General features: G+C 42.5%; 3 protein-coding genes and 1 long non-coding RNA gene across 5 annotated transcripts in view; 2 read left to right on the top strand and 2 right to left on the bottom strand.

Moving 5' to 3' along the window:
- The window catches only part of LOC112104940 (retinitis pigmentosa 9 protein), a 9,920-nt gene extending 260 nt beyond the window's left edge, over window positions 1–9,660 (top strand). The window contains exons 1-7 of one of the 2 annotated variants that reach the window (XM_026663564.1): window positions 1–51; window positions 3,751–3,781; window positions 4,368–4,497; window positions 4,803–4,894; window positions 6,947–7,008; window positions 7,363–7,447; window positions 8,317–8,403. The exon at window positions 1–51 is cut by the window's left edge and continues 260 nt beyond it. In XM_026663564.1, the coding sequence (XP_026519349.1) occupies window positions 1–51; window positions 3,751–3,781; window positions 4,368–4,497; window positions 4,803–4,894; window positions 6,947–7,008; window positions 7,363–7,447; window positions 8,317–8,361 (496 nt within the window). In that variant the 3' untranslated portion in view covers window positions 8,362–8,403. Of the gene's footprint in view, window positions 52–3,750; window positions 3,782–4,367; window positions 4,498–4,802; window positions 4,895–6,946; window positions 7,009–7,362; window positions 7,448–8,316 lie in introns of both variants that reach the window. The other variant, XM_026663563.1, reaches the window with a different exon arrangement.
- A 12,110-nt stretch (window positions 9,661–21,770) lies between these two features.
- LOC113409513 lies at window positions 21,771–25,761 on the bottom strand. The gene is made up of 2 exons (XM_029914220.1): window positions 25,609–25,761; window positions 21,771–23,710 (listed from the first exon to the last, which is right to left on the bottom strand). The coding sequence occupies exons 1-2, from the start codon at window positions 25,754–25,756 to the stop codon at window positions 21,771–21,773; spliced, it is 2,088 nt and encodes a 695-aa protein (XP_029770080.1). The 5' UTR covers window positions 25,757–25,761.
- A 674-nt stretch (window positions 25,762–26,435) lies between these two features.
- Window positions 26,436–26,969, bottom strand: LOC115271519. Its single transcript, XR_003899991.1, has 2 exons — window positions 26,743–26,969; window positions 26,436–26,519 (listed from the first exon to the last, which is right to left on the bottom strand). It is a non-coding gene; the product is annotated as an uncharacterized LOC115271519 (long non-coding RNA).
- Window positions 26,970–28,761: 1,792 nt separating this feature from the next.
- Window positions 28,762–48,505, top strand: LOC112104947 (kelch repeat and BTB domain-containing protein 2). Its single transcript, XM_024197553.2, has 4 exons — window positions 28,762–28,935; window positions 39,553–40,082; window positions 45,167–45,332; window positions 45,803–48,505. Exons 2-4 carry the CDS (start codon window positions 39,913–39,915, stop codon window positions 47,336–47,338), a joined length of 1,872 nt encoding a protein of 623 aa, XP_024053321.1. The 5' UTR covers window positions 28,762–28,935; window positions 39,553–39,912; the 3' UTR covers window positions 47,339–48,505.
- Window positions 48,506–71,199: the final 22,694 nt, after the last annotated feature.

The raw sequence follows: 71,199 nt of genomic DNA, 5'->3' as shown, positions 1-71,199 counted from the left end.
GAAGAAGCGGGAGGTGCAGCAGATCCAGCAAATCCAGCACCTGGAGTCCTTGTAAGGGGTTCGGAGGGGGGGGGGAGCAGACGGAGAGTCCCTGGGACAAGCCCCTCTGTGGCTGGGGAGCTGCCCGCCAGTGCCCCCACCCGTTGCTGAGCCGTCATTGCAGAGATGGGCCTGTCCAGCGTGCAGCTCTGTTTTACGGCTAGCCCCTGCTTCTGTGACAGGCTGAACCCAAACCCCGCACTCTCGCTAGCCCACCCCCCTGGTATCTGAGCGCCTCTCCTGTGCGTTTGCAAATAGATCATAACACTCTGCTGAACTGGGTCCCCGGGAGGGCGCTGGAAATCCGGATTAAAATTTAGGGGCGGCATTTGTTGTTAGCTGATGTATTTGGCCTTTATAGATAATTAAAATACACTCATGATTTTATTTTATAAATGAAAATTACAAAGGGGGTGGAAGTGCCAGAGTTATGGGAATGGGATCATTTTATTATGTCACCTGCTACTGGTTCCATTCTAATTCTGGCTAATCATTGCCAATGTGGTGCTTCAAAAGTTTGATCTGGGTTTTCTTTAGAGGCAATGGGCCATGCTCTACTGCTGCATGGAAATAGGGCGTCTAAACATGTGCATGCACATGTTGCAAAAGCAATGTTCATTTTCTCCCAAATCCTGTCTGGAAGTAACCCCATGCGCAGGGGCAGACCCTGTACTGGTTACCTTTGTTCCTGACAGGAATAATCAGTGTATGAAGCCAGAGCAGGAGTTTTATTTACAAAATCCAGTAGGACCTATCCCAGAAAATGCTTCTCATATGTCCCTCTTTTTGAGGAATGTCACTCAGCGTAGTTCCAAAGTTACCTAAGTTCCCCCCAAAATCGGTGTCCCTTCACTTTTATCATTGAAAGTTATACTGTATACATTAGAAATGCAGAATCATTAAACTGATGCTATAGAGATCTCTACACTGAGGAATCAGTCCCATCGCTTTTTAACTTCGCTGCATGAATAATATTTTGATGGCCTCAATTTGGGCCACTGTCACACTTTGTGTCTTACATTTGGGCCTTTGCAGAGTGAGAGGTATACCACTGGCTATTGTTGGCTGTAGTGCAGCCTCTCTGGTCTCTTTAGGGTCAGGGAACTTGAAGCAGAGGGGAAAACATGTAGCTAGTGTTTCACCTGCTGTGCACAAGTCTTCTGGTGGGCACCTGTGTGCAGTGACCTTCCAATGTGGCCCATTTTGCATAGAAATAGGTCCAGGATTTGTTATTGTTGCTATGCCCACCAATTTCTCTGAACATTTACAGAAGGCAGCCAGTCTGTCCATTCTCTATATACCTGTCCAAGTGAAGATAAGTAAAAAAAATTTCTGTCACCCAGTGCCTTTTAACAGGGCCGGCTCCAGGGTTTTGGCCGCCCCAAGCAGCCAAACAAACAAACAAACAAAACTAGCAGGAGTGAGGGACCATCTGCCGAACAGCTGGACGTGCCGCCCCTCTCCGAAGTGGCCGCCCCAAGCAGGGCCGGCTCTGGCTTTTTGGCCGCCCCAAGCAAAAAAAAAAAAACAAAACACCTGCGGCGCGGCCAGAGCCAGGGTGCAGTGGGAGGGAGAGAGAGAAGGGCGGCCAGGGCTTGCTGCCACGCGGCCCCTCCCGCCGCCTGCCGGGAGGGCTCTGCGCCGCTCCGGTCAGCTGGGAGAGAAGGACGCGGGCTGCCCTGCCGGGTTTACTGCAGGGCACTTGTGGCCGGAGCGTAACAACACAAAAAAAAAGAAGAAAAACGTGGCCGTGCCACCCTAGGATTGGGCGGAATGCTGCCTCCTACACAGGGCCGGCTCTACGATTTTTGCCGCTCAAAGCAAAAACAATTTTGGCCGCCCCCGCCCCCCGTTTTTTAATTACTCCACCCCCCGCCCCGCCTCAACTCCTCCCCTTCCCCAAATCCCCAGCCCTGCCTCCTCCCCCCAGGCTCTCAAGCCTAGGAGGGAGGGGGAGAAGCGGTACCCACGCTGCGGCCACTCGGAGTCTCCCCCTCCCTCCCAGGCTCTCAAGCCTGGGAGGGAGGGGGAGCAGCGGCGCGCGAAACACCTGTTTCGCGCCCCGCGGCCGCTCGGGATCTCCCCCTCCCTCCCTCCCAGGTTTGAGAGCCTGGGAGGGAGGGCGAGTAGCGGCGTGCGAGCGGCAGCAGCAGCGGAGGTGAGCTAGGGCGGCCAGGGCACATTTTTAGGGACGGCATTCTGGTGCCGGCCATGCCGCCCCTAAAAATGTGCCGCCCCAAGCACCAGCTTGTTTTGCTGGTGCCTAGAGCTGGCCCTGCTCCTACAAGCTGCCGCCCCAAGCACCAGCTTGCTCAGCTGGTGCCTGGAGCCAGCCCTGGCCCCAAGCACCTGCTTGGTAAGCTGGTGCCTGGAGCCGGCCCTGCCTTTTAAAAAAGTGTCCTTCCCCCAACTCCTTCCCTGATTTTGTATCTGTCCTGTTTGTTTTTTAAGTAACATTTCGAAGAAAGCGTGGGACCTGTAGTTTGGCAGCAAAGCATGATCAGCAGGATCCCTTTGGAGTGAATGAAAAAATGTTCAATGTAAAAGGCTTAAGATGTGCTGAATGATTCCTCTGATGCTGTAAAATATGTGTGTGCCTTAATTTATGAAAAGGGGGTTGAAACGGGTGGAAATACCATGGGCTGCAACCATAATTTAATGTTAATTCCTTCACAGTGGGAGTAGGGATTTCTTGTTGTGAATTACTCCAGACAGTGCTCTAAGTGTTGCTATTGTTAAGAAGATGATCAAATGATACCTTGGCATTGAACACCCGTGTGTACATTGTCTCCATTGGTGTCTTCCAAGTCAGATCTGCCCACTGTATGGACAAAAACAAGTCTCTCTTTCTATTGTCAACGCTGCTGATCCAGCATGGCTGCAGAACAGCCTCCTGAGTCATCAACAAAACTATCATTGATGCTGTCTTCAGATTAGTCATTGGTGATGTTGAATGTACTAGAGAGACAGTTTGATTATCCTGTACTAGGTTGAGCTTGTAGTGCTGGCAGTAAGAAAATTCTTGCTTTGACATTGTCAGTTGAGCATACACCTCTACCCCGATATAACGCGACCCGATATAACACGAATTCAGATATAACGCGGTAAAGCAGCGCTCCGAGGGGGAAGAGGCTGCGCGCTCCAGAGGATCAAAGCAAGTTCAATATAACGCGGTTTCACCTATAACGCGGTAAGATTTTTTGGCTCCCAAGGAGAGTGTTATATCGGGGTAGAGGTGTATTTATGACTCAGTGTTGGAAAAAATAAATATGGAGTAGCAAGATGTCATTTTCCTTACCATAGCTAGACTTTCAAGATGAAAGAGTTGTGAATTTCTGGCAGCTAGGGCTCAATTGGATGCACGAAACATCACTATAAAGCAGCATAATGAAGTTGTCATTTCCAAGCAAACACAAAACCAAAGCATGTTTGCAGATTAGAGTGGATTGTGTTATTTGCAGAAGACTTTTTTTTTGGCTGTTTAGAAACACCACAAGCATCACTTCACTCTGTTTGCATCCGTGTGTTGCACTGTGGTTGCTACACTTCTTAAGGAGTGTAATTAAATAAAGCTTTAGGCTAAGTACGTTCAATGTTATAAAATTAAAAATTTCATATAATTTAAACGGCTTTGTTTTGTCCATGTATATAAGTTTGATGCTACGTTGTAGAAAATAATGTTAATACAACTATATTTTTATTGTTTTCCAGCTATGAGAAACCTCCTCCAGGGCTAATTAAGGTTAGTAAATTGTAATAAATGTTTTGTATTTAAAAGAAACTGTAAACACTGGTTGGAATCCTGGGTTCATTAAAGTCAATAGGAGTTTTTCCATTGGCTTTGGGGGGATCAGATCCACCTTGTATGATTCCCTCTCTCCTTGCCATTAACATCACATTAAATTAGCATGTGATCTTTTGTGAAATTCCTCTTACCAGATTCAAAGAGTCATAATTTAGTGTTTGCAACTTAAACAAAAACTGCCACATATAAAGGCTATTGTAATCACTATATTCAATTACAGAGAAGAGAAAAATCAATAAAAGTTGAAAAGTGTTTAATTCTTTTAATTTAATTAAGTGTTGGACTAAATGGAACAGGAGGGAAGCAATTCAGGCTTGAAGGGAAAAGTTAAGGGTAGCAAAAAAGAAAAATGAGTTAATGCTACTAAAAAAGGGTATAACTTTATGGGTATAAAGGAGGAAAGGAATATCAGGGAGAAAGTAGGTCCATTAGTAAATGATGACATATACTTATACACTTGGGTTATTTGTTTTAAAATAAGCTAGATGAAATAGGGGTTTTGTTTTGCTTACCATTTCTATAGGAAGATGAAACTAAGCCAGAAGACTGCATACCTGATGTACCAGGCAATGAACATGCCCGAGAATTCCTGGCTCATGCCCCAACTAAAGGACTCTGGATGCCATTAGGAAAAGAAGTCAAAGTTATGCAGTGTAAGTGCAAGAACTGTCCAAATTTCACGGGGCTTCTTTTTTTTTCTTTTATAAATCTTTTGACTTTAAACAAAAAAATCTTGGCGATAAGTGACTATGCAGTATAAAAGATGAATTCCAGATATATTGACTTCATATTGATATAATAGCAGCCAGTATCTTGAAGGCTTTTGTAGATTTGCAGACTGAATTTAATGGTTTGTTTCTCTTTACTGTGCTTCAGCTACGTAAAGATGTTTTCCATTAATGTTTTTAATCGGTTGTGAGCTGACTCAAAGATTCAGTTTGCTTCCCTTTTACTAAAGGTTGGAGATGTAAACGTTATGGACACAGAACAGGAGATAAAGAATGCCCATTCTTTATTAAAGGCAATCAGAAATTGGAACAATTCCGAGTAGTAAGTAAAAATATTGTAGTATTGGTTGTATTTTTCATTAATAATGATGATGGCTAATCTTGCAAGTGAAAAGAAGTCTATTAGGTTATGGTCTATAAAGGATTTTCCGCTGTGTCTAGTATCATATTGATGTTGAAACCTGACCATAGTCCTCTTATTAGAGAAAAATGTCTCTCTTCATACAGAGATGTGATTGAATGTATTATTAATTTGCAGAAAACCCACTCTTTAAATGGAAGATAATTTGCATATAAATTATAAATCTTTAATCTTTTCAACATCAGTTATTTATGATTAAATATCAATGTACTAAAAACTCTGTTAACAAATAATCAGTGGTGAGTTGCCCAGATTTGCCATCAAGAGATTTGGATTACCTCGCATCAAATGAGTTTGTAGACCAAGCTATGAGGAGCCACAAGAAAGTTAGGAAGATGTTCAAAGAGTGAATGATGCAGAAATTTTAGAAATACCTTATCTGTAAAACTCCCATGTGATTTGTCTTACATTTCACAGAAAAATTCTATCCTGGGGATGAGATAGCGTATGTAAAATTTCAGGGGGATTGTTTAGGTAGAATTAGTAAGGGGAGGGGTTGGGAATCAAACTTAAAATAGGAAACTAGCTTCTTCCTTAACTATGGACGGACAAAATGCCTTCCATATATGGTATTTGAGTGCTGGTGCTTAGAAGGTATTCTTCTTTATGCTAATGTACAGGTGTCTCTGCAATACAGCTTGACCATAGAAATAGTGGTAGAGAAAAAATTGGAAGATTATTTTTATTACCATAGGGCCTAGGAATCCTATTTATAGACCAGGACTCCATTGTGCTTGGCGCTGTACAAACACCTGCCTCCAGGAGCTTAGCCAAGAGACAGAGGATACAATACTGACAGATGGAGTACGAGGAAACAATGAGACGATATTGTTCAACATGGGAGGCAGTGGTTTAAGCACACCAGTGTACTAACTGTGGTCAGGTTGTCTGAGGCATCACAGAAAAAAAGGGTTTTGAAGGAGGATAATGAGGAAGTTTTGCAGATGTTTACGGGGAGCATCTCATGAGTATGAGAGGCAGCCTAGGAGAAAGGGTAATGGTGTTTGTTTGCAAATTTAACAAGTGGGCAGTGGAGGCTGGCATCGTGGGCTAGTCAGAGACGGGAACTGACATCTCGACAGTGAATGAGAGATGATAGAATTAGGGTGGAAGAGCGTCTTGAAAGGGAAGACAAGCAGCTTATGTTTGAAGCAGTAAAAAAGAAGGAGCCAGTGGAGGGATACAAAGAGGGAGGTGACATGGTCAACGCAATGAGCTAGGAGAATTATCTTTGCAGCAGCATTCTGAATGGATATTAGTGGGGCAAGATTGCCTTTGTCAAGGCCAGAGGAAAGGATGTTGCAGTAATCAAGATGTGAGATTAAAAAAAGCCTGAACAAGAATTATAGCTATGTGGCTGGATCGGAAACGTCATGTTTTAGAGAAAAGAAATCTGCAATATTTAGACATTGCATGGCTATGAGGACCTAGAGAGAGGTCTGAGTAGAGGATGATGCCCAGGTTATGGTTCTGGCTCACAGACAGGATGTCAGTGTTGTCCCCAGTGAGTGAAAAAGGAAGTAATGGAGAGGGAAGGTTCAGATATGTTAGAGGCATATTTAAGATTATTTCAGGACTTCAGCAGCAGTTCTAATTTATTTATAACCAGCTTTATGTCTCATATCACCATAATATTTGAGCACCTATAGGAGATAGTCCCCAGCTATAGGAGGAGATGTGTTGTGGGCAAGGAGAGCTCTATGCAGTCAGCTACATAGTCTTTGGATCAGAGTTGCATAAACCTTTCCTGATGCCAAAAATCAGCCCAAGTTCACCAAAAGGTTTGCAATAATGTCAGTGCATCCTTGTGAATTGAGAGCTTGGGACTCTTCTATTGGAATAAACGTTTATTGTTGGATTGGATATTTTAATGGTAGGAAAGTGTCATAAATATATGCGCCAGTGGTAGTCTCTTTTACTGATACTGGGCTTTCCCTTTCCTCTTTTTCAAAGGCACATGAAGACCCCATGTATGATGTAATAAGGGAAAATAAACGCCATGAAAAGGAAATGAGGTAAGTGTATCTCTGTAGTAAATTAATTTTTTTTTAATGTAAGCCTTTAATTTGTATTATTCTGTGAAAATTAGATATTACGGGCAAAATTTCCTTCACTGTTCAACTCATCACCTCCAAACAAAAGTTAATTTTTAATGGTAATCTTTATATTTTAATAAACAGCTAATGCAGAAGAGGAGGTGTCATTTGTCCCTTCTTAATAAATATTTGCTATTTTACTTGTTGCTCATAAATTGAAGTGATTTATATTTAATGATTCCTAGAACTGCCTGTTCAAAAAGTAGACATGTTCATTTTTGTCAACATTTTCAAACCTGGAAGGCTCCTAAATCTATTTTTTTACGTCTTTAGTAAAAGTGATCTGATTTTCAAAGGTGCTGGGCACTCACAGCTCCAATTGACTTCAGTGAGATTTCTAAGCAGTTCTGAAAACCAGGTTGGTTTTATTTAGATACCTCTGTAAGGATTTAGGAAGCTAGCTTTAGATACCCATGTTTGAAAAATGTGGCCTTTATTCCTATTATTAAATCGTTATTCAGTAAATAGGGCAGAAGTGTTTAATTCTCTTCCTTGTTCCTTGCACTGGGAAGCATCACTGATGAGCAATGTCCAATCAACATTTGAGCTTAAGGGATAGGGTGCAGTGTAGTTGTAGGTGACCAGTTGCATGTGTTTGAAAAAAAATACACACCAAGTTGAAATGGATGCTACCAAATAGAAGTAATCAAGCTAGTAAGGAGACTTTCCTTATCTGTTAAGAATCAATTCTAGCATAGAACTAAACAGGGGGGGACTTTTGCATCAGAAATTACCTGTTTTGCTAAAGGAGAACCTGCTTTTTATGTCAGTGATACCAGTGACTCCCCCCTCTTCATCATTGTAACAAAACCTCAGAATTTATTCATCCCGGATTCACCTGCATGTCAGTTAGTAGTAGTATAAAAATTGGTTTGGGGGCATACTGATGGCTGTTGATTCTGAGTACACTGTATACACATATTAAAATAAAAACATCAAATAACTGCTTTTGCTGGGTAGTAGTAGAGGCCTTCCCCTTATAAATGACCCCACCTACAGGATGGAAAAACACTTGAGTTGGACAAATGCCTGGCTGAAACCAGGAGCACAGAAAGCCATAACTTGGACTCTGACTGGAGTGATTTGCATAGCCAGGGATCCTCCCCAAAGAGAACTCTGGTGACCAGTTCTCACAAGTCTATTACATCATTCACTTTTTTTGGGGTGGGCATACCGCTGCACACATGGAGAAAGGATTCTCATTCATATTAATTTTTGTGTATTTAGGATACAGCAATTGAAGCAACTGCTGGAAGACTCTTCTTCAGATGAAGATGGAAGTAGTGGCAGCTCCAGTTCCTCAGAATGTAAAGAGAAACACAAGAAGAAGAAAAAGAAGGAGAAAAAGAAAAAGGAAAAAAAGAAGAAAAAGAAAAGAAAGCACAAATCTTCTAAATCAAATGAGAGGTCAGAATCTGACTGACAGCAGTCACCTGCTAAGTGCTTCTTGACCCCAGATTGTGAACTGTAAGGAAACATCCAAAGAATGAGAAAGAAACAACCAAAAAGGGCTTTGTAATAGTCTAGGAGAACATACAAACGGGTACGTCTAATGTCCCATTTGTGCCATCCTTTTCTGCCTCTCTGCAGTGGTGCCCCAAGCAAGGGATGAGCTCAATTATGGCTGTTTAACAAGGAATGATTTTACTTGAGCATACCTATGTACTGTGAAACATGGGCTAATGATCATCTAACTCGATGGTTGATAAAACCTCACTGTTATGCTGCCACCTGTTAAAACAGCCACCACCTAAGGGACTGCTTACAGATTTCAGCAGAGTACAGCGGAGCCCTCTAGTGAGGTAATGTTTACCCCATAAACAATTTAATTACACAGAGAGCTTCACTGTAATGGGAATTGCAGTTTGTACTGTGCAAAGCATTGAACCATGTTAGGACTTCCCATTTATAGCAAACAACAGTGAATGTTGCTACGTCCAAGCTAAGTGTAATCAGGCTGTACTGTATCTTCCCTGCATGCTGATGGTCACTCGGATCATCCCACGATTGGCAGCTGGCACCGCTTGAAATGTGTGACATAAGGAAAAACCTATTAATGTTAATGAAGAGGTTTTACTTTAAGGCAAAAATGTATTGTTAGCAGGGTTTATTTTTATTTACTTGAAGAAAAGCTCAGTTCTGAAATTTCAACACTATTTCTGAGCCTCACTCTACAACATTGACCAGCACCTACTCGTTGAAGTAATCCTCTGAACTGCAAAATTGGGCTCCATGTGTGAAAATCTCTTGCTAAATAATAATAAAACTCCCCCACTAATTTTGCTGACAAAAGCTAGCATGTTAGTTGCTTGGAAAAGTGTTTTCTTGTTTGAAATGGAATGGGTAACAATGTTCTTCTGAGCATTGTTTACTATCTATATTGTATTGATACATGTTTGTTTCTAAAAAGGTTTGGGGAAGTAACTTTAAACGTGTTTTAATTTTACATATTTAGTAAAATATTTAATACAGTAATATTTTGTGAATCATTGTGAATATGGAAAATACAAAGAATATTCTTGTAGCAATACACCTCTACCCCGATATAACGCTGTCCTCAGGAGCCAACAAATCTTACCGCGTTATAGGTGAAACCGCGTTATATCGAACTTGCTTTGATCCGCCGGAGTGCGCAGCCCCGCCCCCCCGGAGCACTGTTTTACCGCGTTATATCCAAATTCGTGTTATATCGGGTCGCATTATATTGGGGTAGAAGTGTATATAGAAGGAATCCCAAATGTTTTACAAGTGTATACAGTACACATAGTACTATAGAAATGTAGCAAAGAAAAAGCAGGTTAGAAACAAGGATACTTTGGTCAAGGACATGAGGACAAATGCCTACTTTTACAAAAAGGGTCCATGGGATCTCTAATAATCTCCCAGGGCAGACAGGACTGGAAAGATCTGTACAACAGTAAAATACCAGATATATCTGCCCCTGCAAGATGAATGGCTAAACTGATCTCACTGTGATGTGAACCTACGGTTGCAGGGAGTCTAGGTGTTTAAAAGTAACCTGCAAGGGAAAAAGGGGTTTGTCCTGTGGACTCTTTGAAACTGCTTTATGACAACGAAAGAAGCTCTGAAAATTTTTTTACATTGAAAATATCAGAAATGTCAAAGCTGGTTTTTCTTTGTTTTGTGAGATACCTCAGATATAGAATTGGAGTTTTCCTTCACTGGGAGGAAAAAGGTGTGTTTAAAATCTGAGCTTAAACAAGGCAGTTGTAGCTGGTCGAGGTAAACCCAAACATAGGCTCCCCATTAGGGCTTACACTGAACAGCTATCACAGGGTAAAGCTACAATTGCCTTGTTTGTGGCAAGCGTGAAATCCTGACTGTTGACTTTGGTGATGGTTGGATTTCACCCTAACATTTTAGTACAGGTTAAACGTGCACTACTACTACTTCTTGGCATGAAAGCTTTCTGATCCTATAATGGAAGGGGGGTGGGAATGGTGAACTTTTAATAAAATACCTTTTTTCCCCTGCTGCATAATTTTCAGGTATTGGAGTTAATAGTTTAAACAATCTGAATAAATATTGAGAGGGGAAGTACACTTAGTAGGTGAAGTCTGCATAAACCTGCTATTACCATTCTTCCAGAAAGATACTGTGGATGACTGGAAGTAGGGTCAAAAAGCCCTACTTAGAAGAGGCCTGTTCTTTTTTCCTTGCTAGATTTTTATATCGACAGAAGCAAAGGGAATAAAAAGGGGGACAAATCCATTTCTTCTCCTTTACAAGATATCCTCCAAATCTAAAGCACAGACCATGTAGTCACCGTCATCACAACTGTGCATAATCCTCTATTGAATCACAGCAATGTAACTTTTTAGATGATGTTATCTGTATTCTGTCCTAAGGCCCAAAAGTGAATGTTCCAAAAACAGCTACAGCAGGGGGTTCTCAAACTGGGGGTCGGGACCCCTCAGGGGGTCATGAGGTTATTACATGGGGGGTCATGGGCTGTCACCCTCCACCCCAAACCCCGCTTTGCCTCCAGCATTTATAATGGTGTTAAATATATTAAAAGTGTTTTTAATGAATAAGGGGGGGGGGTTGCACTCCGAGGCTTGCTGTGTGAAAGGGGTCACCAGTACAAAAGATTGAGAACCCCTGAGCTACAGGGTATCTTCTCTTATAGTATTTAGTAAACAAGTTGTTTATATGCAAAATTAACATTACTTATTAGTGACTATCAGAAGTTCAGGAATGCTCAATGGTAGGGTAACTGACAGCTGGCTACAACTGCAGTTTCTTTGGCGGTAGCCTTGGCAGTTGGAACTGCCTGAGATTTGGCTTGATTGATCTCCTTCTTTACAGTGCTGCAGTGGAGATATAAGTATTGTCATCAGAGCATCCGGTTGCTTGCTTGTTTGCAGCATGGTTGAAGGAAGGTGGGTAGGAAATAGGTTCTGAGAGATGTCTTGCAACAACTCCATAACTTCCTACCAGTGGCTACAGCAAAGCCAATCTTTAAAATGTAACAGAGGCTTCATGTGGGTTATTGCATCTTTCCTTACAGTTTTTGCTTGAAAGTCTATCCTGAAATCCATATTAAGGTGTCTATAAAACTTCATCCCATTAATTGTTAATGGCCCCATCCCTTTCTGCTACCTCCTTGGGTGTTTATCTTTCATAGAGCTGATGGTGGTTGCCTTTCTTCTACTATAAGGGTTAAGCTTTGTTAAACTTTTTTTTAATATTTTTTCCTTAAAATACAGTCTTTAGAAAAATTTTAACCTCACTACACTCACTCTTTAAAAAAAAACAAAAACATGGCCATATAAACTCAGCAGAATAATTATTGTTCTGTATGCAAGTGAGAATATTCTCCCTGTACATCGCTGTGGAACACTTACTCGTGATGGAAAAGTGGCAGCTCACTGACCAAACAATTGTTACTAGGAATCAACAGGTGGTAGTTTCTAATGTAATTTTGCCCTATGGATTGGTTATCAACCCACTACTATTTACAGTTTTAATCAGTGACCTTGAATATATCATCACTACTGATAAAAAGTTCATACGATACAGAAGTAAATAATGAGGATGACAAGTCACTGCTACAGAGTGATGTGACTCAGACATGTTTTAATACAGTCAAGAGAAAGAGCTTTACCTAGAGCAGTGGTTCCCAAACTGGGGTTTGTGAATCGTTACAGAGGGTTCTTGGGAAAAAAATTCCCTGATGGCAGACAGACCTGTCCCTAGGGACCCCGGCCAGCAGCCCGTGGACTTCTAAGAGCTAAGCAGATCAAAGCAAGCATATCTATCACCATGAGGCGATTTAAACTTCAAGACTCCTTATAAGAAAGGGAAAGGGAGGTAGATATTTTTTGCTGTTTTTAAAATTAAATAGGCAGCTAGTATTGTTTTTAAAATTATTATGAAGAACAAGTTTAGGCTTTATTGTAACGGGTGTTGTTTGCCTGGACTGCTCAAGACCTGAATGCTTGTGTAGGAGGAACTTGGAGTTGGCTTCTTAAATACCTTCATGCTGTTTCAAATCTGATACACCTTGATGAAACATAGGAGCCTTGTCTTATAAACAGGCTTATTCAGAGTGATACAAGCTATGAAAGTGAGATTGTGGAAGTGGTGCTGTTTTCGTAATGTAATAAAAATACTGCAATAAATGTGTAATAATCATGTCAAAAAATTTATATTTCCAGGATCACTGCTTTTATAATTTATACTCAAAGGAGAAAATCCCTGGCAATATTCGTTTTTAGGAAGGGGTTCACAAGACTTGACATTTTAGTGAAAGGGGTTCACAGGTTGTTAAAGTTTGGGAACCACTGACCTATAGGAATAGAAAAAACAATGAGGAGTCCTTGTGGCACTTTGGAGACTAAAAGAAAATATATTTGGGCATAAGCTTTCATGGGCTATAACTCACTTCATCAGATGCATGGAGTGAAAAATACAGTAGGCAGGTATAAATATACAGCACATGAAAAGATGGGAGTTGCCTTACTAAAGGGGGGGGGGGGGAGAGAAGGTCAGTGCTAACGAGGCAAATTCAATCGGGGTGGATGTGGCCCATTCCCAACAGTTGGTAAGAAAGGGTGAATATTAACAGAGGGAAAATTACTTTTGGTTGTACACCTACAGGATCTCTATCAAGCATTCTTAAAACTACAGTACCCACCTGCTGAAGTGAAGAAACACATTGACAGAGCCAGAAGGGTACCCAGAAGTCACCTACTACAGGACAGGCCTAACAAAGAAAGTAACAGAACGCCACTAGCCATCACCTACATCCCCCCCAACTAAAACCTCTCCAGCGCATCATCAAGGATCTACAACTTATCCTGGATGACAATCTCTCACTCTCACAGACCTTGGGAGATAGCCCCCCCAACCTGAAGCAAATATTCACCAGCAACTACACACCCCACAACAGAAACACTAACCCAGGAACCAATCCTGCAACAAACCTTGTTGCCAACTCTGTCCGCATATCTATTCAAGGAACACCATCATAGGACCTAACCACATCAGCCACACAATCAAGGGCTCGTTCACCTGCACATCTACCACTGTGATATATGCCATCATGTGCCAGCACTGCCCCTCGGCCATGTACATTGGCCAAACTGGACAGTTTCTATGCAAAAGAATAAATGGACACAAATCAGACGTGAAGAATTGTAACATTCAAAAACCAGCAGGAAAGCACTTCAATCTCCCTGGACATTCAGTAACAGACTTAAAAGTGGCCAGACTTAAAAGTTCAACAAAAAAACCCCTTCAAAAACAGACTTCAACAAGAAACTGCAAAACTGGAATTAATTTGCAAAGTTGACACCATCACATTAGGCCTGAATAAAGACTGGGAGTGGCTGGGTCACTACAAAAAGTAACTTTTCCCCTCTGTTGATACTCACACCTTCTTGTCAACTGTTGTGAATGGGCCACATCCACCCTGATTGAATTGGGCTTGTTACCATTGACCCCCGCACTTGGTAAGGCAACTCCCATCTTTTCATGTGCTGTGTATTTATACCTGCCTACTATATGTCACACCATGCATCTGATGAAGTGGGTTATAACCCATGAAAGCTTATGACCAAATAAATGTTAGTCTCCAAGGTGCCACAAGGACTCCTCATTGTTTTTGCTGACACAGACTAACACGGCTACCCCTCTGAAACCTATAGGAAGAGAGAACATAGTATTTACAAGATAGGGAACTGTATTCTCAAAAACAGTGGCTCAGTTAAGGATATAGGAGCCACTGTACATAAACCAAACATGAGCTTCCAGTGTGATACTCTGACAGGGTAAACAGACTGCCGTAGACAACATGACTAATACTACTTTCTGGACTATAGTGTCTGTGCTTCCAAAAATGATGATAATGAGGATAATTTGGAGCAGGCTTAGAAGACTAAATTCTTGTCCAGGAAACACAATGCAAGAGGCTACAGCAGCACAATCAGTTTATTGAATACAAAGTTAAGAGGGAGCTTGAGTGCATTTTTTATGTACCTATACAGGGAGATGTTAGATAGGCCTTTAGCACATGAAATCTAATGGCTGAAAAATTAAGTCATGCAAATTCAAACTGAAAACAGCATAAGTAGGCTATATATATATATATATATATATATATACACACACACACACACACACACAATTATAATTTTATATTATAATTGGCAAGGTATGTGGTAAATTTTAGAGTTTTAAAAATCAAAATGGGATGTCTATTCAATCACAAGTTGGGCAAAAGGCAGGAATTCCTGAATTAAGTGCTATGGTTTGGGATGCAGGTCAGAATAGATAACTAATGGTCCTTTCTAGTCTCAGGAGGAGAAGAAAAGCAAAACACGACACACACCACAATTGAGCTGTTCCATAAAGTGTTAAATTGAGCAATGGGCATCTACCTCTGATTAGCCATTTACTTATTTAAGGCACTTGACATCTTGGTAATTATTTACTTCAGAGACTGAAGCTTTTAACAAGTTTCTTGCCTCCAGTGCATGTAGATTCTGGTTTATCATGTTACTTACGAGTGCTAGAATGATGAAACATTCACATGACTGTACAAATCAAGAGGGGTGTAGCTATAACAAGTCTACCAGCTCATAGAGCTATGAGTTATCCTAGCAAACTTCTTGGGTCTGATTATCTAGTTAAATATTTTTTCCTCCTGAACTGTTGTGGCACTACCAGAGACCTCTAGAGAAGACAAAGGTGTTTGGAGCAGGGAGATCTATGTTCTGTATGCACTGACAAGGTCTGAGCATAACAAGCTACTTAAAATTCAGTGAGAGGTCAGAGATGACTTTGACATTCCAAAGTCATTGATTAATAGCCAACCAGCTACAGGGAATATGTGCTGTGGAAGAAGTTTGTGTCTTGCACTACACCTGTCTTTCCTTAGCAGATCCATAGTTAGCACACACAGAGTATTTTTGTAAGTGGGTCTTACATTCTCTTCATTTAATGGAAACAGCTGTAATTTGATCTTTTCCACCCAGAAGCTAAGAACAAACAATTCTTAAATCAACATTGAAGTGGGAGAAATTATAACACCAAACATACATAGAATTCTGCACTCCGAATGTGAAAATGCAGAATTAAAATTTGACATGCCAAGCCACCATTGGCATAAGATTTGGTGATTATACCCAACCCACCCTCTGACAGAAGAAGATTTAGCTAGCAACACGTCTCTTTTAGAATTTGAGTCAGAGGCAACAAAACTGTCCAACGAAACATCCAGTGTTGGAATCTCAGGGGTCTGTTTGAACCTCCTTTGCCAAAAAAGGGAATTTTTTTCCTTCAGCTGTCCTACATGTGTAGGGTTTCTTGCATAGTCTGTTGAAGTCCCCAAAAATAAAATGCAACAAAGCGATAGTTATAAGCCTGTATCTGAATCACTACTGCCTAAAATGGCAGTATAGAGAAGTCTGTACAAACAGGCTGTTCAACTGATTTTCTGACACTATGGAGTCAACAAGGTGATTTAACTTAGACACGTCAAGCTGGTTAAGTACCTAGCTGAATCAAATACACTTCAGAAAGCTGCAGAGGAAGATCTAGTGTAGGCAGGGTCTATTTCACGCTGACTTGTATTCTGAACCACTGCAATTTTGGCCCATAGCCACACTAGCACAGTTCCGAGCCATTTAAATTGAAATGCCCTCTGCATCTCTCTTCCACGTGTTTCTGCTCAGCTCCCAGAATCTACTGCATCTGAGATGTTTTGAAGTACCCCAGTAATTTGTTCTATTCCCATACACACTGCCACCAAGACAGTTCAGAGAGAGGTATTTTAACTTGGAGTACATGTGTAGTGACATGGCATTTTACAGCCATGCCAGGATTAAGTGGTTTTTAGGATAACAGAAGAGAATTTAACAGTTAAAGTGGTGTTAGGCTCAGGTCAGGTGTACCCAAATTCAGAGTTAAATGTATTGGATGTATGAGACCGGTAGCTGCAGCAGCAGGGACAGCAAGACATCTGCAGAAGTTGTCCCTTAAAACCAGAGAGCTGGGGATCATTTAACTGTTAGAACTATATGTGCTCTCTGGATAGAGCACTACAGTCTCCACATCTGTCAAGCTATCATTACATAAAGCAGCAAGTGGATATTGAGTTATTTTTTACTGTATATTAAATTCTTTGGTTCAGGAACTGGAAAAATCTGAATTCTGAAGAGTTGTTTTGTCATTAGTATTCTCCACTGAGGATTAATCTTTCAACTATCCTAGACCTAGTTTTCCTACAGGAGAGGGGACCTCAGGGAAAGTCATGGCTGGACTCCTGAAAGACACTCCGGACACTCTGACAATCATCCCCACTGTTCTATTCTCTGAAGGTAGAGAAATTTAGTTTCCTGAAGTCTTGACCTCTGAAAAGAAGCATTGAAGTTGGGGTTACAAAAAACAAGCTTTGAAGTTAGCACAGAGTTTAGAACAATATGGTAGGAAGGTAGGAAAGTAAGTCCAGTTGCTTAGGTGTTTACTAGTACAGATAACCCATCCCTACATTAGATTTGTGCTTCAGTACAGTAGTCAGGAAAGAAAACCCACACATCAGTGCAATTCTGTTAACTTTATTGCTTTTAAGCAATAAGTGAGTGTACTTATTTACAATTTAGAGTGCTTTATTTCAAGTGTTCCTTTCATTTAATATTTTATATGGTGTACTCCAACTCTTTACAGTGTTACTTCTTACCCTTTAACTGTGCATAGTAGCTTAGAAAGATTTATACAAAACAAAAAAGTTACTTATGGACTCATTTTAAAGATTAAGAGACATGCAACCTCAGTATGTTTGTGTTCTTCCCCCAGCATTTGTAATCAGATTTTCCCCTTGCATTTGCAATAGTCAGATTATCTTCTTTTGTAGAGAGACCTCTTTGATCCACACCCTAAAAGAAAAGAGAAAAATTGAGAGATTTAGTTTTTAAACATATGCATTTTCCCTTCACTGATGCTTGTTGTAAAGTCTTCCTTTAAAATAGGCAACTAGCAAGTGAGCTATACTATTGCAGGAAGTAAACTAGGAGTTTGAGACATACTGAAGTCCCACCAGCTCTGCAGACCTCGGTTCTGCAGCACAGATTCTGGATTGTATAACACTAGTACAGAAGATTAGAAATCGATTATTTTAAAGATGGTTTGTTGAACCAGTTAGTATAAAATTCCTTGCATTACTGGTTTGATATTAAGTTATCTTATTTCGTTCCTTAATTTTGTTGCAGGACTATCAGGAATACATAAATGCATTGCAGAAACTGAAGGCGGCAGGCTGGAAACATGGGCCATTTTTGGCATTAGCAGGGAAATACAGGAGGCAGTTTGGAATGTACAAGCTGACTGAATACTCCTCCTAAAAAGGATCAGGAGTGAAATGTCATCACTGTGCACATCTTAAGTCATAGTTAGGCTTTGGGACCACAATGATTTTGATTAGTCAGGCACTTGCTCCTCTAAACTACTCTTTCAGACTGCAGACAGTTTCAAACACGCCATTGGTTTATACTGTTCATGTTAGGAGGGTTTATTGTGGAAAACCAGTTTCAGGTGGGAGAGAGTTTTTTCCTTCATGATATTCCCTACACATGAACAGTCTTCTTCCTCCATTTGGTCAAGCAACTATGCTCTCCCTCACCAAATGTCCCATAGGAGAGTCTCACCTCTTTGAGCTAGCTTCTAACAACCATGGATCTCTACTCTTAACTCACAATGCTTTCATAAAGTCACATTAGAACATATTAATTGGTATAAGATTAAAGACCTTGGAATTAAGACATGTGCAAACTTAATTGTTCAATCACTTGAGTTTGTTACATCTCTATTTTGTCTTTAACAATAAAAGACCCTGCTCCAGAGCATACAGTGCATTAAAAAAACAAACTATAGTACCATTAGTGTGATATGAAATGCCAACCATTGTTTTTTAAAATAAAAATTTGGAAGCCTATAGTTTAAGGACGGAAAGATGCTTTGTAGTAGAGAGTGACGGGGTCAAAAAGTTCTTTTATGACCAAGGAGTAAAGGAGTATCTAAAAAGGTACTCATGTTTGGAATGTAGATAATCCAAGAGGGGAAAGAAAAAACAACAAACAAAAAAACACAGCAGTAAACTTACAGTTACTGCTAGAACATATCTAGTGTTCATGGCATATAATAGTATGCTAACCTTTGTGTGCACTGGGTTTAGGCATTTCCCATACTTCAATGTCTTCTGCCTCACATCTTGTGTCTCTACGTTTGTAAGGGGGTTTGCCTATCCTTTTCCTTTTTGGTTTATCCAAAAGCAGATTACCTGAATGACCAAATAAAAGTAGCATTATTACTTTTTCAAGCAATTCAGAATATTTAGCTTTCACTTAAGACAGGCTCTCACTTAAGTTTATAGTATTTAATAACTTTTACTCTCTTTCCTGAAGCAAGGATTCTCTCTCTTCCCCACACACCGTTCTGCCACTCTATACAATTAGTGTGGATCAACAGCTATAACCAACATTTTCTAAAAGCAGTACCTGCATAGGTGCTAACATGAGGTTTAGCTGTAGAATTCACTTGTCAAGAGAGTAATGAACTGCTGCTGAGGGTGCACAGAAGAGTTATGTCCCTAGCTAGGACAGGGTTCAAGTATCTTAACTATGTAGCAATACATCGTCCTAGTAAAGACTGCATTGATACAAGGCATCATTTCTTGCCACATTAAGATATACTGCTGTAGCTTTAAAATAAAAGTTTTGTCCACCACAACCACCCCAACTCTCTCTATATATGCAGACTCCCTCCCCTGCAGAGCAGCCAGATTTATAGATTATCTGAGCCACATCATGGAGTAGCAAGACCACAACCAACATGTATTTCCTTCAAAGCAATAGGTTAAATATCCCACCAAAATGGCAAAGTATTCTGCTGAAAACAGTTTCTTTGAAGATTTAAGGGAAGAGGATCTGAGGTGTGACAAGAAATCAGCTGTACCTTGTTCTTTGCTTTTGGTTGGGGATGATAGGCTACCACATATCAAGCTGGCAAACTTGGGTTTAGCACCACTTCTAATCCAGTACTCATCAGCTGTCAGCCCCATGTTTTCCTTTAGTAACCTTACTAATTAAAACATAGTAAGACATTGGAAGAATATCAATAAGCATCTACTGTAAGCAACATTACCATACTGACTTGTTACAGCTGACCTACAATACAGAGGCAAAACGTGTAGTCCACTGAGGCCAATATTTGAAGATTTTTTTTTTTAAATCTAATATTTATATGGATACCAATCACTGGTAGCTGGGCCCCAGTTCATGGTTTTTTTAAATGTTGTTTATTAGACTCAATATGCATGTTTATCATATTGTACCTTTATGTATTACCAAATTTGATAGATATTGTGAAAAGGCTGCAAAACCTCACATGGAACCAATTACTGCTTGATTATACTAGTATATCATGGCAATTTATGGCAGTGCTTTTGAAGAAAGAGCAGAATTACTGTAATTAATAGACTGATCAGATAACTGAGTTCCTGTGACACTAACTAGCTAGTGTCACAGGAACTCAGTTATCTGAAGTTGACTTTGCTTGTCTTTGTTTCTAACTAAAGGAAATATTCTCTCCCAGGCCAAGAGGAGTTTAGCACAACTTTAAACTAAATTGTGCTAGAACTGTTTAGTTGTCTTCAACAAGTTAGATTAAAAGGAAGCAGTAGTTTATCTGAAGTTTCAATATTTTGGTTCTCCTGCAGAGGTTCCTCTAGTTTTAAGCAAGCTAAGCAACTGCTGAGGGCAGCAGACTTGGCCCAGCCACTCCTCTGTCATAACGGAGGGGGTGGCTGGGCCAAACCTGAGTTGCATTATAAACCCATGTGCCAAGTTACAACACCACTCACTCAAATCTGGCCTGGCCATTCTCCACCCCTCAACTGTAGTCATCACAGAGGAATAGTTGGGCCAAGTTTGAGGGGCAGCACACTGACTTGAGTGGCCTCTACTCCCCTACTATAGATACAGGAAACATGGTTTATATCAGCTAGCGTCATCAGTTTATAAGAAAGTTCCCCCACCGTAGCTGAGCCCATTTTGTAACATGGGGGTATGGTATAGTAGCCAGTGTTTACACAAATTTAAGAGATTATATTGCCAAGATGCCATTTGACAGTGGCAAACAAGAGTGACTTCCAATAAATTTAACTTGTTAAATAAATGAACAAGTGTATTATCCAAGTCAAAAAGATTAAATGAGGATCAATCCACAGTGTAAGTTGTTTAGTAGCCGACATCACTTGAAGCTCAACCTTGGGTAAAAAAAGTTCTACCTTGTCTACTAATATTAAAGACTTCATATTTAGCCTTAGTCAAAAGTTTGCTGGCTATACACAAGGCAAAAATAGAACACAAGAGCGGCCACACTGGGTCAGACCAAAGGTCCATCTAACCCAGTATCCTGTATTCTGACAGTAGCCAATGCCAAGGCCCAGAGGGAACGAACAGAACAGTTAGTCATCAAATGATCCATCCCTTGTCACCCATTCCCACCTTCTGGCAAACAGAGGCTAGGGCAGTGGTGAGCAACCTGTGGCCTGCAGGCTGCACATGGCCCGTCAGGGTAATCCGCTGGCAGGCCACCAGACTGTTTGCTTAAATTTGCATGGCTGCCCACAGCTCCCATTGGCCGGGAATGGCAAACTGTGGCCACTGGGAGCTGCGGGCGGCCGTGAAAATGTAAACAAACTGTCTGGCAGCCCACCAGTGGATTACCCTGATGGGTCGTGTGCAGCCTGCAGGTTGCCCACCACTGGGCTTGGGACACCATCCCTGCCCATCCTGGCGAATACCCATTTATGGGCGTATCCTCCATGAACTTATCTAGTTCTTTTTTGAACCCTGTTATAGTCTTGGCCTTCAGAACAACATCCTCTGGCAAAGAGTTCCACAGACTGACTGTGCGTTGTGTGAAAAAAAAAAAAAAAAAAAAAAAAAGACTTCCTTTTGTTGTAGTAGGTTCACTATAGTTCTTTAACTAAAGACCAGAAGAAGTGCTACAATTCTTTAAGAGTCACTTAGGAAAGCTACTGCATTCTCTCTCTTAGCTTTCGCAGTTTTAGGGAATACAGCTAGCACTTGGAATTAGAGAGTTAACACATGCTGCAAAGTATTCCAAATTATGATCCCACAGCACTTTTATCCCAGTCATATTAACTCACCTCTTGAAGACTGTGAAGTTCTCTTATGGTCAGATCCCTCTTGTTTTGCTATAAGCCTCTTTTTTCCATAGTACCCATAATCACTGTACACAACCTCATCCTGTTCCTTCTCACTTGACTTATAAGCCAGACCAGTGCGTTCACAGAACCCACTCTTTGTTTTTATTTTCTCCCGAGCAGGCCAGCTAATCAAGTGAGCTGGTATGGCATTTTTAGGTGGTTTCCAAAGCACCCTCTGGCCAATCGGTCTGTAGAAACTGCCTTTACCAGAGGTGAAGTGTCCATATGGAGTGGCTTCTTGAAAGAAATATTCAACTTCATCATCTTCATCCTCGTTGTCACCCTCTTCCTCTGCCACAAAGTATTCTTCAGAGTCTTCAGCCTCTGACAGAGACAAACTCTTAGCAGCTTTTTTCTTTAGGGAGTAGATTTTCTTCTGACCAGACGATCTAGGGAGGACCCCAATCTTTCTACCTCTGCTGGCCATCTTTTTAATCTTCACTTTTGAACAGCTTTTGAAGTTCTGGCTATTGACAACATTGGTCTGCTCCCTTCCTACCACTTCATCTTCATTAAGGGAGCCACCACTTCTAATTTTCTCTTTCTCTGAGCCCTCTGTACTTTTTTGGAAAGCGTACATGCTCTTCTGAAGCACATAATCAGGGACAAAATAAGACACTGGTACATCATCAGTCGATGATCCTTCATCTTTAGAAGACATTTCATCAGAAGACAGACTGAGTACACTTTGACGTTTCCTTTGTGGCAAACACATATTATAGTTGTAGTTAGCGTCCATGTCATCCACGCAAGCTAGCCAGCTGTTAGAAGGAACATACTTCTCCAAAGATTCTTCACACCATAAGCTTTTATCCGTTATCTGACTTACGTTGCTTGGACTGTGGCTCTGATTTAGCTTTTTCTGCAGTGGACTTGAGTCATGTGTTATTTCCGTACTGGATGGAAATAATCCTGCTTGCTGATCAAGGTTGGACTCCTCTTCAGAAGTTTTTGAAGCAGCAGATCTTTTCAAACTAGATTTTTTAAACGATGTGTCCTGCCTTGCCACTAGCTGATCATTACGAACAGTTCTGGCTATCTCAGCAATTTGCATTGCCCTGGCTTCACCTAGAGGAGATTTTGCCCTTTGGCTTGCATTTCCCGGCTTTTCTGCATCTAGTTTTACTTCATTATTTTGGACCTCTTTTTCCTGCCCATCTTCACCACTCTGCTTCAAAGAAAGAGCAGTTTTTCGTTCATCTGAATAAGAAGCGCATGACACCAATTCCTCCCCTTCATGAGGGCTATATATTACCCCTTCACAAGAGCTAACAGAAAATAAGTCACGTTGCACGATATTCTCTGGGACTGGTTTACCACTTGCCACATCATACAGAGGAATAGTTTCCTTAAAGGACTTCCATAGCTGAATTGCAGGTGAGCCATTTCCATACTCGATTCGGACCTCTTCTTTCTCAAAAGCATAGCTTCCTGAAGGAATGTTTCTATACTGTGAAGAGCTGGAAGACCCCTTATTTTGAAAGTCTCTTTCTGGCACAAGAGACGATCCAGATGAATCTTGTTTCACTGAAGTACTTTCCGTTTCTGTACCCATACCAGAAGAAACACAGCCTATATTTCCTGCTTCACAGCCTTTAGTTTCTGTACGGAGATCCTGATGCTTTTTTGGTTTGTTTTCAGGCTGTCTAGGATCAGTCTGTGTTTCTTTAGTCACTGTTCTTTTCCCAGGTCCACTATAATGTCTAAACCTTGTTGCATGATAAAACAGAGGAGAGGGTGGGGGAACATTAAAATAAGGTCTTCTGTTAACTCTTGTGTGCATGGGATGTTGTGGAACAAGATATCCAGGGTACTCATGTAGTGCAACAGAATAAAATGGAAAATATGGATTTCCACTTCTGAAACCTAGAGATATTGAAGAGGGAAAGGAGAGAGATATGCATTTGTCTATATAAACAGCACTATCTTCTGAAATAAAAGCTGAAAGTCATCAGAATCCATTAGGTACATAGGAACTTCCATGCTAGCTCACACCAGTGGGCTATCTAGTTAAATATCCCACCTCCAACATTGTCTAGTACCAAATACTTAAGAGGAGAGTGCAAGAACTCCATAGGTTGGCAATTACAGGGTAATATGCCTATAGGTTACATTTCTTCCTAATTCCTGAAGCATGAGATTTAATTTGCCATCCAAACTGCTGGAGCTTTTATCTATTAAGTTATTGTCTATTAGAATGCCTCTTAAAGAACAGCTCTAACTACAGTTAGAAATTCAATTAATATATGCATTGGCAAGCACTTATTGAGCAATAGTATGTACTCTTAAGGTGTGTTATGAGCATTTTAATAAGATCATCTGATGTTCACTAGAAGTTTCTACTTGAAACTATGCAGCCTCATAAAGAGTCCTGTGGCACCTTATAGACTAACAGACGTATTGGAGCATAAGCATAAATATTCACCCACGAAAGCTTATGCTCCAATACGTCTGTTAGTCTATAAGGTGCCACAGGACTCTGTCGCTTTTTACAGATCCAGACTAACACGGCTACCCCTCCGATACTATGCAGTCTCATATTAGCCAAGACTAATCAGAAAGCCATCAATACCAATAAAAAAAGCAATTGAAAGCCTATTATGGAGTCAGATTTATACTTGCTAGAATTTATATTGCTAGAAACAAGATTGAAATAGCTTTACTTGCCTTGTGCATTTAGTTAAGCTTCAGGCATAACGTTCTCAACTCTGCCTTTGCCCTGCTATTACAGTACACGGGCTATTTAAAAAAATGCCACTCAATTTTTAGAAACCTCCATATAGTCCCTCCCCTCCCCACATCGTTCATTGCCTTAAGGCAATGGGAGTTTGGAGGATTTTGCTGTACAATTCAATGAAGCATTTGCAGTTTCTCTTGAACCCGAAGTTGTTCCAGCAGCAACCCCACCACAGTAGTCCCTGCGCCTATTAGGGAGAATGTGCATTATGATGTCATACTTCTGATATGATGTCAAAGCAGTAGTTTAGTTTTTAGCTAAAAATCTTTGTAGCCACTGCCAGACAATGCTCAAGTGACATTTTCCTCCACTTAATATCCCTGACAATGCAGGCTTTGGCATGGAACCTTTTAACAGGCACCACAGTGAGAGAAGTGTCCCAAACATGAAACTGGTTGGAGACTGGAAGTTGACTGATAGTTTCTATTTCAGCTCTGCCACACTGTTCCTGTAGAACCTCGGGCAAGTCAGTCTGTTCATCAATGCCCATTCTCCACAAACTGTAAATATGAACAGGCACTTACCACACAAGGGTACTCATTCCATATCTGTTAAGGTGTCAAAACCAGCACTATCTTACAGTTCAGCACTGAGTTACGTCAAGGTTTCTGCCTTGACTGAAGTTAGCCAAACTGATTTTACTCAACATTCCTCATAGGCAAAGGATATAGTAGTGATCCCCTTTATACATGTGCTTTCCTATTGTTGCCAGTTGCTGAAACTGCCTGCTTCTGTTTCCAAACTCTTCCTAGAAACTTACTCTTCTTGTCCAGTTCAGTTGGTGTTGCCCCACTCATGAAACAGACATCAAACACCAGTTTACAATATAGCTGAACAAATAGACAAGGAGAGCACATTTTAAGAGAGATGCCTTCAGTTTATACACTAATTCTAGGCTTCATGATATTGGGGAAATACAAAAGTTACACAACAGATAAAAGGAGCTTTAATATAAAGTCTGCATTTCCTTCACTCAGGTAGTAATTCAAAAAGCATGTTTTCCTCAGATGGCTGTATTTTGCCTTACCTGGGGCAGGTACACAGTATGGATTATATAGATGACTAAGGTACCATGGATTTGGGAAAGGTTGTTGTGCTGTTGGCTGCGCATAAAAAAAGGGTCTTGTGTGGTTTGTGGAATATGGTCCATTTTCTGAAGCTGGAGCAGTGTTCATTTTTTAAGCTGAAAGACAAAAAGTTATCAGGATTTGCCATTTTAAAACTACCCAGGGAGATGACAGATCACATTTCTAAACAAATCATAGTATTGCAGGGATGAACAGACTAAAAAGCGTCCAAGTTAAAAAAATAAAACATTCTCCCACACCCATGCAACTGACTCCATCTTGAAAATTTTCACTGCCGTTCATTTCTGCCCCCATTAGGAGAGAAGATATGAAGTCCACGGTAATATCTAGAGATAGTAAACCTGATTTTTCTATCAAGCCAAGAAGTTTGACACTCAGCTGTCATTTGTCTCACTAGGCAGCCACATGACAAAAAGCAAGACAGTCTTTATGCACACCACTTATGAGCATATAACAAAAAACCCACCAACTTCATCCATTCTTCTCTAGATTCTGGGGTGTTGTTTTTTTTAAACCAAAACAAAACCACAACAGAATTTTTCTCTTTTCTAGATGAGCAGAGTTAAACTTTTTTTTATAAACTATATACCACCAAGCCCCTCTGAAACAACCTGCACAAGAAGCACCTTACTGTCCACAATTAACTTACAAAGCGGTAAAAGAGGGGTTAGAAAGTAAAACAGTTGGCACTAGCTGGTATGAAGTGAGGCAGACATTTTGATGAGCTAAAGACTTCATAAAAGTAAATGACAAAAGTTGAACCAACAACCTGTTACAGATTGGTACACAGCTCACTCCTCAGAAGAAAGAAAAGCACTCAGGGCACAGTCCTCTTTCCTTCAGATTCCATCTAGAACACAGTTTCAACACAGATTAACTAGCCACCATGAACCTACATGCTCTTCTTACTGCACCCACTCTTCTAGACCAGACACCCAAAAGGCTTGTTTGACCTTTGAAGAAAGCAAGCCCTACAAAGGTAAGCTATTCCTCCCCCATCAAAGTCCTCCCAAAACTAAGGTCCATGCTGCTGCTTGCAGCCCAGCAAGAGACTAGCCACGCCTTCACCTCACCTTGTTTATGGAACAGAACTACCACTTTCCACTCCCTTCTCCACCTGCGGCTCATTTAATAGTGATCCAGGGACCTTTTCCTTCAATCAATGGGAGTGGTAGCCAATGGAGGGAGCAGGAAGAGCGGCAAGTGTTCCAACACCCAGGCAGAAGATTCCAGGAAACGGGTACCCCAATCCTGCAAACACGTCCATGCATTTTATTTTCAATCTGTATAAGAATTGTGACCTAACTCATGTAGATCGCAGGCAAAAACAAAATATGATCAGTCCTGAACTTAAAGTTGCAGTTCAAAACAGAATCTTTTTGTGAAAAAATCCTCAGAAAGCATAAAAAAAGTTTGTCAAATTTTATTTATTGATTTTATTAGTCACTGTTAATACTAACAAAAGTAAGAGACTAATGATTTTATATGTCAACACAGGGAATTAGACAGCTGAAATTCACATCCCACCTGCTTAAGCAAGGAGGTGTGTCTGCTCCAACAAAATATACTCCAACTCTTGAAATGTATGAAAATTAATGATAGAAAAATGATTGGGATCCCAATCCAGCCATGGGTCTTTAAAAAATGTGGGGATTCTAACTGTCACTTCATTGAGACATCTCAATGAATCACAGAGCACCTATCATTCTTTGCAGGGACAGAGAGGAAAAAGAGAAGCATGATGTGAGGATGGAGAGATTAACTCACATGGGAAGAGAGAGAGAGATGTGGATGAATTGGAATCTCTATGGCTATGTCTACACTAAGCACCTTTTGATGACACAGCAGTGCTGCTAAAAGGCACACAGTGTAGGCACTGTTTGTCAGCAGGAGAGAGCTCTCCCGCCAACAAAAAACTTCCACCCCCAAAGAGCGGCAGTAGCTTTGTCGGCAGGAGAGCTCTCCTGCCAACAAAGCACTGTTCACACCAGCCCTTTTCGCCAGCAAAACTTTTGTTGTTCGGGGGGAGGGGGAGTTTCCACACCTCTGAACGACAAAATTGTTCAGGTTCCAGTGTAGACAAAGCCTATATCTAAGTAGGGAACTTTCTCCCTAATTTTTTCACTTGTCTTCTCACGCTATGGTGGTCAGCTGTTTCCCCTATAGAGGCCCCAGTCATGAAATGAGCTCTGTATGGGCAGGAGCTATGATTTCACTCTGCTCACACCTCCCCATTGGATTGCTCTCTCCCTTAGTTGCAGTGTTTCCAGCTGTTTTGACCACAAGTCTCAGGATATTTTTTAAGCCCCAACTCCTGGAGTCGTGTGATCATGCAAGACTCTCAGCTTCCATTTTCTTTTCCAAAGTAAATTAATTGCTGGCTCTCCTCTGGGTAGAAAGGAAAGCTGGAAAATGCGAAACCTGAAGGCTCAAACCCTAGAGGGCAGACACAGAGCACCGAACATTTATTATTTTGAAAAATCGGATGGTTTTAAAGCCCAGCTCATGATCTTTTCATCCTTGGGCCATCACTGTAGGGGACTTTCCTCTTCTCTCCAGGCCACCCCAGTTATCACTCCCCTGCTCCCCCTGCAGGTTCCCGCCTTCCCGCTGCACATCATGTGACCGCGCCAGACCAGCGAGGGGAGGTAGGAGCGGCGCGGAGGCGGCGCAGCCAGAGGCCCAGGCAGGGCTGGAAGACGGGGGGCTCGGAGGCTGGCAGGCGGGAACCTCAGCGTCACGCGCTTGCTACAGGGCTACAGTGAGCGCTGTGTGCCGGCAGGGGGCGCGCTCCGCCCTCCGCTCTCCCCCGCCCGCCGGTTTGATTTGAGCGCAGGCGCACTCGTCCCTTCTCGTGACCTCCCCCGTCCCAGCAACCCCCGCAATGAACTGCCCGTATCTCCCTGCTTCTGCACACTCTCCCAAAGCAGTCGGTTTCCGGAGGTCAACAGCAGCGTCAGTCGCCTGGGTCCCAGCCCGGCGCGCATGAGAAACAGCGCCTGCGCGAAAGGGATGGGAGGAGGGCGTTCTCTCGCGCATGTGCACGAGGAACGGAAGGGCGGGACAGGGGGAGCGCGGCTCGAGTTCCCTGCCGCCCACATCCGAGCGCGCGCATGATGGCGGGGGCGCGCGCCGCCGCCGATCTTAACGGACGTTGAGGGAGGCGGTGAGAACGAACGCGCGCGCGACCGCCTCCGTCCGCAGCCCGGGTTTGTCCGGATCCTTCCCCGCGGGCGCTGAGGCTGAAGAGGAATCGGCAGCCGGAGGTTTGTCCGGGCAAATGGCGGGGAGGGGGACGCGGCGGCGGCTGCGTTTGTCCCTCTCCCCTACCACGGGAGGGAAGGAGAAAGGAGGCTGCAGACCTGCCGCCGCGCAGCACCGAGCCCCCCCCCAGCCCTCGGGCAGCGTCCGCTCCGCCGCGGCCTGTGCAGTGCGAGCGGCTCCTGGGTGCCGGGGAGTAACCCGCGGGCTCTGCCCAGGGCCCTCCCCTCTCCTTCCCCGGGCCCTCTGGCGATGCTCCCCGCGCCGCTGCCGTGTCGGCTCTGTGCGGCCTGTGGCTGGGTGCGGCCCCCGGGAGTCTCGGTGTGTCCCCGCCCGGCGCTGCGGCTGCGAGGGGCACCGGGACAGTCCGGCAGTAACAGCAGCCAGCTCGGGGGAGACAGGGGGCCGCCCCCGCCCGTCCGCCCGGCTCCCAGCGCGGCGGGCCCCGGGGGGCGGAGTGTGTGTCGGGCCTCCGTGTGTCTTCCCCTTCTTCTGCCGCCGCTGCGCCCAGAGACGGCCCCGGCCCCTCGGGGGATCCTTGCCATTAGCGGGTCGGATGTAGGTTCACGACGGATGGGCTCCGCGGTGCCTGCGCAACCCCCCAGCGTCGCACTGGGCCGGGCGCAGCAGGGTGCCCTGCACTTGATGCCCATTGTCCGGAGCGGGTGGGGAGGGTGTGAAACTCTGGTTGTAGAACCTCTTGGATGTAAAGTTGTGATAGGCGCCTTTGAGGCGAAGGGCGCTTGGAGGTAATGGCGCTGCTTTCTTGTCCAAAGGATCCTGGAGTCGGCGTTACATCGAAAGGCATCAATGCACAGCTCTGCTGCTTGCGGTGACTTCTAGCCTCCCTCAGTGCTCAAGTGTAGGATAACTTGAGGGATTACTAGTAGTTTTCAGCTTTAACTGGGCTTCTATTGATTGCTGTTTAATATAACATACTGCTTCCTTTTCTGATGTGGCTACACAGCTTAAACATACAATATGCCTAGTACAAGATGTAGACTAGTTTTGATGTTTTCCATCATGTGCAAATTATTTCCCCATCTTAAGCATTTGGCTTTTGAGTTTTCCCTTTAGCAGACAGAAAATGATTGGACACATGCACTAACTGCTTTTGAAAAAATTGAAACTTGGTTATGATTTATAACTATCTGTTTTTCTAATTCTTATATTTTTATAAAGTGAGCTGCAAAGCCAAAAAAAAGTTGACTTTTTTTTTTTTGCTGCTTTGTGATATAATGAAAGCCCAAAAGATTTATTTTTAAAATTTCCACTGGTCTCTTTACTTCAGAAATGTACTTGGGAAGGCTCGACTGGAGAGCAAGTAGGGTTATTCCTATTCAAACTACATTAAGACTGAGAGGATATGAGGGTAAAGAGCCTTACAAGAATGTTGTAGTTAAGCAGTTAGATCATCATTAAAAAGTCAGGAAATTTATACTGAATGTTAATTATCAAGAAACAAGCATTTGACAATTCCATATTAAGTATTAAAATTACCTTATCTCTGCAAGTCATATAACCTGATCTGGTTATAGAAGGCATGCTTATGGAGACACTTTAGTTCTTGTCTAATCATACTTGGATAATTGTTCGGTTCATGGACTCACAAGGCCCAATTTTGCAAGATGCTGAGTACTACCCTCAGTACCTTACAAGATTGGGCTACTAAACAAATAGCAAACTCCACTCTGCTAAGGTGAGTTTTTTAATTTGGGCTGTATGACCGTGAAGAAGACCTGAGTTGGTGCAGTTGCTGTTAAATTATTTTAGCTCTTACAATCTGAGGTCATTTGTGGGGAGGGTAAGATACAGTTTTCAATCTTCTTACTTTTCCAGGACATCACTGAGGGCAAAGTTTAAGGTAATCTTAATGAATTTCTGTACTCAGATGTTTGGATTTCTTGTCTCACCACCATACTGTTTCAGACAGTTCCGGAAGTTAAGATCTATGATGGAGGTTCTGGAATTGAAAACTTCATCTAGCCAAGAAGAGACTGGCTGTTAATATCCTAGAGCTTGAGGAAAGAGAAATTAATTTTCCCCATTAATGATGGGCTGCCAGATCTGACTAAGGACATCCCTGACTCTGTGGTGTTCAGCAGTCTGTGAAATAAGTCCCTAGGCAGGTTGGATCTAGCCATGGATAAGAATGCTAAGAAGATTCACTTTTGGAGATAGAAAGTCTCCTCTTGATGTAGTCTCTGTGGCCAGTGGCCAAGCTGTCAGTTTTCTCCTGTTTTCATGTTTGTGAAGATATATTTTCTCTAGTAAACCTCCTCCAGGAGGAGAAGAAAAAGACAGCGAAGAAACTGGCAACCACTGTGTAATGTCCAAGTATGTCTTAAGAGCAGTGTGTATAATATTTCAGATATTCTGGCTCTCATGACGTCTCAAAAGTCCAATATTAGGTCTTTGGAACTCCATGTCCTCCTCCTTCAGTATCAGAATCTACCTAGTGTCTTCCGGTTTCAGGACTCAGTTCTACAAGAACTGATGCCATGGCAGCATCAGAACTGGCAGAGGAAAACATCTAAGAAATGGAACTGCTTCATCAATCACCTATTTATTTTTCAGTGGCGAGGCTGCATGTTTGACATGTTGCCCAAGAGTCCAGAGCTAGTTCTAACTTCTGCTTCTCCCTATGTTCCATTTTTTGTCGTGGAGATCCCTTGGGATGGTTGATTAATTTAAATGATTAATTTTAATCTTATTTAGCATTTGCATTTTTCAGGTATTTTCCTTGAGAGGTTCATTCTTATTGGTTGGTATAACTATATTAAAGCATGTTGATTTGCAACTAAATATAGCTTTTATACCAAATTTGGTGGTACTTTGTGTACTAGGGGGATACAGTATCTATACAGGCTTATTTAAGCAGTTATGTAGCTCAACATTCATTCACATAACTCTTAAATTTTGTTAGAAGATGGCAAATGACATACTTATTTACTAGATTTTTTTTGCTTATTTGTGAGCTGCATTTGGATGAAAATTGGAATTCTATTAAAAATGGAAAACTGAAATTTATTTTAATTATTTCATTTGTGCTGGATAATAAGAAAAACTAAGCTGATCAAAACATATTTTGCTTTTAAAACTGATTTATTAAGCAGAAGAGGAGGTATTCATTGTAGTTAGTGAATTGACTGTTCCTGGTCGCCCTGGACCAGATTTTCAAAGGTGTCTAGGTGCCTAAAGATATGAATAAGTGCTTTTGAGAAATCGCCTATGCGGATGTTTAAGGCACCTAGAATACCTTTAAAAATCTGGCTCTCCATGTTTTTCAAGTTATTAGAATTAGTAGATCTCATCCTCTCCCACCTGGTTTTTATTCATATATTAGAAGAGGGAAAACAAGCTTTCCTGCTCTTTCAACTCCCAATCTATTACTCAACTTTAACTGAACTTGTCCAAACAAAGAAAATATTTTCTCTGCATCTGCTACCTAAACTGAAACCAAAAGTAATAAATTCAAATATTTTTCTGTTCAACACAGCACTTGGTCCATTATAAAGATTGAAAATAACAGACACTTACTGCCATCCATAACAGTGTGACGTGTTTATATAACTTGAGTTGATCACCAAAAGTTAACTATCTTCCCCTGGTTCTGGATATAATTAAAAAAGCAGTACCCTTTAACTTATTAAAGTTTGAGAGGTCATTGATGCAACCTGTCTTTAATTTAAATGATTTTAATAAATTAGGTCTTAACATAGGTTGTCATAACTTCAAAGTTACACAGTTTTTAAAAGAAAAGTGTATTAGATTTTTTAAATTAAAAAATCACTTATTTTTAATACATCCTGTCACTTGGTTGGTTTTGTTGCAGCTTGATGTGGTACTGCTGTGGATCAGTGGATAACTGAGAGAATTCTGCTTGAATATGCTATCCAGTCCACTCCAGCCTCTCAACTCTTCCCCACCAGTGCCTCTTTAGGTATTCCTGTCATGAGACCACAGAGACGCAGATCAGAAAAAGACTCCTCATTAAAGGAGTTGGGCCATTCAGGTGTCCCAGTTGGATATAGGGGATAATCTTATTCATTGTCCTTCTACTGAAAAAGATTTTTTGTCCCATTGTCTCTCCAAAATCAGAGCAGCTTTTTCAGAAAGGTCAAGTTCCACATATTGTAATGCTAGCTTCCATCATCCATGCCCATTTCCCGTTCAGACTTAAGATATCTATTTCTATATAGCTATTGGAAAAAATTATGGAAAATACTTTTTTTCCTAGGGAATGTCCACTATCAGTCTTTTTGATCTTAGTTACACCGGCCTATCAGGTGTGGCTGCTTTACCTCTAAAGGCCTTCATGCATAGGGAGGCAGTGTAGCCTAGTGAATAGAGCACTGGACTGGAACTCAGGAGACCTCTGCCACTGGCTTGCTGGATGATCTTGAGCAAGGCGCTGCATCACTCTGTTCCTCAGTTTCCCCATCTGTAAAATAGGGATAATGATACTGTGCCAAATTGAGAGCTACCATATTATTAGATGACTGGCCATGAGATGTTAATCAATAAACATGATGCTCATGCGTGTCCTGACTTATGTAAAGCATCTTCTTTACATATGCTATCCTGGTTTTCCCATGGTCATGGGCACTTTCTTGAAATTCATGGACTCTTAATGAGTTGTCCTCCCGAAGAAGAATTCTAAGCTTGTGTGATCCCACCAGAGGATAGTGGGACTCCTGGCCTCTTCCACAAATATAACATTTTATGCACATCTCAGAGTGAAACTGCCAACATTGGCAGTAAAATTCAGTCCAGATGTGGACAACATGGGAGCTGAGTACTTCAGAGATTCTCATGGCCCTCTGGAAGGAACTCCCACACAGTGTTGAAGGGAGTTAATTTCAGACTGACCATCTGCTCTAAACCGGGGAGCCCAATGTTGATCTGATATTTCATAGGTGGTTCACAGTCTTCAGATACGTTTTCTGCAACTGACCTCTAAAGTATCTTCAGATCATTTCTGACAGTGATCAAGGTTATGTTGTTTAAGTGTTTGATAGTTTTTCTCCCAGGTTCAACTTGTCTTCTCCCAGGTTCACCGGTCTGCCGATGTATCTTCTGCCACTGCATAGGTTTGGCTTTCAATCATCCACCCTCAACTAGACCTTTCAGAAATCTTACTACTTGGCACACAACCAGTTCTTTCATGGAACCTTAACCTAGTGATGTGAAAGTTAACAAAGTTGACTTTTGAGTCCTTAAAAACATGATTTGTTCTGCCTGTTAAAGATATTTTAAATTAAAATATATTAGAATAGTGAGTTGTATTATTTTAATGGCTAGTTGTTTCTTTCACCACCGTCCGTGGGAATGGAAAAAGTTGTCATCTGTTCTCATTCAGACTTATAACAGAGGTGGTACTGGAGTTTCTCACCTGAATCAGACTGTTCCATCTGTCGGTGTTCTCATCAAAACTTTATTTCTTAGCCAGGGTTTTAACTAGGCTCTAGACACTAAATGTCAGTAGGGCTTTGAGTTATTTGGATAGATCGAAGGCCACGTCTACACTACAAAGTTAAGTCGACTTCATGTAAATTAGCATAGAGCCTCTGTCTTGCGTGGCCACACTATGCTTATTTTGTCAGCGGAGTGCATCCTCACTAACAGGACTTGCATCGACGCATGGAGCACTGCACTGTTGGTAGCTATCCTACAGTGCACGTAGCTGAGTGGAATTTTGGATTGGACTTGCAATGGCGCAGGTGGCTATGGGAACATGGCGTTAGCATCCCATAATGTACTTCCTCCCTCCCTCCCTCCCTGAAAGCAATGGCAAACAAACCAAGCCTTTTTCATGCCTTTTTTTCATAAGCGTGGGTTACCTGCTCTGATGCCATAGCACGATAAGCATAGACCTCGATCAGCTGTACACTGTTGTTGTTGTAAGCATTACAAACACCTTGCGCCTCATCCTGCAGTATTTACACAGCTGATACAGGAGGCACTGCACGGAACAATGTAATGCCATGCAAGCAGCCCTGCTTGAGGACATAGAGCGGAGCAGTTCACAGTTGCTGGCAATAGTCGTGCATCACCTTGACATGGTTGAGCGCCATTTCTGGGCCCAGGAAACAAGCACTGACTGGTGAGACCACATCGTTATGCAGCTATGGTATGAGAAGCAGTGGCTGCAGAACTCTCGAATGTGTAAGGCCACTTTCCAGGAACTGTGTGAAGAGCTTTCCCCAGCCCTGAAACGCAGGAAGATTTTTCAAAAGGATTAGGCTGTGCATTAAGACATACTATACATTAGCTACTGGGGTAGAAGTCTCATTAGGTTGATACAGCAGTAGGGTATATTGATTTGGTATAATGTAAGCTGTGACTTGACATGAAACGCCTTTGCTTTTTGACCCAGAACCCTGCTATGCTTTTACATCTGTTGGTGACTTCCACATTTAAGTTCACTAGAAACTTGAAAGTCTGTATCAAGTTAGCAGTTCATGTTAGTGTCTAGGAGCACAGGAAGTAGTTAGTACAGCAGTTCTTCTCTTACCCTTCTCTGTCTCCTGTCTCTCTCCCCACCCCCCTCACCCCAAACAAAAACATCACCACACCTTGCTTTGGTATTTGAGTGACACTTAAACTATAACAGCCTTAGGTACATTCAGAAATGCATGTTAATTCCAACGTTAGTTTCTGTTGATGTGTGTTAATGGTATAATCTAAAGGTATGGCTATGCTGCATGCTGCTTTCAGCAGCGTGTTGTATACGTACCTGTGTAGCTCCCCTCCCCGTCCATCCTCTCCCCAGTATGGTTGTAAATAGCAGTGAAGAGCATAAGACATGATTTAGGTGAGTAAAGACATGCCTGAAGGGTGTGGGTATGTATTTGAGTATGTACCCTGTATGTGTGTCTACTTCTCCAAGTCATATCTCCTCATAATAGCAGTATAGTGTCCTACTGCCAGAGCCTTTCCCCCACCGGATCTGCCAACTCCCTGCTGCTGGAGCCTCTCCCCATAGCAGGGAAGACTCAGGCAGCAAAAAAAGGCCCAACCTTTCCCAGCTCCCTCAAATCCTCCTCCCCCCAGCCTTTCCTGGCAGCAGTGAAAGGCTCCAGCATTGGGGAACTGAGGAAATCTTTCCCTGCTGCCTACCTTTACCAGAGTCTTTCACTGACATGTAACTGCCACCAGTGGTGTATGGTGTAAACATAGCCTCAATGTGTTATTTTTTCCAGTTATGTATCACTCATTATCAAGGTGTTACTTACAAGCAGGTACTTGAATAATTTTTCCAGCACCTAATAGCTCAAAGACTGCGTCTGCTTGCCAGAGTAAAAATCCTATGCCACCATGTCTCCTCTGGTTGTGTATTGTCTGTTGTGTATGAAATTTAAATTGTAACACTTTTTTGACAATCCACTCTTTATGCAAAATAAATTACCGTGCTTTTCTTATACCTCCTTTTCCTTTCTGGCTTCCTTCCACTTCTGTTTTCATATGAAAGTTCATATCAATCCAAGTAAAGATGCACTGTCCATGTTTACTCTTTCCTGTCTCTCCTCTCACCCCTTCTGTCTTTCCTATACTACAGTTTACCGTTTCCTTCTCATTTCTTGCAAAATGTTTGGAAAATGGAAAATTTCCAATATTTTCCCCTAGTTTTTGTTTGAAATACACCTCTACCTCGATATAACGCTGTCCTTGGGAGCCAAAAAATCTTACCGCATTATAGGTGAAACCGCGTTATATCGAACTTGCTTTGATCTGCTGGGGTGCGCAGCCCCATCCCCCCAGAGCACTGCTTTACCGCGTTATATCCGAATTTGTGTTATATCAGGTCGCGTTATATCGGGGTAGAGATGTATTTGTTTGAAGTCTTTGAAACTTTTTGTCTAGCTATATTTTTTACTTTCACTGCTCCCCAAATCTTTGTTTCTTATTTTTGTCTTAACCCATCAACTTCTTGTCTGTACATATGTTTCATTTGATCAACATGGGTAAATTTATTAAATCAGATTTTATATTTACATTGCTAGTTTTTTACTGTCTTTTTATTTTATAGTTTTACAGTGGCTGTCTTATATGGCTGTCTTTAGTTTCCTAATTATAAGTAGACTCTCAAATAACTTTCTAAAATTTCAGGCTTAAATGCTCATCTCTGAGAGAGACAAATCCAGAGCCTCACTAAAATTCTTACCGTGAAAACAATGAAAACACAAAATTGAGGATTAGCAAATAGTTCTATATTTGCAGCCAACACCACCTGTGTGTATATTGAACATCAAAACATCAAGAAAGCTGAAATGCTTCAACCAGGCTATTTTCCATCAGGGTTTGCAGTTTCAAGTCAATGGGACTTGTGCTCCTAAGTTCATTAGATATTTTTGAAACCCCCCCCCCCCCATGCCTAAACATGTACTTGGGGGGCTTAAAATTTGGCTCCTGATTTTGGCGTATGTATATAAAGTTCATGACCTAAGTTACTGAAAATCTAAATTTTTACTCTTAATGCTGAAGCACTTCTTTTTGAAGTGATGAAGACTTTATGGTATCAAAAATCAGTAAAAATACAATTTTAGCCCCTGATGCACCATGCTGAACATGATATCAGCAGAACTGTTCATATCATTAAGTGTCTGCAGCATCAGGACCTTAATTCTTCATATTTTGTTTGTACGAGTTTTGTAAGATTCAAATACAACTTACCAGTTGTGGCATTTAAAAAGCAAAACAAAAACCATCCCAGCACTTATTATGTAGTCTGCTAATATGTTTGAAGCACAAATTTTCAAGTTCTGCAAAGCTTCAACCTGGTTTAAAAGAATCCAGGGTTGAGCAGTTCAAGCCACTTATTGTTTCCAGGTTCCAAAACTCTGATTTTTAACACTAACAACTTGCTGAAGGCAATGTCTGACTGTTCACAAATAGTGATACCAACAACTGTCACTTGAGCAAGGTGGATTGATTTAAATCAAAGCAATTTTAAAATTTGTGATTTATCATGATTTAAATGAGCAAGCTGAAAATCTGTTTAAACAAAGTGTTATCTGTAGTTAGTGAATTGAACCATGTCCTTCACGATTTTAAAGTATAAAGTAGTAGATATCCTTTCACACCTAGTTTTTATTTATAAGCTGTAAGAGGAAAACAAGCTTTCTTTTTCATTCAAAGTTAAGAAATCAATTGGGAATTATAAACTAGTCATTGAACTGAACTAGTTGAATAAATATTCACTCTGCATCTGCAGAGGAGACGCTACTGCTGTCAAAAACTAGTTTAACACTTCAACTAACTTTGGTTGCAGGGATTAGTCAGTGACTTCCACGAGTTTAGTGGTTTGACTTTGTATAGCTTCATTTTTTGTAATGACCATCACCATAGCATCTGAGCAGCTGGCTATGTATACAAACTTTCTAAGCCCAGATCTGAAAATTATAGCACTTAATGTAGTGACAAAGCATCATCTTGGTATTGGAGATGCATATATTCAACCAGTGCTTTTCATTTTCAGTATTCTACCTGAAAACTGTACACATCTTCTTAAAATTGTAGATTATAAGGGATTTGGAAGGCTGATACTAAGGGTATTTAGGTGACCTTAATGATACAATTACATTCTTTATGTGAAATGAAGTTTTAACTTAGTATTTCCAGGCTCTTTAATATGAGAAGTTCTTGTGAATAATAGCATTCTTATGACATCTTAACTGAAGTGATTCTTCAAACCTTAATTTGAATTTTTTTCCCCTGAGATACCTTTAAGAAACTTTTTTGCCTTGAACCGCTCTTTAAAACTTTTTTCTTCATTTAGTGAGACACTTCTTGAAATCTAGCAAGATAAGTCAAATGTAAAGTTAGGTGAAGCCATTTTGGAGATATGTAGTGACCCAAACAAAAATTAGAAAAAAATAAGAAAATATATTTTAACCCCATGTCCCAAGTTCCACTTGTCCTATAGTAGAATTTCTTTTCTGAAAAGATTTGATCTGGCATGCAAAATAGGTAGACAGGTGTGGTTTTGTTGAAGGTTGGGTGGGATATGGGAAATATGACTAGTAATAATAGGAAGCTAGTTTCTTAACTATGGAAAGGCATCTCTAATGTTAAAATATTGATAGGTTATTTTGAAGCACGTAATGCAGACAAAAGAATTTTGTTAATGCTGGGATGGAATACAAATCCTAAATTTATAGATGGTAGCTATCTTTACTATTCGCTGGAGTAAATAAAGGAGTTCCTACCACTTAAAAAAAAAAAAAAATGTAAGGTACTTCTGAGAGAGGAATATAGTCATAAATATGCAATGTTGCCAAGTGAACCTTAACTTTGTCGTCTGACTTTGATTTTCACTTCTCAGCTGTAGAGTTGTATTGACGTAAAATTTATTTTTTCTGTTCTATTTCATAGATCTAGGATCCTTAACTTGAAGAAAAATCATGTATAAACTGTTCTGCCTTTCTCTCTTTATTTTTAACCTTTAGATATTTTTGCACTTGTTTCAGTATCTTTCTAGAAATGTGTGATATGTTTAAAATTGTATTTCAAATAATGTGTACTCAAGGCAACCATTTTAGGCAGGAGAACTGTGAAAGAAGAAATTGTGCTTTTAAAAGGTACTAATTTGTGAACCAATTTTATTTTCTTGCTTGCAGCCACTGATCATGAGATGTTTCCACGAAATCTACCTCAGACCTCACTTTTGCTCATTAATGTGCTGCGCCATTTCAAATCTCAGCAGGAGCTCTGCAAACACTCTTGAAAAAGTCTCGAGAGAACAGATTGTGACACCAAATCAATGCGTGATGACCTAGTAGTAGGTTGAAGTCTGAAACATTCTTGATGCAGCAGTCCAAGATAACACTGCCTAATGTATCGATATAATTTCTAAAGGCTACAAACAGCTCCTGCAGTTTCTTCTTCTTGTTACGCCAGAAACATTCATTTGACCTTTCTCCTGCAGAAAGATCCTTGCCTCTCTAATCTAGTCCTGGAAATATTAATGGAATACAGTCATGTCTACTCAGGATGAAAGGCAGATCAATGCCGAATATGCTGTATCCTTGCTGGAGCAGTTAAAATTGTTCTATGAACAGCAATTGCTAACTGACATTGTGTTGATTGTTGAGGGCACTGAATTCCCCTGCCATAAGATGGTTCTTGCAACATGCAGCTCTTATTTCAGGTAAGTGTTCAAATCACGATTCATTCATTCAGGTAAAGACATATTGTACTGTTTTGTAAGCAATGCTAGATGTACATAGTTAAAAATGAATGTACAGCCCAACAATTTAAAGATTTAGTGCTGGAAATCTGAAGTGAATAGTATAGCTCTTAAATATTTCAAGTAATAGTAACATTGAAAGGTCAAAGTAGGGTTTTCTAGCATTTTATGACTTATTCCAGCCAAAGACACTGCATCGCCATCCAGCATTTGGAGAAAGGAAATAATTTTTTATGATCAACAGCCCCATTCTGGGGTTAGTTCAGGCTGTGTAATGCAGTTCATTTCCTGTCTCCAGCATGTGGAACAGCTTTTTCCAGATAAGCAAGACATTTAGTATATGTCCTTTCTGTTGACATGGTTCTAAAATAGGCTCAGGTGAGTAGGGATTCCCTACTGAGAGGAAACAGTCCCCATATCACCTCCCCCAACATGCTCCTCGTTCTCTTTGCTCCTTGAACAAGTATCTTCTCCTTTTAAATGCAGGGATTTCTGAGGAATCTTACAACTTCATGTTTTGAGCTGGATAATAAAAATAGGCACTGCAGAAGCCAGAACCTCTGCTTTGGGTTTCAAAGAGGGCCCCCACCAGGATGGAGGATTAAGCATTGTTTTAATCCTGAGATTCTTACTGTGCCAGTGCTATCCAATTCTTTACTGTGGTGCTAGTGAACTTTTAAATCCACTAGGTCCTGTTGTGTTTACCCTCTTAAAAGGGGTTTCTCTTAGGTGCATTTGTTAGTTCTCATACTATCTTTGTGGATTTCTCCATGCCTAGTTTTAGAAAACTAATCTATACTGGGGTTTTGGAGCAGGGCTTAGTCATGCATGTTGATGCCACTGAAACATTTTTCTGCCTGTCTGGCCCTGGAAGTGAAAGCCTTGAAACTAGAGTCTGGAACTGATTGATAAGTTAGTAATGACCTTGGATCTTCTGTATCACTGGTTCCCAACATGGGGGTCACAAGCATCCTTCCTTTCTTTATAGCTTGCTAGAATTGGGTTTCCCCAAAAACCCACTGTTCTATACATTTGGCACTTGAGGCAAAGATGGCAGTGATCTCTGAAGATGTGCTTCTGTAGTATTCTATAGCGTAGGGGTTCTCATAACAAAATTTTTGGTGGCCTTAACGTGCGGCCACCAACCCTTGCTGGTGGCCGGTCTGACAACTCTCTCTCTGTCACTGCCTCCCGTGGCCCTTCACGAGAGCCTGCCCTGGGGGTCGGGAACTTACCAGCCACCTGTGGAGTCCCAAGCTCCTCATGCCCTGGCCAGTCGGGAGCAGGGGAGCTGCCCAGGGGAATGCCTTAGCAACTGAATGCCGCAACTGCCTCCACTGACGAGCTGCCTCCTGTGCCACGCACACTGGCCCCACATGTCTCCAGAGGAGCTGCCCAGAGCCCCCAGTGTAAACACCAAGGCAGCCCATTTCACTGCCCTTGGTAACAACTATTCAGGCACAACAGCTGGGCACTGCAGGAAGGAGCTGCTGCTTTGCTCCTTGTGATCTCTGCCTATGCTTTGGAGGCTGTCATGGCCGCAACAAAATCTGCTGGTGACTGCTTCCCTCTCTTTGTGGGAGTCAGAGGCAGTCTTGGTGAGTTGTAAAGTGTTTGGCTCTCTCTCATACTCAGCCTGACATGGTTTTATCTTGGCTTATATTTCCTAACAAAATGGGAATATCAGATCCCAAACTACTCTAAAGGAGTGTCTTCCACTTCTTCCCCAACCCCTATTGCTCAGCTAGCTGATTTATGAAGGGGGAAAAGTGGTGTGGGAGGTTTTTTGTCCACTGGAATAAAGTACAGTGATATTTTTCTAAGTGATTAGGAAACAGACCCTAGTCTTGAAATTAAGATTGTCTTGAATAAAACCGCCTCTAGCCTGAAAAACAAGCTTATTATCCACAGTGAAAATTACTGGTTGCAAGGGAAATGTCTTAAGGAGGCACAACAATTTTAAGGGGTAAAATATATGTACATTTTACCTAATTTATAAATATTTTTAAATGCAATATACCACCAATCTTGTCTTTCATATGTCTGCCTTTTTCCTGCAATGTCTTCTACGTCCTCCCATTGTTTACTTGTACCCCTTTAACTTCTAGATCAACTATTTTACACCTGCAGAATATAATGGGTTTTGTTTTGTAACTTCTGATCTTTCCTTTCCTTGAGAGCTGTTCAGTCACATGCAGGATTCAAAAAGCTTAGTTACCTAAAAGGACTAAATTTACTATCCAAAAATTGATGGGGAATCTGCATATGAGAAATCTTTTTTTCTCTTTCTCATAGTGAAATTGCTGGAAAAGGAAATTATAACAAGGTGCTGTCCTTGAGACTTGCTCATGGACTGTTTCTGGTTGTTTAGATACTTAAATCCCTAGAATCTCTCTGGCTTCTGAAAGATTGGGGGTTCAATGGGGGGCTCATCACACCCCACCCATTGCCTGCTATTAGTGGAGGAGGAAAGGCAGATTTTTGACTTGCAGATTTAGGACTACCGTACTGGTAGTCCTAAATCAGTATATTTGAAAATGTAGGAAATATCCAACAATATTTAAATAAATGATATTCTGTTATTGTTTAACAGTGTGATTAATCACACGATTAATTTTTTTTAATCGCTTGACAGCCCTACTAATAATGCTTCTGTCTGTTTTCAGATGGTATTTGTAACTGGCTCCAGAGTTCCAGCAATTCTAGAAATAAGCCATTAAATTTGGTCAGACACAAATTGTGGATGGCTAGTAATCACAAGATGCCAGTGTTGGAAACTATGAAAGCCCTCAAAGTATTAGATTAGAATATGCCGTCAGACCTCTTTCTAAGATGTGGTTGGTTTGTATATTAGAATGGGAAGTTGGACACTGGGTATGGAAGGGGTGTCACATTTTGTGGTGGTGTCACTCTTTCCCTATTTTCTTCTTCTTGGCTTTCATTTTAAATAGTCTCTTAAATCAAATCTTTGTAATGCAAAGATAAGGTTGATCTAAACATTAAAGACAAGAAACAGTCACATATTCAAGTTTTCAATACTACCCTTAATGCTAAACTGTGCATAAGCAAAATTATACACTTTTGTTGTAAATATTGATTTAATAAAAGAACTCTTAAGTTCTTGTCTCATCAGCTGCCAGTGCATACAATAACAAAGCATAGCACTTGTGGTGCTTACAACACTGGTCAGAATTAAATTAGGCAAGTAATGTAAGTGGTATGTATTATATATGTAAAGAAAGATACAAAATCATCCTCTTTTGTGATTGTATTTCACTTTTTTAAAACTTTAAAGCTGACTTTCCAGCCTTAGGGAAGGGACTTATGCAGTTATTGATTTCTGGGGGGGGAAATGGCAGAAAAAATGTATGCCAGACTTCCAAATCTGAAGAGTCCACTGTATTTAACAAATGGTAAAGACTTACATGGAAGGCAATTATACCCTTCTATCAACCCAACCACCCTCTGTGCCCCTGACCTAACGTAAGTTCTTTTGTATCCTACATAAGATGCAAAAGGTAGAACCATATGAGTTTCTTTAAAAAAACAAAATCAGAACCACATATATTTTTCAGGAAGCATTTTCTGCATTTGTTTCTAGCAACTTCTGCTGGAGAACACGTCTGTCCTTGTTGTAAGATGACAGTGTAAAATATTTCTCCATTTTTCTGGCCAAGTATGCAACCATATCACGTCAGTCCCTGCTTATGGTTTAAAATGTACTCCTGGGGGAATTCTGCACTACTGCGCATGTACATAATTAATGAGCCATGCATATTTTTAATTTTTTTGTGGCGAAAAAAAGCTTCTGCCGAAATGTTGCTGCAGTTCACCCTTTTGCCCACCAGAGGGTGCTGTGGCAATAGAACACAGCAGCAGCTCCTGGCCAGCTAGGAAAGAGAGAGAGCCTGCCTGCCTTCCCAGTGCCTGTCAGGCCATGGGCTATGGAGAGAGCGTGGGATGCTGGTGGGGGGTGGGGGAGGTGTCAGTCAGGGGCTCATAAGGGCTAGTGGAGGAGGACAGACTGGGTCAGTGGCTGAATGGGAGTGGAGGCACGGGGGAGGGAGGTGCCAGGCCACATGGTGATGGGGGAGGGGGTGCAGAGCTACATAGGGATAGGTGGTGGCTGAGTGGGGGACCAGAGACATGGGGAGGGGATAAGAGCCACATAGGGACAGGGGAGTGGCTGGGTGGGGGCACAGAGACACATGGGAACGGGGTGGGGGAATGAAGGGCCAAATGTGGATGGAGGGAATAGGTGTCTGAGTGCGGATGGAGAGACACGTGAATGGGGGTGCAGGAACACATGGGGACGGGCAGATGTGCCTGGACTGAATGGGAGAGGCTAGGGGTTAGCCAGGGTTTGCAGGGGAAGCTCCTTAACAATCCCTCTCCGCCCTCTCTCAAAAAAATCTGTTCCATGCTTTTCCCACTGACACCCAACAATCCTCCAAGTTCACACCCAGGCTCCTTCCCAGCAATTTACTTCCTTCTTCCTCAGCTCCTCCCTTACTCCCTCAAGCCTTTGCACTGCTTCTGAGGGGTGGGGAAAATATGGTTCTGTATTGTAGTTTAAATGAATTATTACTCAGTTCTGTATTAATATGCCTAGTAAGAAATCTATTTATCAAAAAACATTTTGAAATGACCAAAAATAATTGAAACTGATGTGATTCTATTGTTGTTTTGACAAAATATAAATTTTGCAGAATTTTTTGGGTGCAGAATTCCCCCAGGAGTAAAAATGGGGTGGTAGCTTACATAAATATTGAGCACTATATTTTCATGTATAGAGAACACTGAAGTTACTAATATAATTGAAAAAACTTTGTTAAAACGTTTGTTAAATGCTGTGTGATCTAAGGTAAGTACTACATGAATGTAAATGGAAAATCACATTAGGAATTTTTAAAGTTAAATGAAATGACGACAAATGTTTAGGTGTCTTTCTCTTTTGTGGTTGGAGTGGCTAAATAACCAAAAGCAGTTACTTAAGATTACAGTATGTGTCCTTGTCAGTCTTAATGTAGTATTTTTCTCTTCAGGGCCATGTTCATGAGTGGGCTAAGTGAAAGTAAACAAACACATGTACATCTGAGGAATGTGGATGCAGCCACTTTACAAATTATAATAACTTATGCATACACGGGTAACTTGGCAATAAGTGACAGCACGGTAGAACAGCTTTATGAGACTGCTTGCTTCTTACAGGTAGGAACTTCATGTATATTTTGAGTAAAAATGCTTGATAACTGCTCAATCTCTGTACCAAAATATCTGGTTCTAATTTTTTCCTTAAATTTCAATTACATACCCATTTCTGTCTCCTTTTTTAAAAAAGATAGAATAATTTTTAAAATTACTATCAGGTTTGTTCATATTAGTGTGGACAGCCATTACCAGAATAATCCCACAGCCAACCTATTTTTATGATTTCTGAAGGAGTGGAATTTAAACACAATTTCTATCACTTTACTTTTGTGTAGTCAAATTTCATGTATCTTTCTGGGTAGAATGACATGTTCTTGGCTCAAAAACCTGCTGTGACTAGCAGTGTCAGTGCAGTATTCTTCCTTTTTTTTGTATTTTTTGCATCTTGTTTATAGGTAAAGGAATAGGTCTTTGTCTACTGTACTTAAGTCGTCTTTTTTCTTTTTTTTTTTTTTTTTTTTGCATTACAGGTAGAAGATGTGTTACAGCGATGTCGAGAATATTTAATTAAAAAAATAAATGCAGAGAACTGTGTGCGGTTATTAAGTTTTGCTGATCTCTTCAGCTGTGAAGAGTTAAAACAAAGTGCTAAGAGAATGGTAGAGCACAAGTTCACTGCTGTGTACCACCAAGATGCTTTCATGCAACTGTCACATGATCTACTGGTAGATATTTTAAGCAGTGACAACTTAAATGTGGAAAAAGAGGAGACAGTTCGTGAAGCTGCTATGTTATGGCTGGAATACAACACAGAATCACGATCACAGTATTTGTCCTCTGTTCTTAGCCAAATCAGAATTGATGCACTTTCAGAAGTAACACAGCGAGCCTGGTTTCAAGGATTACCACCTAATGATAAATCGGTGGTAGTGCAAGGATTATACAAATCTATGCCCAAATTTTTCAAACCAAGACTTGGTATGACTAAAGAGGAGATGATGATATTCATTGAAGCTGCTGCTGAAAACCCTGGTAGTCTTTACTCTTCTGTCTGTTACAGCCCCCAGGCAGAAAAAGTTTACAAGCTTTGCAATCCTCCTGCCGACTTGCATAAGGTTGGAACACTTGTAACTCCTGATAATGATATCTATATAGCAGGTGGGCAAGTTCCTCTGAAAAACACAAAAACCAATCACAGTAAAACTAGCAAACTTCAGGCTGCCTTCAGAACTGTGAATTGCTTTTACTGGTTTGATGCACAGCAAAACACTTGGTTTCCAAAGACTCCAATGCTGTTTGTTCGTATAAAGCCATCCTTGGTCTGCTGTGAAGGATACATCTATGCAATTGGAGGAGATAGCGTAGGTGGAGAACTCAACAGAAGAACTGTGGAAAGATATGATACTGAGAAAGATGAATGGACCATGGTAAGCCCATTGCCTTGTGCGTGGCAGTGGAGTACAGCAGTAGCGGTTCATAACTGCATTTATGTAATGGCCCACAACTTGATGTACTGTTATTTTCCCAGGTCGGATGCTTGGATAGAAATGGCTATGAGACAAACTAGTAGATGCTTTGCTTCTGCTGCCGCTTTTGGTGACAAAATATTCTATATTGGAGGATTGCATATTGGCAGCAATTCTGGTATAAGACTCCCAACTAGCACTGTAGATGGGTCTTCCGTAACTGTGGAAGTCTATGATGTGAATAAAAATGAATGGAGGATGGCAGCTAATATCCCTGCCAAGCGGTATTCTGACCCTTGTGTTAGAGCTGTTGTAATCTCCAATTCTTTGTGTGTCTTCATACGAGAAACCCACATGAATGAGAGAGCCAAGTATGCCACCTACCAATATGATCTGGAGCTTGATCGGTGGTCTCTACGACAGCATATATCAGAACGTGTGCTCTGGGACTTAGGAAAAGACTTCCGATGCACTGTAGGAAAGCTGTATCCATCTTGCCTTGAAGAGTCCCCATGGAAACCTCCAACATATCTCTTTTCACCAGATGGGGCTGATGAGTTTGAGCTGGATGGGGAGATGGTTACCCTGCCACCCGTATAGCTCCCAAATTGGAGACTGCACACCTGCTTCTGGGCTCAATTACCTTGAAATAGAAACTTTAATGAAAGAACAGGGCTGGAAACTGAAACATTAAACCTGTCTTTCATAATTGTATTTTTATGCCCTACTTAGCATTTGCAGTCATTCAGTATGAATCAGTGACTTTTACAAGCAGATATGCTTCCATAATCTGAGATACTATCTGATAATTGAGAGAAACCTATATGTATATCATGAGCTTAAGCATCTGACTACTGTCTGAAGAATTAATTTCTAGTTCTATGAAGTCTTTCAGTTCAAGAAAAATCACAAAAGCAGTTATTGTTGCTAGGATGGTATGTCACAATTGTTCTGAAAATATCTTCCAGTTATATTTGAACTATTTCTGGATATTCTACTTTAGTGCTCGTTATATAATTTTCAGTGTGGCCTAAGTAATGGAATGTGCTGCACTTAACACCAATATCCGTATTGGTATAGTAACGCCATTTAAAAGAAAAATAAACAAATCCCATGGATCTACCTGTGGTAGGAAGGGTAGATCTTCCTTTGTATGGTAACATGCAGGGCAAAATGACTGCAGGTTCAGTCAAGGTGTATTAAGTGCATGTATTCTATTTTCACTAACTTATACCTGTCTGTTTAGAATACAGGTCTTCCAAGCAGCTGGTGGTTTACCAGATGTGGACTTAAATTGCTGGGCTTGCAATAGGAATTGCTAGCCACTCATAGTGCGGGTCTGTGTGGAGCTTTAATCAATAAATGCCTCCACATTCTGTATTACAGTAACATTGGCTCATGTATAATACTTCCTGCTGCTGATGTATTTTTCCAATGTAAAACAAAGTTTTAGTGTGGATTAACCAGGTCTTTATTTTTTGTTAATTTAATAACAAGCATTACTGTAGTGTGATTGTGTATAGATATCCCTTAGCTATCAGGTTTTTTACTTTTTTGGGGGGGGGAGCGAATTGTTCAGGAATATTCTGTACGCTGTGTGCAGGAGAGCAGATGACTAGTGCTGCTCTGGCATTAATCCCAGGAACCACTAGCAGTAGCGGGGCGCCGCCAATCTAACATGAACACAGGTGCTTCATGACAACCTTACTAGCATGTTCAGCTGCATCATGTTCTGGCACTGTATTTTGAATGACATTAATTTATTAAAAAAAGACTGAATCTAAATGAGTTTTGGTGTGCTTTGTGGTGGGAAAGAGTATAGCTATGAATTCCTCTACTTTTCAGCAGTTTGCTTGGTGATAGTAAGTTAGCTTGTTTAAGGGCTGTTAAGATAAGTTATGAGACATGCATGTTTGAAAGCTGTACTTGTTCAGTGAAACTGGAAGTTCAGCTTGATGACATATTTGAGATTAGTAAATTCATGTCTACTTACACCAAATTACCATATAATGCTTATCAAACGTAAGAAGGAAAAGTGTGGAACAATCTCCATAATATGCTAAGTCAGAAGTCCCACTGTCAGGGGACAGACTCCTTGATTTTCATAAGTAGAATTAGAAATAAAGGTATAAATTTCAAGAAGTAACATATGCATTCTAATAGCAACAGTTCCATTTTGGTTACATTGCCTGTGTACGTTTTTTGGTACAGTAGAGTAACTTGACTCTTCCAGCCATTCATGAAACAAGATATGCTTCTTAAAATGTTGGTGTTAAAATTCAAATTCCAGCATCTGTGGTTACAACTATCATCTTGTGGTTCAAGGTCATGCTATAGAACATAAATATAAACCAGTTTCTATCCAGTATTAATGTTTGGCATTTGCACCTATATTAATATTTCAGATTGGGGGCTTAGCAATATTTACACTGTCCCTTTGATTTTCTTTTGCTGTTAGTTTAACCTTATCCCCCATGAACCAGATGCTTCAAACTTAATGAGCAGCTTCCAAGTACCAAACCAGCATGGACTACAGGAAATTATATCGTTTGCAAAACATTATCATGTGGGAAAACATAACTGTGAAGGTCTTGTCCTAAATACTGTGGCCAAATACATAACTACCATACCACTTACTATAGATAGAGGTGATGGTGATAGCTCTGTAGTTCAGGTTGCACTGAGATTTTTACTTTAAAGTAGGGATTTGAATAATTTTTCAGACTAAAATGAAAGCACTTAATACCAAATTTGGCATATCTAAAATAATTTTCCAAGTATTTTTATAGATTAAAAAGTTACTACACTTAACAGTTATTCAAAAATTGACTTGCAATGTTCTCACCAATCTTTTTCCCCTCTGATGTTTGTGTTGGAGACATTTTTAACCCCCCAATTTTGGAACATACTAGTTGCCCTAAATTTGTTTGCCATCATTTGTCGTAAGTTTGGTCTAATAGAGGCTGATGAAGAAAATTAATTTTGCTGGCTTTCATTCGCCAGTACTGTCTTGACTGCATTTGTGCTCTGCATACAGCTTGCTGAACCGGGGAGATAGGCCTCAGCAGACACTGTGAGGCTGACCTGTTGAACCATAGTAGTTCACAAGCTGGGGTCATTTGCAGTAAGTGTAGCTTCACTTATTCAGGGCCACTGCAGGGAAAGCAATGGCTTTCTAGATACTTAGGGTGGGTGCAGTGGGCCATACCCAAGTCGTCTGGCTTTCCCCGGGCCCCGACTCTGTCACCCTAAAGGGAAGCACTAGTTTGATCAGTAAATATGAGCTTACTGACTCCGTTCATGTTAACATTGTGTAAAAGGTACTTACGAAAGATTCCTCCTCAGATGTCATTGCAGGATTTCCCAATACATCCAAAGCATACATTTATAACAGCTACAGTGCAGCACCTTGTATTCAGAAAATACACATTTCTCCCTAATTTATCTGGCCTACATTTCAAGCCTCTGTCTGTGTCTCAACTCTTTTTGAACTCAAGATTTTAGCTGGTCCTTAAACAGTATATGGTAGCAATGTGTGGTGTGGTTTTTTTTTTTAAGCCATGCTTTAGTGATCTTTTAACTTAGTTTCTTAGTTGCCTTATTTAACATTTTACGAATACAAGAGTAACAGCCCTATTCAATGGGAAATCGGTTGCCAAAACATTCTAACAAGGATTTTCTCGTGGCTGCTTTTCTGGTTAGTTGGTTTTGATAGTTGAAGTTTGTACTTGTGCAGACTTTCACTCAGGATACTGTTTTAGTGTGGTTCAGTTGTGATTTTCCTTAAAGTAAGGGCTTATATAACACAGCAATGAAGACTATTGATATGTAGGTCATTTCAATTCATGTGCTGGGAGGGCAGGATTGATTCTTCTCACAATGAGACTCCATACAAAGTTACCTATCTTCACCCAAGGTAGAGAGAATGAGCTTTTTTTTTAAAGACATGGTGATTTTGGATCATACATTAAAGGACAACTTTTTTAGTCAAATAGGATGAAAACAAAAAGCTATCTTTTAAGGAAGTCACAAAATGCTGATCTCAATAACAACTTCCTGCAGTAATATCCAGCCCTTTTTCTAATGCAATACAACTAGGGTAGCTGTAGTGCTACAGAAGGGAATTTCTCAGTATGCCATCAGTCACTGGTGACCAAGGTTTCCTGAAGAGCTTCCCCTACATAATATTTAATGTTAACTTTTTAGTCTCATGGAAGAATCTTCTGATCTGGGCTCTGACTGATGGCTTAACTAATACTTTGGAAGCAAGTAAAACATAGGGCTTGTCTAAACATAAAAGGTGTACTGCTTTAATTAGCATGGATTCAGTTATACTGATATAAAAGTGCTTATGTTGTACAGTTTATTCCTGTATGGGAAGGGGAATAAGCTATACTCCTACAAACATTCTTATAAAAGCCCTAGTATGACCAGTTTAACTTTGTTTAAAAAAAAAAAAAAAAATCACTTTCCTTGCCAAAAGTTACACTGGTAAAACATAAGTGTAGAGCAGGCCTTAGTGTGATGGTGCCTAAATGGCTTCCCCTGTATAAGCCCTGCAACTGCTTCACAGTTCTGATCTGCTGCAGTTGCAACAGTTGTCTTCAGCTGCTCTGCTCAATGGGTTATTGGATGTAAACCCTTACATTTTCTCTTCCCAGCTGTCCTAAGAAATAGTGGTGATACCTGCACCCTTGGTAGCAAAAGTGTTGAGCCCTAATGGAAAAAGACTGGCTTGCCACCCTTCGTTGGAGATTTTCAGAGTCCAGAGTGCCTCTCTCAGGACTGAATGACTGGTCTAGTCTCAGAAGGGAGCTGAGTGAGGTTCTGCAAAGATATGGACAAATGTAGGTCCTGTGGTTGGAGCATAAGCAAAGGAGACCCCTAGCATCTGTGAACCAACAGAGCTGTTGAATCCATGGTACCAGTCAAACTGACCCAGCTCTGTTTTTGTCATCAGTAACAGCTGATCATTCAGGGACCCTGGGAGCTATAGGCATCCTGTGCTTCCAGCTTTGGTACCAGGCATTGACACAGGGTCTGTAGAGTATGCAGCCACATTCTGGCCAATGATTACTGACCGTTCATTGGTGTGACTACTGGGTGTTGAATGCTCCACTCCTGCAGGGTCTTTCCTTGAGAGGGTGCTAGGCATGAGGGTCCCCCGCCAGACTAAATGAGAGTACTTGTGCTGCTGTATAGTGGTGGCCCAAGAGAAAAAAGGCTTCATTACGCTCTCCTGTTAACAGCTGTGGCTATTCCTTCTCTACCATCTCCTGAATAAACCTCAGTCAGAATCCAAACTTTATTCTTAGCGAAGCCTGGAAAATGTATGTTTTTCTAGAATATGAAGCTGTGGCTCTATCTCAACTGGAGGAGGGGGTGGGGGAAAGTTGATGCAGTTCCAGTATGCTCATAGAGGAGCAATCTGGCATGGAAACGGACATACATCTGTTGTGGGTGTGGTTAATCCATCAATCAAGACCCAGACAGGATTCCTTTGTTATGAGAAGACACTCTTTTTTAAACTACAATTTTAAATAGTCTTAAAAACTACAGCAGAAGGGATGACTGGCTTTTTAAACCTGCATTGCTCAGGGAAGAATAAATGTCCTTTAACTTCTGCAGTGTGGCTTCTCTCTTTACCCATCACTAACGGGTAAGACCTCCCACTTATGGAACTCACACAAGCCACACTGCCCTTCACCTCAAGCCACACTGTTTTTTGCCTCCAGCAGTGGAATTAGTTGGTTCATTATCTCCCAACCACTTTGTTTTAGAACAAATGTTTTTGTGCAGTAGCTACTTCATTTCAGCTTCTAGCTCCTCTCACTTTTCTGAGGTGAAGACTGACCAATGTATTGAAGCTCTAATCTTCTGGCATCTGTGGTACCTCTTTTGGGCAGGCTTCCTCTGCCGCTCACTGCAGCAGCAGAGCAGCCTCCCAAGCACGAAGTCAACTTAAAGGTGGTATAGGCAGCTTTTCAGGAACCTCAGAGGGGAGCTATGCCCTACTGCTGCAAGCTGTCCACCCAGGTTTTCAGTCAGACAGTTTGTAAGTCCTTGACCCCTGCCTGAAGCCCTGACTCCACAGCGGAGATTTAGCCAGGAGCATAAGCATGTCCAGGGAGAGGCGAAATCCCTCACAGCAGGCTCAAACCCAGAGGCTCTGAGTCTCAGACAAGCAAGCATCTAGCAGGTGGCAGTTCATGTTGCCAATGAGTATGTAGGGTTTAAACCCTGATATTTTTAACCCTTTCTCCTTTCCGTCTTTCTCTTCCTCCGAGTGTTTTAGATCAGTGGTTCTCATGCGGGGGGCTACAAACAGGCTTCAGGGGGTCCCCCAAGCAGGGCCAGCATTACAGTCACAGGGGCCTAGGGCAGAGAGCGGAAGCCCCACCACATGGGGCTGAAGTCCAGGACCCCGAGTCCTGCCACCCAGGGCTGATGCTGAAGCCTGAGCAATGTAGCTTTGCAGGGGCCCCTGTGGTGTGAGGCCCCAGGCAATTGCCCTGCTTCCTCCCCCTTATAACTGGCCCTGGCTTTTATATGCAGAAAACCAGCTATTGTGTCACAGGTGGGCCATGGATTTTTTATAGCATGCTCGGTGGGGCTCAGAAAGAAAAAGGTTGAGAACCCCTCTTTTAGATTTTTCTCCTCAGAAGTTCAGCGCTCTATCTAGCGCGCTGCATGCTGGTTTTCAGCCCATAAACTCGTGCTCTGCCAGGGAAAGGGGCCTCCCTCTCTACCCCTCTGAATAGGCTGGCTCCACGCTAACGCATAAAGAGCACTTCAGTTACTCTGTAACCAGAACAAGGCAGATAAGGACTCTATTCTCCATGCAGCTGCACCATTGTGGGATTACAAGGAAGTAAGCAAGAAATTCCTTCTCATATTCAAATTACTCTCATTTTCTGTGTAAACCCCTGACTGGTAATAAGCCTTCCCTAAAGTATTTCTAGGGATGCCAGCCAGCCTCAAGGAACAGGAAATCTCCTGGTACTATCCAGCAGTCTATTCCCCCCAATCAAGCTATTTGTACTAGTACCTCCCCTTGGCTGAGGAATTCCCAGACCAGGCTGCATAGCATGCTCTCTCCCTCCTGTAAAAAGGCAGGGGAAGTACTGTGCACTTACTAACCAAAAACCTAATGTATAAAAACAAAGTATCTTCATAAGTTTTAGTAACTCAAGACTGGTGCAGCTGCAGCTCCACCAGTGAGACAGTCATACCTCCAGAAGGGGACTTCCTTCCAAAACATCCTATAGAATAGGGGTGGGCAAACTACAGCCTGGGGCCCACATCCAGCCCTCGAGCTCCTGCTGGGGAGTGTAGTTCAGGGCTTGCCCTGCTCCATGTGTGCCCTGGCTCCACACGGCTCCCGGAAGCAGAGGCATGTCCCTGCTCCGGCTCCTAAGCGTGGGAGCAGCCCAGGGGCTGGGCGCGTTGCCCCCGCCCCAAGTGCTGCCCCCGCAGCTCCCATTGGCCAGGAACCACGGCCAATGGATGGGGCAGCATGCAGAGCTGCCTGGCCACACCTCTGCGTAGGAGCCAGAGGGGGGACATGCCGCTGCTTCTGGGAGCTGCTTGAGGTAAGCACCTCCTGGAGCCCGCACCCCCTCCCAGCACTGATCCCCCTCCCACACTCTGAACCCCTTGGTCCCAGCACAGAGCACCCTCCTGTACCCCCAGCTCCCCCCCCCCAAGAGCCTGCACCCCCATCTGGAACCCTTGCACACCACAACCAGCTGCCCCAGCCAGGAGCCACCTCCTGCACCCTGAACTTCTCATTTCTGGCCGCACCCCAAGCTGGAGCCCTCACCCCCTCCCACACCCCAGCCCCCAATTTTGTGAGCATTCATGGTCATACAATTTCCATACCCAGATGTGGCCCTCGGGCCAAAAAGTTTGCCCACCCCTGCTATAGAATCATAAGTGTAGACGTGCCTCACACATTTCAAAGCCTCAGCTCTAGCTGTTCAGACCAAAAGTTTTTTCTATGCTTAATAAAATGGCTCATAAACTTAGGGTATGCTCTTTACTTGGAATGGGATGTCAGTGGTTCTTTTATAGTCAAAACCTTGTGACTGGTGATAAGCAATGGCTCCTAGCAGTGGCAAGGAAGCTGTGTTACACCCATGCATAACTATCAGTCATCCTAAACTGATACCCTGGGCATCCTAGTTTACAAATGAGAAGCTGTTAAGGGAAACCGAAATTAGTAACTGAGAATGCAGAGGCCTCACCCCCCCACTATAAAAGCCAGCATAACAACAACTAATAGATTGCTAACACACAGGCTATTCAAGAAGTATTTATTTCCCTAGCAGAAGCAAAAATCGGGAGCAGATGTTTCCTAAGAAACAGAAATATTTTCTTCTACAAAATCTTCACTGTGACTGACAACGTGAGCAGTTGTGTATGAGACAATTCCTGTACACAACTCTTCTTCCTTCTGATCTACCCTCTTTATCTGGAGTCCTAAGAAATGGCTGTTAGTCGTCATAGTAAGGCTCAGGTTATCCATATCCATTCATGGACAACAAGCTAATCAGTGCTCTGGCATGAGTGGGTTTGTTTCTCTAAATTGGCCAGCTACAGGAACAGATTTATATCCACCAGTGTTCAAAATCAAGAACTCTTTGAACACAATACAGAGAACAAATTACCCAAGGGACAAAGCAGGTATGGCTCTAGCCCCAAACTTACCCCTAAATTTCTTGTGATCTTTTGCAGCCTGAGGTTAAAATAACCTGTCACTTCCTACTCAAGATTCTTGTTTATGCATCTCAGCAGTGCATTAGCTCTTTTGGCCATAGCATCACACTGGGAGCTCACCTTCAGCTGATTATTCGCCATGAATCCCCACATCTTTTTCAGAGTCACTGCTTCCCAGTATAGTCTCCCATCCTATATGGTTGGCCTACATTCCCCCCCCCCCCCCCGATCTATACATTTACATTTAGCTGTATTAAAACACATGGTAAATTCAGGTGCAAACAAAGTGATTCAGATTGCTCTGAATCAGTAACCTGTTCTCTTCATTATTTACCACTCCCCCAACTTCTGTGTCATCTGCAAACTTTATCACTGATTATTTTATGTTTCCTTCCAGCTCACTGCTAAAAATGCTAAATAGCATAGGACCCCCCTGAAAACACAGCCACTTGATGACGATTCTCCACTTACAATTACATGTTAAAACCTATCAGCCAGTTTTTAATCCATTTAATGTGAGCCATGTTAATTTTATAGGTCTAGTTTTTTAATCAAAATGTCCTGCAGTACTAAGTCAAACACCTTATAGAAGTCTAAGTATATTATGCCACCATCATTACCTTTATCAACCAAACTTGTATCTTTAAAAAAAAAAATCATTAGTTTGCCAAGATCTATTTTCCCAAACTCATGTTGATTTGCATTAATTATATTACCCTCCAGTCCATTATCTGGCTCAGGATCAATGTCAGGCCGACAGACCTATAATGACCCAGGTCATCCCTTTTACCCTTTTTAAAAACTAGCACAATATTCGCTTTCTTTCAGAGTGCTCCAAGACTTACTGAAAATCAACAGTAACAGTCCAACGAGCTCCTCAGCCAGCTCTTTTAAAACTCTTGGATGAAAGTTATACAGACCTGTGGATTTCAATTAATTTAACTTTAGTAGCTTCTGTTTAACAGCTGTAGGGATAGTTCTTAAAATAAAGAATTAAAGTTAGCTTAAGTCTGATTAAGGAAATAATATATTTGCTTTATAGTTTGTGGCTAGTAACCTGAATAAGGCCTTAATCATCCAATAAAGGAAGGCCACGAGACTAACAAGTCAAAAGATCAGAATGTAGTGAGGGAAGAATGTATGGTTCAAAAACTAACAAAATAGGAAGCTGCAATAACCAAGACAAAAAAGAACCCTTCTCACAAAGCAAGCCCAATTTTTTTCTCACATACCAGTGCTATCTGAAAGTGAGGCCTGTGTGTAACCAATCGCAATAGAAGGGGGGTGGGGTGGGGAAACTACTGGTAAGCAAGGAGAAGGGAGGAGATAAAGAAAAAAAGCCTTAGAGAAAATAAACTGCTTCAAACTGTGTTTTTGCTAAAGCTAGCAAGTGGGCTGACAGATATAAAGAGAGCCAAGAAGCTGAAGGTTCTTTATTACATCCAGTCCAATCATGCTGGGGAAAACCAGTGTGAAAAGACTTTTCTCCCATCTGGTCCTCTTGAAAGTACGTACTGTAGATAGTTATGTTTTGTTATTGTGTGGAATGTAGTAATGTTTATTAGCTAAGCTTTATGCGTGTTTAGAGCAACAGTAGAGATAACATTTGGACTTACTTATAAAGGAATTTATGGTTAAGCTAATGTTTAGTGTCCTGTATGATTAATATTCATAAATTCCAACAAAATCCTCCAGATACGATAGTGGAATGGAAAATGTGTTATCGTCGTATGATGAGACTATATAATCTGTTTCTCTCTCCCCCCATACAGAACAAAAATATTTATTGAAAGCGTCTGCATTATTGATAAGTCTACCATTTCTATCTAGTAATGAACAAATACCATTATCAGGATTATTTTTGTTCCAAATATTAAAAAAAACTCATTGTCCTTAATGCTGCTGGCATTTGTCATTGTGTCCCTTCCTTCCCTTATCTATTTTCTACAATTCCTAACTTCTGATTTATATTCATTAGTCAACTTCCCTTTTCGTCCATTTGTTAATAATTTATTTTTTACAGCTGCCTTCACTTCCTTTTTAAATAAGGTCTTTTTTTTTTAAACCTATTTGACCTTCTTCCTTGATTGTGGCTTTCTGGTCATCTAGTAAGGCAGGGGTGGGCAAACTACGGCCCCCGGCCCCATGCCACTCCCAGAAGCAGCCGGCACTGCGGCCCCGGGGGGGGGGGGGAGGGGTCCGCGCACTGCCCTCGCCTGTAGGCACCGTCCCCACAGCTCCCATTGGCCAGGAATGGGGAACTGCGGCCACTGGGAGCTTCAGGGGAGGTATCCACAGGCGAGGGCAGCGCGCAGAGCCCTCGCCGCCCGCCTCCCCTCCCCCGGGGCTGCACGGATGTGGTGCTGGCCGCTTCCGGGAGTGGCGCAGGGTCAGGGCAGGCAGGCAGGCAGGGAGCCTGCCCTGGCCCCAGTGCGTGCCGCTGCCACCCCAGAGCTGCTACAGGTAAGCGGCACTGGGCTGGAGCCCGCACCCCGAACCCCTCCTGCACCCCAGCCCCCTGCCACACCCTGCACCCCTTCCTGGAGCCCCCTCCTGCACTCCGCCCTGCACCCCTGCCCTGAGTCCCCTCCCACACTCTGCACCCCCTCCTACACCCCAACCCCCTTCCCTGAGCCTGCTCGTACATCCCGCACCCCTCCTCTGCCCCAACCCCTTGCCCTGAGCCCCTTCCTGCACCCCGCACCCCCTCCTACACTCCGCAACCCAACCCCCTGCCCCAGCCCTACATTCATGGCCCTGCATACAATTTCCCCACCCAGATGTGGCCCTTGGGCCAAAAAGTTTGCCCACCCCCTGTAGTAAGGTATTTTTAAACAGCTCCCACTTATCGTTCACATTTTTCTGATTAAATTCTTCTTCCCAGCTGACTTGGCTCACAATTGTTTTCAGGTTTGTGAACTGGGCCCTATTAAAGCACCAAGTATATATATTACTGGTCTGGACTTTATTCTGCTTGAGCCTTATAAATGTGATCAACTCATGATGACTTGTACGAAAGCTACCATTAATTTTTAGTTCTGTGATCAGTTCTCTTTATTGGTTCAGACAAGATCTAATAAAGAACGCCCCTGTGTGGGCTGCAACACTTTTTTGAGTTAGGAAATTATCTGTAAAATTTAGAAATTCCAAGGATGTTCTAGTAGTGGTACTATGAGACCTCCAGCATATATCACTCAACTTGAAGTGCCCCGTGATTTGGTAGGCTGTTGCAGACAACTGCATCTTGTCCTTTTCTGTTATTGATCCATAAGCATTCAATATAACTTTTCCCCCGGAGTTTTCAGGGACTCAAACGGTAATGCCATTTGACAGTCTCACTTCCCCTCCCCTTTTGCACACTGGATTCTTCCTAAATAGGCCATAACTATTGATTTTAATATTCCAAACATGTGACTCATACCACCACCTCAAATTTATGCTTAAATGAACAATTCCACTTCCTCTTGTTTGTTACCTAGGCCCCTAGCAGTAGCATATAGACAATTCAGTAATTTCTTCTTAGTCATTGGGTTCTTTGATTACTTTTGTTCTCAACATCTTGAGGTTGTGCTGAGTGCTCATAGTGCAAGGTTGTGCTTCCTTTTTTTAACCCTCCCCTTTTGCTATCAGTTTAAGCCCTTCCTGACTACTTTAGCCTCCTTGAGGAGATTAGTCCACCTTCTACTGAGGTGGAAATCCAAATTACAAAGCCCTCTCTCCCTCTAGAAGGTGGACCAATGTTTGACAAAACCAAAACCCTCCACCTTACACCACTTACCCAGCCAGGAATTAACTTCCAGAATCTTCTGCCATCTGTCTTCCTTTGGTCGAGGATGTGATGTTATCTGATTAAGATATGACCATACAGGTCATGGTTGCAACCACTGTTATATATTTGCAACAAATCTTGAACAAAATGTGGCATGTAAGAGGTCTATGAAAAGGTTATGGTTTGCTGAATATAAAATTGTGCTATTTGTATGCATGTATCATTTTTGTATTTGATGTTATGAAAATTGGCTCTATACCTGGATTTCAAATGTTTGCTCCTGGGGTAACCGCAAGGTAGTTAGCCAGCATATCTTGGAGGGACTATTCAAATTAAGTAGCTCATCAATAAACACTTAACTGACAATGGGAGACGCCCATCTACACTGAATGGACTGTCTTGCAAACATGCTGTTCGAGGTAACGGTAATGGCTTCTACTGTGTCCAAACCTTCATGCATGGACATGTGACTTGTCCATGTGACTTCAAACACTATCTTGTCACCTGTAATTTTCCACTAGCTGTGCTGAGGGCTTTGAAAAAAACCAGTTACCTACCTCTCGTAAGTGTTCTTTGAGATGTGTTGCTCATGTCCATTCCAATTAGGTGTGCGCGCACCACGTGCACGATTGTCGGAAGGTTTTTCCCCTAGCGGTACCCGTCAGGTCGGCTGTGGAGCCCCCTGGAGTGGCACCTTTATGGCGGTGTATATAGGTCCTTGCCAACCCGCCACCTGCTCAGTTCCTTCTTGCCGGAATACTCCGACAGAGGGAAGGCGGGCGGGATTTGGAATGGACATGAACACCACATCTCAAAGAACAACATTTATGAGAGGTAGGTAACAGTTTTTTCTTCGAGTGCTTGCTCATGTCCATTCCAATTAAGTGACTCCCAAGCCGTATTCTTGGAGGAGGGGTCGGAGTTCATCTGGTCACAGATATTGCAGCACTGCCCTGCCAAACGCTGCGTCATCTCTGGACTGTTGCAAAATTGCGTAATGTGAGGTGATGTTATGGATAGAGGACCATGTGGCTGCCCTGCATATATCCTGAATGGGCACTTGAGCTAGAGAAGCAGCAGATGATGTTTGAGCTCTTGTAGAGTGCGCCGTCAATGTCGGGGCTGGAATCTTGGCCAAGTTGTAACAAGTCCTGATGCACGACGTGATCCAGGATGATATGCATTGGAAAGAGATGGGAAGCCCTTTCATCCTCTCTGTGACAGCGATGAAGAGCTGTGGGGACTTCTGAAACAGCTTTGTGCGCTCAATATAGAAAGCCAGGGCGCATCTCACAGCCAAGGAATGAAGCATGTGATCTCTGTTATTGGCATGCGGCTTGGGGAAAAAAACACAGGTAGGAGAATGGTTTACATGGAATTGAGAGACTACCTTAGGGAGAAACGCAAGTGTGGGTGTAGTTGCACCTTGTCTTTATAAAAGACAGTGTAAGGGGGCTCAGATGTCAGTGCCTTGAGTTCGGAGACCCTTCTGGCTGAGGTGATGGCCACGAGGCTACCTTTCCAGATAGGTAGAGCAAGGAACATGTCACCATGGGCTCAAAGTGGGGGAGGGGCATAAGCCTGGCGAGAACTAGAGTGAGGTCCCAAGGAGGAAGAGACTGCCTCACCTGTGGATACAGTTTATCCAGCCCCTTGAGGAAGCAGCCTACCATCGGGTTTCCAAAGACCGACCTACCCTCCCACCCCTGGGTGAAAAGCAGAGATGGCGGCCAAGTGAACCCTGATCGAAGAGGTTGCTAATCCCTGCCGTTTCAAGTCGAGCAGGTAGCCCAAAATAAATGGGATCGAGGCTTGTGGTGCAGGAGTACCCTTCTGCAAAGCCAAATTGAGAACCACTTCTACTTGGCGAGGTAAGTGGCTCGAGTTGAGGGCTTCCTGCTTCCGAGAAGGATCTCCTGAACTGAGTTGGAGCATTGAAGTTCACACTGGTTTAACCATGGAGCTTCCACTCTGTGAGGTGGAGGGACTCCAGGTTGGGATGTCGTAACCTGCTGTGGTCTTGTGTGATAAGGTCTGGGAACAGGGGAAAGGTTAGGGGTCTGTCTACTGATAGGTCCAACAGCATGATGAACCAGTGTTGGCGGGGCCATGCTGGTGCTATGAGGATCAACGAGGTCCTTTGAGAAAGATCCTGTGTATGAGAGGGAAGGGCAGAAACCCGTAGAGCAGGTGATTCACCCATAACAGGTGAAACGCATCCATGATGGAATCTGGGCTGTGGTTCAGGAAGGAGCAGAAGTGCTGACACTTCCTGTTGCTCCATGTTGTGAATAGGTCCATGTGGGAAAGCCCGACTTCCGCAAGATGTCCAGGGTGATATCCGCTCTGAGGGACCATTTGTGCCTGTTGAATGAGCGGTTGAGACGGTCTGCTAGCTCATTCTAAGCTCCCGGCAGATATGACGCCTCCAGGTGGATGGAATGGGCAACGCAGAAGTCCCACACGTTGAGGGCTTCCCGGCACCGGGGAGAGGAGCGAGTACCACCCTGTTTGTTTATACAGAACATTGCTGTGGTGTTGTCCATCAGTACCGACACACAGTTGCCTTGAAGGTGAGCTTGGAAGGCCTGGCATGCCAGACAGACCACCCTCAACTTTCTGGTGTTGATATGCAGCGATAGTTCTGCCTGGAACCACATGCCATTTGTCCTGATAGTGCCCAGGTGTGCTCCCCACCCGACTGCCAAGGCATTCGTGACTAACTCTAGCGAGGGCTGCGATTTGGCAAAGGGTACTCCCCAAAGACCACCTGAGCCTGCAACCACTGACCAAGGGACTCTAGAACCTGAGGGAGGAGTGTGACTATTCTGTTCGGAGAGTCCCGACTGGGCTTGTTCACCTGCGCCAGCCACATCTGTAGGGGATGGAGACGCAACCTGGCATGTTGGACCCATAAGTGCAGGCCACCATATGCCCCAGCAGTTTCATGCAGTGGTTGTGGGGAATCGGCGGAGGTTCTCGATAACGTCCCTGAGAACTTGGAAGTGGGCCTCGGGCAGGGATGCCCTGGCTTGCGTGGAGTCCAGGAGAGCCCCAATGAATTCCGTCCTCTGCATTGGAGTCAGTGTGGCCTTGGGCACGTTCAGCATGAGGCCCAACCTGAGAAAGGTGCCATGAGTGAGGGCCAGGTGCTCCTCCACTTGTGCTTGCGACCTGGCCTTGATGAGCCAGTCGTCCAGGTAAGGGAAGACTTGGACCTGACGTTTGCAGAGGAAGGCTGCCACGACAGCCATGCATTTTGTGAATACCTAAGGGGCCGCCGAGAGCCCGAACGGGAGCACCGTAAACTGGTAGTACTGCGCGTTGACCACAAACCGGAGAAATCATCTGAGGGCCGGGATGATGGAGAGGTGGAAGTACGCGTCCTTCAAGTCGAGGGCGGCATACCAGTCCCGCGGATCCAGGGAAGGAATGATGGAGGAAAGGGAGACCATGCAAAACTTTGCTTTCTTTATGAATATGTTGAGGTCTTGCAGATCTAGGCTAGGTCTGAGCCCACCCTTGGCCTTGGGGATGAGGAAGTATCGGGAGTAGAACCCTTTTCCCCTGAACTCCTGAGGAACCTCCTCTATCGGCCCGAGAGCAAGGAGCAATTGCACCTCCTGTAAAAGGAGTTGCTCAGGAGAGGGGTCTCTGAAGAGGGTCAGGGAAGGGGGATTGGAGGGAACAGAATTGGCTAGAATATCTCACCTCTACGGTGCTCAGTACCCAGCGATCTGAGGTAATCTGGGCCCAGGCATGGCAGAAGTGGTACAGACTGTTCACAAATGGGGGGAAGAAGGATCTGGGAGATGGACTGGTGCTCCGTCTTTGGGCGCATCTTCAAAAATTAGGCTTAGGACCAGGAGGCTGTTTGGACGAACCGTGTCCCAGGTCAGAGGAGGATCTCAATGGCCTCCTCATATTGTTCCTGCCCTGCCTTCTATTGAAGTCCTGCCTCGTGCTCCCCGAGTAGAAGCACTGGGGAAGCTGGTGCTTGAAGGGCTTCTTCTGCGGAGCAGTGGTGTGGATTCCCAGGGACTTAAAGGTTGCCCTAGAATCCTTCAAACTGTGCAGCCACGAGTCTGTCTGCTTTTAAAAAGACCAGCACAGTCAAAGGGGAGGTCCCGACACCTGAAGCCATGAGTTTCTGCGCATAGTAATTGCAGTGGCTAGGGTCTGCATAGCCGAGTCCGCCAAGTCCAGGGTCGCTTTGAGGGAGGTCCGGGCCACCACCTTACCCTCCTTGAGTATCACGGTGAACTCCGAACAGGAGTCTGTGGGCAACAACTCCTGGAACTTGGACAGGGAGGCCCAGGAGTTGTAAGCGTATCAGCTAAGCACCGCATGCTGATTGGCGATGCGAAGCTGGAGCTGCCCCGTCGAATACTCTTTGCGATCGAAGAGGTCCAGCTTCTTGGTCTCCTGAGTGGGACCCGTCTGTCCTTGCCGCTCCTTGTGATTGGCAGCGTCCACCACCAATGTGCCCTGCTGGGGATGGGAGAAGAGGTGCTCATACCCCTTCTGTGAAACAAAATATTGGTGTTCTATCCCTCTAGCTGTTGGCGGGATAAAGGCTGGAGTCTGCCAGAGCACCTTAGTTGTATTTACAATAGTCTTAATAAGAGGAAGGGCCACCCTGGAGGGCCCCTCAGGAGCCAGGATATCAACCGTTGGGTCTGAATCCTCTGTGACCTCCTCAGCCTGTAGGTTCAAGTTTTGCGCCCCATGGCAAAGGAGGTCCTGAAGGACCCTGGTGTCCATTGCTGGCAGAGACATAGTCGTCCCTGCCACTGCTTCATCGGGTAAGGAGGAGGAAGATGCCTGGGGAGGGATTGGGTCCTCTTGCCTTCCAGTTCCCTGATGGTCACCGGGGCAGTTTCAGGTGCATCAGTTATAGGTGTTCTTCCTTGCACAGAGGGTGGGGCGACAACAGCTCCCATCTGAGGGTCGGATTGCCCCTGGTCTTCCTCTCGGGATGCAGCCCGCACTCCTAGATCCCTTGATACCAATGTGACCAATGGGGTCCTGTGGTGTCCCAAGGCCATCAAACTCACCCTCGATCTCAGCCCCTGGGCCTGATGGTAGGCCCATGGGCTCCAGAAGGGTCACTGCACTGGCCCCTGCCATTGGGGAGGCCATGACACTGTTGGCACCGGTTGGGGTGCATCACTTCTCAAGCAGTGCCAGGAATGGTGCTGGCATCTAGAGCGGTACCAGCTCTGTCTGGAGGCGTAGGATTCCACCTCCGACTCAGAGGAGTACTCAGATGTGGACCAAAGCAGAGCAGAACCCGACGGTGCCAGAGATCGGTGCTGGGGCGGGGATGAGCGATGACCCATCATCCTGGGCTTGCCCCTATGTCTGATGGGGGGCAGTGCCGCCATCGGTGCAGTCATTGTCAGAGCCATCGATGCCGCCGTCGTGGTAGGTGGCGGTGCCGGGGCACATGCTAGCGGGCCTGGGGATTGAGCCGTCATGGCTGTCAGATCCTGTGCCGCTTCAAATGTGTCCGGTGTGGAGGAAAGATTGAGGTCTCCCTCCAAGTCCTCCGGCACCGGAGAGTCCATCCGCACCTGACTCAACGGCCCCCGTCATGACTGGAGTTGACACCTGCGGGACTTGCAGGCCAGGTTTGGGGAGTCCCAACACAGAATGCATCCCACTGGTGTGCCGTGCCGGCGAACAGCCCCTGTCCGCTGCCACCTTCTTATGTGGCACTGGCTATTGTGAATGGTGCTGCAAGGTGGAGCTGGGCCTTGGGGCCGGGGAGCGGTGCCGATGCTCTTTACCAGAGTCCTTCCTCAGTGCCGAGGGTTCCTGCACCAATGCCAGTGCACTGCGCACCGAGACTGCCAGTGCTGGCTCCGGCACCAGCTGTGGGCGAAGTGCAGATTCCATTAGGAAGAGCTTCAAGCGAGTCTCTCTCCTTCTTTGTTCTGGGCTTAAAGCCCCTGAAAATCTTGCACCTGTCTGTCTGATGACCGTCCCTGAGGCACCTGAGGCAGGAGTCATGTGGATCGCCACGTGGCATAGGCTTCAGGCACTTCTCACAGGGCTTAAAGCCCTGGGACCGAGGCATGCCCCGGTCTGGGGAAAAGGGAATCGGGGAAGATCCCCGAGCTAGGTACTATTCAACTAATTAACACTAATGGGTAACTATTTACAACAACTATTCGAAGAAAGACCGCTATGTAGGCACTTGCAATACGCAAGACCGAACTGCTCCAACAACCATCACTGGCACTAAGAAGGAACTGAGCAGGTGGCGGGTCGGCAAGGACCTATATACACCGCCATAAGGTGCCACTCCAGCAGGCTCCACAGCCGACCCGATGGGTACCGCTAGGGGAAAAACCTTCCAACAATCGTGCACACAACGCACGCACACCTAATTGGAATGGACATGAGCAAGCACTCAAAAAAATAATGGGTTTTCCTCCACATGGCAGAAGATATAAAAGGCCCTGGAAACCCCTCCATTTTGCCTCTATCCTGCTCCAGCCTCTTCTCCGCTTCAGCCTCTGGACTATGAACTTTATATTAATGGAAGCATCTTAACCAAGGAATTGAGGACCTTCCACTGATTTGGAAGCAGCCTTGACTTAGGCCATCAGTTTATTCCATCACTGCTACAAGCCTGAACCAAGAACTTTGCAATTATTGTATGTGTTTGATTCCTTTAACCAATTTTAACTCACCTTTCTTATGAATAAACCTTTAGATTTTAGATACTAAAGGATTGGCATCAGCATCATTTTTGGGTAAGATCTAAGTTATATATTGACCTGGGTGTGTGCTGGTCCCTTGGGATCAGACGAATCTTTTATTTGAAGAGATTGGTTTTAAAGAATCACTCATCTCTAAATCCAGTGGGTTTGGTGGTTATATAAGAACTGGAATGCCTAAGGAAACTGCTTTTCTGACTTCTTGTTAGCCGCTGTGGTGAAACAGAAGTTTACTTTTGTTGCTGGTTTTGTATATCCTATGGGGAATTAGCCACCAGTATTGGGGTGTATCTGCCCTATTTCTCAGCAGTTTGTCTTGAATTTGACATCCTCAGTTGTGACCCACTGAGGCAGGGCCGGTTTTAGCAGGTGCGGGGCCCCATGCCGGGACGCAAATTGTCTCGCGCCCCACCCCGCCCCGACTCTGCCCCCTCCCTGGCCCATTGGATCCCTCCCCAAATCCCCGCCCTGGCCCCACCTCCAGCCCCGCCCCCTCCCTGGCCCACTGGATCCCTCCCCAAATCCCCGCCCTGGCCCCGCCCCCTCACTGCCCCATTGGATCCCTCCCCAAATCCTCGCCCTGGCCCCGCGTCTTCCCCAAGCACGCTGCATTCCTCCTCCTCACCCCTCCCTCCCAGGCTTGCACTGATCAGCTGTATGGCAGCGCAAGCACTGGAGGGAGGGGGGAGAAGCAGGACACAGCTTTTTTGCTTTTTTTTTTTCCCCCCGTTCCGCCGGCAGCCCCGGACGTTGCGGGGCCCTCTTAGGCGCGGGGCCCCAATCCAGAGAATCGGCCGAATCGGCTTAAAGCCGGCCCTGCACTGAGGCACAGTAAGGATCTCAGAGACGATTGCTTGCACTTTCTAAAAAAGTATCTTAGTATTCAGTCTAACATCATATTGTAATCTCACTCCAAAAAGTATATGTATAGATTAAAATGAGTTTCACCAAGCCAGCCATGTATCCTCTGGAAACTTCATTATATATGCAAAAAATGATTTATATTTGTTTCTACAGGGAGCACTTCCTAGTTCTTAATTCCTGTTTAAACTTCATCCTATCACGTTTCCTGGCCAAGTATAATAAAGGAAAGGCTTTTAATGTGTCCCAAACCATAAAAGATCACCTATTTTTTATAATTACCAGGCTTTACAGCCTAAAGCAAGTTGAATTTATACTCCAAGGGGAATGGTAGAATTAGGGCAGTAAAATCTACTTGGCCTTGTAAAGAAAAGAGGAAAATGTGGTCTCAATTCAAAGGGGCTTACAGTCTGAGGAGCCAAGTCAGACATAAGATGTCTCTTAGACACCAGGTGCTTATCACAGAGCAGTGCATTTAAGACATGAAAAATATTATGCAGGAAAATAACAGATGAGTCAATGTCAGACCTGCACTAACTGTAATATTGTCATGTGATACCCACCACATAAAACCCAAAACTGTCTCAAAGACTTGCCAGTGATTGTTACTTAACAAAAAAAATTACTTTAACTGTGAGGCTAGATTTCCCCCCCTCTTTTACTGGTTTAACAGTACATGTGTATAGCCAGTGTTACCCTTGTTTATCTGGATTCAACAGGGAAAAGACAACAATTTGCAAATGGTGATTATAAAAGCAGTGGAACTGTAGAGCAGCAGTACTACCTGAAACAATTTTTCCAAGGAAAGTTGCTAGTCTTTGAGTAACTGTTCACACTGATGTGCTGACTGAGCAAAGCCTTCAAACCAGGTATTGATGAGTTTTAATCCCAGCTCTGCACACCCTCAGGCAAGTTACCTTAGATACACAATGACAATATTACTCAATGATCCCAAAGGAGTATTGAAGTTTAACATTTGCACAGTGTTTTTTAAATAAATGTGAAGTACAAGTATGGATGTGGGGGTGGGGGGTGGTAGAGGTGATCTCATCTGGGGTTTAAGGTTAGCTTTGACTGGAGTAAGCTAAAGCTTGGCACTAACAGCAACACAACTAAGTTTTTACGTTTGGAGATTCGCCAGGCATTATTTCTGGCTCCTATCTTTCATCTTTAGCCACTTTCCCCCCCATTACTGGCAAAGCTGAGGAAAGACCAGCACACTAAAGTTTAGAAGCTCCTTTGCTCCAGTCAACTTTAGGCACAACATCAGAAATCTAAACATTTACAACCGGGTATTAGTCATGGTGAGGGAGGCTGGGTGGCAATTCCTAGTAGTCAGAAATGATCAGAAGGCACTATATTAACTGCATTAATATTAGTCTCTTCCACTTTCCAATGTGTCCCTGCCCATCTTAAAAAAAAAAAAATAGACTAAAACAAAGTTAATGAAATGCCTGCTGCAATATAGTGGAGGGTGTAACTTAAGACTAATTTTTCTGGGCAATATTTAGTTTCACAAAAGGTCTATATAACATGAATGAAAACATCTCTGTCATTTTTCTGAAGCAACCTAGTTTCTGGTCACCATGCTTTTTTCCAAACAAACAAAAAAAAAATTAAATAGGAAGTGAAAATATAATTTGAATATAACCTGAAGTCTAAACATGTCCTTGATTAATTTTCTTCATGCTGGACTGGCTCCAGAAAGAAACTATTTCCTTGGTAAGCTGTAGACTCAGACAAGTTAAGAAGATTGAATAGAATACCTCTACTACTGCCAAAGACGCACAGTAATTATACCTGAACTATAAGAACATGTGCTTTCATAAATATAAGTAAAATGTATTCAAGACGGGCATAAACAGAGCAATTTTATTTTCCATCACTTTTAGAACAAAATATACAATGGAATAATTTCAACACAGTATATGATTAGGCAATGATTTGATTTTAAAATAGTCACAGAGGTAAAGGATTTGATAAAATGTCTAGCTAAAATTACAAAGTCTACAATAGCAGCAAAGAATACTAAACTGTTTTATGATCAGATGTTATGCATGGTAACTGGTTCATACAGCAGCACACATTACTTTATACCCAATAAAGTGATCAGATTTAAATTGACGGTTCAGTGACTTTAATTCTTATAACAATTTGCAAAATGTTTCTTTAATAAACTATTTCCTGTATCTGGTAACAAATGAAACAAGAAATTCAAATAGTAAAATCCGGAGAGTCACATAAGCCCTTCTGTTAATTTCCATTCCATATTAGCATGAAAAACCTTAGCACTTTATCATATCTCCATGAAGGGACTCCCTATGAAAACTTGAAATACTAGGAATTGTAATGGAGTACAGAATTTTTTCTGGCTTGAAATGGATAGGTGCACACTCTCTACGTTTCTAAAATGTGCAATAATGAAAAATAATACATGCAAGAGATCAATTATAAATATACTGGAAAACAAGCTATAACTCTGTCATTTACACAGTTTAAATATATATTCTTTCAGATAGTCAGTAGAAAGGTAGACAAATACAAAGGCAACAAAGTTTTACAAAATATTAGACTTATTTATGCATGCACGTCTTTCAGATTTGGAAGTTGTTATTCAAGGGAGTTTTTTTATTTCCCTTTTTAATGGAAACAAATTACTTATCAAAACTCTATATGTTTGAGAATGGCTTCAGGATTTACCTTGATCAGTCTTTAGCATGTTTGATGAAATTAAAAACAACAAGACCAACAAAAAAGACGCCCTTCATGTTATATAAAGCAAATGAGTGGGAAGAATATTATTGCTGCCAACCCAGTGCAAGCTGTACTGATTGCAGAGAGTCACTTCAAGCCCCCTGCATTTGACAAGATATTTAAAATGCTCAATGATCTCTGCATTTTTATGAGGCGGTTTAATTAAAAGTTAATTTTTATGAGGCTGAATCTAGATTAAAATTATTTTACATCTCTTCAGTGGAAAGCTCTTGACGAGACGCAACGGTTTCAGTGACTTGGGGAAACTTGTGGGGAAAAAATACTAGCTCACAAATAGATGAAACAAGTATTTACATTTCAAAAAGTCACACTGAACTATCCTATTACCCCAAATCTGCAAAAGCAATCTTTTACTAAATAGTTAGTTTAAATGGACTATAAGCTACAGTTTCTCACAAGGTAGCCTCATTATGATACTACAAGAATAGTCAGTCAAACTAATGTTGATTTTCATATTTCACCAGTTTCAGAGGTTAATGGCTTAAGATCAGTCATTGAATGATGGACAACTATCAGTGTGCCAAGTATTAATCTCATTAAATGACTTATCTAAAGGTATTTATAAGTTCTTCCAACAAAACAGCTTTCTGAGGAGACAGTAAAAGCTTTTAAACAGGCTTGATATATTTATTTCCAAGCCACACACGCAAAATCACAACGAGATATAGTATATATGAGTGTAGTTATCAAATACCAGGTTTTCATTTTTAAAAATTGCATTTATACTTTCACTTTTACAATTAAATACTGCCACAGAACAGTTTATCTGCTAATAATATTTTTTTGGCTGAAATCAGAAGTTTTTATTTAGGTAAAATACTAAGTTCAAATTACAACAATGCTTAAAACACTGTAGAAGGTGAAATGAGTGAAATACACTAGAAGATTGATTCTCAAATGATATTTATTAAAATGTAGTAACATTTAAGATGACCTAATGTCAGATGTGCAAAAATTTTAAAGTTACGACATCAAGTGACTGATGAAAAAAAGGTGAACATTTGAGTCCAATCAGAATTTCATTAAGTCAGTGGTACTCAGTCTCTCTCTTTAGGAATTTGTATGTGATTCATATAGATCCTATAGGTTTGATCACCAGAACAGCTCCCCATGCTTTTTGGCACATACAAGAGCACTCAAGCAGCCAGGAAGTGGGAAGAGAGAGAAAATGTTGGCGAGGAATCACAAACAGCCACCAAATTGTGGAGTGACCTCTGGACGTGCTAAATGACAATGTCACAGCTCAGTCATTACAGGCAGTGTCTTCACAGTTATATTGTGGCCCAGAAACCAAGCAATGAAGAAATGGCTCTCCAGCTCTTCAAGATGAGGTATCACTTCATTAATCTCTTTGGATTGGTTTTATGTTTATACTGGGGATTTAAGACGTAAATAAATAGAAGATGGAAATATAGTTTTGGAGTTGGTCTACGATTTACTAGAGTGGTTACTACAACTGTTAATTTAAGAAGGCTTAAAGACTTATTCATTTGTATAGTTTGTATGTTAATTTTGGTGGCTGCATGCTCTAGTGCCCAGAAGTAATTAAGGTGGCTGTTCAAATGAGAATACTTGCTAATAATCACTTCACCTACATCCACTGCAATAAG

Source organism: Terrapene carolina, unplaced genomic scaffold (assembly GCF_002925995.2).
Source record: "Terrapene carolina triunguis isolate 2854851 unplaced genomic scaffold, T_m_triunguis-2.0 Scaffold33723, whole genome shotgun sequence".
Taxonomy (NCBI): Eukaryota; Metazoa; Chordata; order Testudines; family Emydidae; genus Terrapene; species Terrapene triunguis.
The sequence above is the reverse complement of the archived record's forward strand: the minus strand, read 5'-3'. Positions and strand labels throughout refer to the sequence as shown.

Bases quoted from the DNA above. Each gene is read 5' to 3' on its own strand.
- LOC113409513 (XM_029914220.1), bottom strand. From the start codon at position 25,756: ATGAACACTGCTCCAGCTTCAGAAAATGGACCATATTCCACAAACCAC. The intron at 23,711-25,608 runs GTAAGGCAAAAT...CAATATCTCTAG, and splicing joins ATACTGTGTACCTGCCCCAG to GTTTCAGAAGTGGAAATCCA.
- LOC112104947 (XM_024197553.2), top strand. From the start codon at position 39,913: ATGTCTACTCAGGATGAAAGGCAGATCAATGCCGAATATGCTGTATCC. The intron at 40,083-45,166 runs GTAAGTGTTCAA...TTTTCTCTTCAG, and splicing joins ACATGCAGCTCTTATTTCAG to GGCCATGTTCATGAGTGGGC. The intron at 45,333-45,802 runs GTAGGAACTTCA...TTTGCATTACAG, and splicing joins AGACTGCTTGCTTCTTACAG to GTAGAAGATGTGTTACAGCG.